The sequence below is a fragment of the Telmatherina bonti genome (assembly GCF_933228915.1).
Source record: "Telmatherina bonti genome assembly, chromosome: 2".
Lineage (NCBI taxonomy): Eukaryota > Metazoa > Chordata > Actinopteri > Atheriniformes > Telmatherinidae > Telmatherina > Telmatherina bonti.
Genome location: NC_136620.1, coordinates 525,286 through 593,704, shown reverse-complemented (window position 1 = coordinate 593,704; position 68,419 = coordinate 525,286). Strand labels below are relative to the sequence as shown.

General features: G+C 43.2%; 1 protein-coding gene across 1 annotated transcript; it reads left to right on the top strand.

Moving 5' to 3' along the window:
* Nucleotides 1–20,242: 20,242 nt before the first annotated feature.
* Nucleotides 20,243–50,828, top strand: has3 (hyaluronan synthase 3; the record flags this gene model as incomplete). The annotated part of the gene is made up of 4 exons (XM_079252608.1): nucleotides 20,243–20,336; nucleotides 20,415–20,965; nucleotides 32,367–32,468; nucleotides 49,899–50,828. The coding sequence occupies 4 exons, from the start codon at nucleotides 20,243–20,245 to the stop codon at nucleotides 50,826–50,828; spliced, it is 1,677 nt and encodes a 558-aa protein (XP_079108734.1).
* Between the last annotated feature and the right edge of the window lie 17,591 nt (nucleotides 50,829–68,419).

Below are 68,419 nucleotides of genomic sequence, written 5' to 3'. Positions count from 1 at the left end.
GAGGGATGCCGTCAAGCTGAAGAAGGAGTCCTATCGGGCCTTCTTGGCCTGTGGGACTCTGGAGGCAGCTGATGGGTACCGACAGGCTAAGCGGCATGCGGCTTCAGCTGTCGCCAAGGCAAAAACTCGGGCATGGGAGGAGTTTGGCGAGGCCATGGTGAAAGACTTCTGGATGGCTACGAGGCCATTCTGGTCCACCATCCGGCGGCTCAGGAGGGGGAAGCAGTGCTCTATCAAGACTGTGTACAGTGGAGATGGGGAGCAGCTGACCTCAGATCGGGATGTTGTCTGTCGGTGGAATGAATACTTCGAAGACCTCCACAATCCTACCAACATGCAACAGAGCTGGGGGACTCGGGGGTGGACTCTCCTATCTCTGGGGTGAAGTTGTGGAGGTGGTTAAAAAGCTCCTTGGCGGCAAGGCCGCGGGGGTGGATGAGATCCACCTGGAGTTCCTTAAGGCTCTGGATGTTGCAGTATTGTCCTGCCTGACTCATCTCTGCAGCATTGCGTGGACATCAGGTACAGTGCCTCTGGACTGGCAGAATGGGGTGGTGGTCCCGCTTTTTAAAAAGAGGGTAATTAGAGGGTGTGTTCCAATTACAGGGTTCCAATCACACTCCTCAGCCTCTGTGGTAAGGTCTATTCAGAGGTCCTGGAGAGGAGGGTTTGTCGGATAGTTGAATCTCAGATTTAGGAGGAGTAGTGTGGTTTTCGTCTTGGTCCCAGAACAGCGGACTAGCTCTATACCCTCTTTGGGGCTCTCCCTTAGAGATAGGGTGAGGAGCTCGGTTATCCAGGAGAAGGTCAGAGTAGAGCTGCTGCTCCCCCATTGAGAGGAGCCAGTTGAGGTGGCTTGGGCATCTGGTCAGGAGGCCTCCTGGACCTCCCTGGTGAGGTGTTCCAGGCACGTCCCTCTTTGAGGAGACCCCAGGGTAGACCCAGGACACACTGGAGGGATTATATCTCTCAGCTGTCCTGGGAACACCTTGGGATCCCCCCGTAGAGTTGGTAAATGTGGCTGGGGAAAGGGAAGTCTGGGCTTCTCTGCTTAGGCTGCTGCCCCCGTGACCCGACCCCGGATAAGCAGCAGAGGATGGATGGATGGATGGACAGACATGTGACGCATAAAACAAAATTTACAAGGGAACAATCTATATATTAGTAAAAGAGTAGGACAAAGTGTAAAGCTTATTAAATCCTGCCCTTTTTCTTATTGTGAATGTTAAACATCATATAATCACACTAACTACACAGCATAAATCCAGATGTAAGTACATAATTACAGCTTCCAACATCAGACCATGCATATTAGCCTAGTCACCCATACAAGATCTTAACTCACACATAATCACCCTTGACTACATTATCCATATTGACACAATCCAAAACATAGCAACGAACAATACCCCATCGTATTTGCTACATTACACAATCCATCCATGCCTAAATACTACCACATCGGTGATCAGTGGAAATTGACCCTCCCATTCGGCTGTTTGGAGCAGCCAGCCTGAGACCGGCTATGGACTGAAGGCCGAAGGCAAATTGTTTTCCTTGTTTCCCCCTCCTCAACCACACCTGGTCCCCTCCCACGTGACTAACCGTCTCCATGGACTGTGTATGTGTCTTGTTGGAGTTTGTGCTTAAATGTATGAGGTTCTTTCCCTGTCTCTCCAGACTGCGTCATCTAATGGCGCGGTCCAGAGTTACATGATTTTTTTCCCTTGACCCCCCCCCCATGATCCCAATGTATCGCTGTTCTTATCTGTTATAAGGCAGTGATGGTAAAAACCGGCTGCAAGGCCTGACCTTCAGTTTGGTTCTGTAATTCTTTTAGTCATTAATTTTACATGTCTGTATGTCAAACCTTGGATGAGCTGGCTTGAACCTTGAATTTCCCCTCGGGAATGAATAAAGTATCTTTGATTCGATTTGATAACATCCTGACTCGTGGTTATTGTGGGTCTGACAACATCCTGATTGGTTGTCATCGCAGGTCTGAGAACATCCCGATTGGTCGTCATCATGTGCTTGTGCATATCTGACTGTGATCTCCACTAGACTTGGCTGACTGCTTTGTTTCCAACCAACAACTGGCTGCACTGCTCCTTTCAGGATCCACATCATCATCATCACCTTCAGCTGGGCCAGCTCGTTAGCCCTATTTAAGGAGCAGGCTGGCAATCGTTCAGGGCAGCTGAGTGTGGATGGCTCAGTTTGCCTCACTTTGGCTAGGTTGTCAGCCTGGGACAGTGGTTTTGTGCTGTAGTACGGATCTTTGTATTTGTGAGCCCAGTAGGGGTTATTTGTAAGCTGTCTTAAAAGCAGTGGTTTAGTTGTGGGTAGTTTGTCACCCTTAGTGTTGCTCAGGGTGTGACCCAAGTTGTTCAGGGTGTGACCCAAAGCCTGTTACACCCTTTTGTGTTTCTTCTTCCTGCCTGTTTGTCATGGGCAACAAAAGTCTTGCCTGCAAATAAAAACCTTTTTATTCTGAAAGGAACTTATTTGTGGGTTTAATGTTTACAAACCTTTTCCCCTTTTCACTGGCGAGCTTGGGGTTTGTAACACTGACAACATTCTGACTGGTTGTTATTGTAGGTCTGCCAACATTCTGAACTGGATGGAAGTCCAGGGCCTTTTCCTGCTTTCATAGTACTGAAGTACTTTTAATAGTACTGTAATATTAGTAATATTAGCTAAGTTCATATTGGAGGGTATTCTTTATTTTTTTTCTTTTTTTTTCTAATACCATGTTGTAAAAAGTGGGAGACAGCATTGTCCAAATCTTTTTGTAGAATTCATCTGGATAACCATCTGGTCCTGGTGCTTAATTGTTTGGCATGTGCCGGAGAGCTTCATGGAGGTCATGAACTGAAATCTATGAATCTAGAGCTATTTTATTTTCATGTTTTAATTTTGGAAGACTGATGTCACTAAGAAATTTATAAATATTCTCATCTGTTGATTTTCTTTGTGATTTATTAATGTTTTGTAAAATTCCTTGAAAGTATTATCTTGTCAGGATTGTGGCTGATTCAGATATTTCTTTCTGAATCTTTTTTATAAAGGAAATTGTTGTTTTCTCCTTATTTGCTGTAAGTTGGTTAGCCAGGAACTTTCCATGTTCAAAATTCTCCAATCGAAGTCTTTGGACCATGAATTGTGGGTTTTTTTGTTTTTTTTTATCTATTATTTCATCAAGTTCTGATTTGGCTTTTCTAATACCATTCAGTGTGTGTTCTTCTGGGGAGACATGGTAAGCTTCCTCCAGTTATTTAATTCTGAGTTCTAATTCTGATGTTCTCAAAGTTTCCTTCTTTTTCTTATGGGAAGAGAAGGATATTATTTTCCCTCTCTTTACTGCTTTTCCTGCTTCCCACAGAACACACGCTGAAGTTTCTGCTCTGTTATTGTTTTCTAGATATGAGGACCATTCTCTTTTAAAGTACCTGATAAACTCAGGATCTTTAAGTAATGATGTATTAAATATCCAGTTTCGAGTGACTGGCTTCCTGTTCTTTAAGGGTGAATGATATGGGTGCATGATCACTGATGGTTATGGGATGCATCTTCATCTGTAATATGTCACTCATCAGTGAACTGCTGGTTAGGAAGTAGCAAACTATCACAATGCATAAGAAAAAAAGATAAAAGAAAAAGGAAAAAGAAAATAGCAACAACAACAAAAAACTAAAAACAGAAGCCCTAAAGAAGAGGGGGAGAAAAAACAGCAAATTTACAGAATTGTAGGTGACTGGCACTAGGTGTACAGTTTTGGGGGACCATAACTAACATGCTTAAGGCAGATTAACATATAAGGTTAACCATATGAGCTGTATGATGGATATTACCTGAGGTTAGTAAAGCCAGGGGGTGGTATTTTTGTCACAGTAAAGTTGTCCATTAACGAATAATTTGTCCACTGCGATGACTGCACGTGATCCTTCTTCTCTGAATTTTTTTTGGATGGGTAACAGGATTCTGTCTCTCCAGAATCTCTTTGGGAAACTGATCATTCACGCTAAAATCTGTCCCACGTAGTTCCAGACCCAGATTCTTTACTTGCTCCTACTGCTTGGAGCTCAGGAATTTAGCTACAAACGGTCTTGGTCTTTGGCTGTCTGGCCTTTTTCCACCTAAATGATGAACTCTGTGAAATGAGATGTTCCTCACCGCGTCCTCGGGTAGCTTCAGCTTAGTTTGGATAAACGTTTTGATTGTTCGCTCTCGATCTGCTTCTTGTTGCTCCAGGATTTCTGCAAAAACCAGGTTGTCCCTCATACTGCGCGCCTGGAGATTGATCACCGTTTCTTTCATTTTTTATTTTCCTCTGCAAGTCGGGTCATTCCTTCGTTGAGGGATTTCACTGTCTCCCTGAGGTTGGCGTTCTCTCCAGCCAGAGACCCGACCTGCTAGTTCCTAAAAGTTTACTTATCATTTTATAATAATGTAATTTGTTATTATTAAGACATTGACGACATGTCATAGCTGCTCTGTGAGTTCCAACCTGATACCACACATGACATGTGCATGCAAACAGAGGTTATCACACTCCCTCATGAACAGCAAGCACACGTCAGAAAACACCAACTAGCTGAAAGTCAGACAAAATTAAGTCTTTTAAGACTCAGAAAGCTGAATATGAAAACAGTTGCAATCCAGCAGTTGTTAGTTGAGCTTGTCACTTGCATGAAGAGTAAAACTTTATTAAAATAGTTTCAACTGTTTGGGTTGCTTTACTTTTTGAGATATGAAGATTATTTTAATATCAGTCTGACAGCGTGCAGCCCCCACTGTCATCAAAAACTTAATTTCTGCAGCATATTCCAGCACAAATGAATAAAACACTTTTGAGTTCATTAGGAGGGTAGTGGGGGTCTAGCATGTCCTCAGATTGACCATTTAAATAAGTCAAGCAGCAGAAATTTTTTTTTTTTTTTCTAGCACAGACAACAACTCCTACTTCCACACCAACTGACCTGCCATACACACAAAATCTGGATAAAAGGGAAAAGCTGACACCGGCGGCAGAAGAATAAAATTAAAGAAATGGTTTGAAATTTGAGAAATCTTGGCAAAACAATATATAAACTTTCCCACAAAATGTTGTACATTAACATTATTTGCAATAATGAATAAAAATGCATATTTGATAGATACTGCACCAGTCTGAGGGTGGCCAGATTTGGGACTTGCTGTTATCTTGCTTGCTGGATGTGTCTCCCGGGAGGCATAGGGAGAATGCGCCATAAAGATGTCTGTTTTTGAGCATCAGTAAGAGTGAGTATGCAAGGTGTGGATGAAGAGCATGGGGGGTAAGCATGATGGAGGAGGTAGGGGTATGCTAAGATTGAGTACATGGGTGTGTGCATGGGGAGGCCACTTCTCTGTGGCCTCCATGGGTTGTTCCTTCAAAAGCAGGGCTGGAAGGGAAAGATGGAAGGCTGGGTGAGGGTGGGGTAAGAGGGGAGGATAGCTCAGCGAGGGTAGGGGTGTGGTTAGGGAGGTATGGGGGGGTTGTGGGGTGGCTCATGGAGTGTTGCATCATTAACATGTATGTCTCCTGTCTCAGCAGGTCTCCCTGGCCGGGAGTAGCAGTTCCTGTTGTCTGTTATCTTTCTGTCCTCTTCCCCCCACACAGCAGAGGCAGATGGCTGCCTGTCCTGAGCCGGGTTCTGCCGGAGGTTTCCTTCCTGTTAAAAGGGAGTTTTTTTCCTTCCCACTGTTGCCAGTGTGCTTGCTCAGGATGGGAGATTGAGTTGGACTCAACTCAATCTGTTGGTTTCCTTATATAGGCTGTTATGAATTGGCCTTCATTATGTTTTCCCCTCTGTCTGTAAAGCGTCTGGAGATGGCATTGCCGTGATTTGACGCTATTTAAATAAAGTTGAATTGAAATTGAATTGAATTGGCTAATGGGAGGCCCGATGGGGAGCATTGTGGCACTGGTGTGACTGGCTGGGGCACGGGGGCGGGTGCTTGCCTGCAGTCCCTGGTGCTGGGCCAGGTCTTCCCTGGGGTTCTACGTGGCTCTTGGGCCGGCGGGGTCCTGGGTTCTGTCCCTAACTCATGCATGGGGGTACGGTGCCTGGTGGGGCTGGCGGTCTGCTGACCTGGGTCCTCTGTGGCCTGCGCCCTATGGCAGGAGAAGGGGCTCTGGCGGTGGCTTTCTTCTACCTATTCCTGCCTGGACGGGCATGCGGTCGCTCTTGCGGTGGGTGGTTTCGGCTCCGTTCCCTGCTTTGGCTGCTGGTTTCCTGGGACTTGGGGCCCTCCTGATCTGTCCCTGACTCTAGGAGGGGGTGGGGTTTCATTTGCATGATCACCTAACACCTCTAATATATAGTAAACACACACCCATGCACATGGAAGCACAGACACACGCCCATACACCCACACCTCTACACACACATACCTTGTTACATAACTACTCCCTTACACACACATAGACGGTAACACACACCCCTGTACATTTGCTGATTGCTACTCTGTTTGTCCTTACTCATGGTTTTTTCTCTTAGGGTGTCTCTTGTGCTTTTTTTGAAACTTTAGATACTTGATGATTATCCAAAGATGTAAAATATGATTTTCTGTGGAGAAGATGTGACAGTTGCTGTGACTTGTTCTTCTTCTTGTTCAGCCTTTCTTTTTCTTGTTCTTTTTTTTCTCTCCTTATCTTTCTGTCTCTCTCTCTCTCCATCATTTGTCTCTTTTCTTTTTATTTTTTTCTCATCCTTTCCCCTCTATTGTCTCTTTTCCTCTGCTCCGGTCCAGCAGTTATAAGCTAAAGTAACAAACTTATGAAATAAATATCAAAATAAAAAATAAAGCTTTAAAACCAAGGGGAGCCTCATATCCATGGGCTCGTCTTGGAAGAGTAAATGTGTTCAGTACAACACAGCAGCCAGACCATCATTCTGCTGTCAGGACGCTGGAAAAGACAGGCTAAGAAAGAAAAAGCAGAATCAGTTTGTGAGCCATTGATGAAAGGTACTACAAGTCTTACTGACCATAAAAGTTGAAGAAGCATTTATAACTTTGTAATTTAATAAAACATCACATATGGACTCACAGCAGTTTCTAAGCAGTTAAGAAAATGAATGAATGAATAATGGACTGTTTGAGAATATGCTAATTTCATTTTAACTGAAAAACTAATGGCAGAGTATAGACTGCTCCATCTTCGGTAGTTTTTTCTCTGCATCACCAGCTTTAGTGTCATTAAAGAGTTAGCTTTGAGGGGAGGGTACGGAGGTGGAAAATACTAAGATGGACATTATATTGATCACTACATGTAAGCCTGACATATTGGCTTCCATAATCCTTTATTGACTCTAAGAAGCATGCTATAGTTTGCATTTGCACAACCTGAAGGATGTCAGCAGCTCAGCCTCATAGAAAGGAGAGGGTGGTGGGGGTGGGGCAGCCCATAAAGGATGCTTTGAGTCAGGCAGAGAGGTGAAGAGGAGAGGGGGCTCTGGTAAAACAGTCCCCCGGCTTGTTGGACACTGCTGGCTGCATTGCAGAGAGATGGGTTGGGGCGGGGGGTTGAGAGGGCTGTGGAAGAGCCACACAGCAGTGCCGCTGCCGGTTGGTCAGACAAGGTAGAGAGGCAGAGGACGATAAACATTTGGGATCTGCTGCTGCATGCAGGAGATGCAGACATGAGCGGATCCTGGACCAGAGCACTGATGGAGGAAAAGTTGAGAGACTTCAGGTGGGGATGGAGATAAAATAACACTTAAATGAGAGCTCCCCCTCCCTGCACAGCTGTCTCATGGTAAGCAGGCAGGATGGAGCGCACCAAAGTCAGGGAACAGAATAACTGCAGCTCAAAACCTGCAGAGGCTGCAGCAGCAGCATCGCTGCTGGCTGAGCTCCTTTGATCATATCCCAGCTAAGGGGCTTCATGCCCCGGGACTGTCCTGGGAGACCCACATAGGCGGAGGAAGAAAGAGGAGGAGGCAGCTCACAGACGTGGAGGAGGGCGGTGGTTTAAACTGCCAGCTGTATTTTTGGATGCGGGATCTCCTGAATTAAGCGAGCAAGCTGGAATAAAGATGTAGTGTGAGCTGGAGGAGAGCAGGGGACAGAACAAGGAGAGCGCTGTGCTGAGGACAAGACAGGGCTGGACGTCCCAGCTCCACAGAACGATATCTGGGGGAAACAAAGACGGAGGGTCCTCTGGCTCAGAAAGGTATGTGATTTACTAATACTGTGAGGTGAGACTCACTGACTTGAAGAAGCTAATCAGAGTTGAGTTTGAAGAGTTGTGGTTGGTCAAGCTGATGGACAAGCTTTATGAATGGAAGTATTCAGTGACACTAACTGGATGGAAAGCTGCAGTAATATGAGTTAAAGCTCAGACAGTGCCGAGGTTGGAGTGTTTTTCTCTTCTTTAAGATGGTTGAGTTGGATTCAGTGTGAATTTCCTGTTTTCTGTTGCTTCTTGACTGGCAAGCACTACACTTGCTGCTTGTATGTAAGCCACACTTAAAGCATCTGTTTCAAACCTTCTGGCATTTCCAAAGAAAATGTTGACCTGTTTAATTTTCCATGGCATCACTAGCAGTTTGGTGGCCTGTTTGCTTACAGTGAAGCAGATATTTTCCTTGAGATAAAGCCAGAATGTGTAAGTTCTCTGGTATTTTTCACTTTACTCAGCTTCACTTCAATTGTTTGAAAACTTTTTGAGAACCTGGTTTGCAGTAAATCATTGCTTCATACAAATTTGGAGCATAATTGTAAGAATTTTCCAGGTTTGTGCCTCTTCCTCTTCATTTTGACTAAATTGTTATGCAGGCAGGGGACTGATAGTGGGAGTTAAAGAAGCAAAGTTTCAGAGAAGATTTCAGTGCTCACAAAACAAACTCAACTTTCTTTAGATTTAAAGCAGGGGTGTCCAAAGTCGGTCCTCGAGGGCCGCTGTCCTGCAGGTTTCCCATGTATTCCTGTTCCAACACATCTAGCTTCCACTAAATGGATCAAACAGCCAATGACGTGCACAACTGATTAAGCTCTACTACTAATTAATTTGAATCAGGTGTGTCTGAGCAGGGATACATAGAAAACCTGCAGGATTCTGGCCCTCGAGGACCGGAGCTGGACACCTCTGATTTAAAGTCTTGGTTTTTAAGCACCAGTGTATCGAAATTACTGCCATCTAGTGGTAAAGATGAGTATAACATAGCAATGAATATACCACCATACAGTCAGAGGCCAAACTTCATCCAGACATTAAGATGTTTTCACGTGTGTGGATCCAGTGGCCTCTTGTGCAACAATGACTCACTGTAGGTTACTTTTTAATCTTCTATGGTTCTTTTAAGGTGTTACCGGCCCCAAACAGTGCTCCAGCTCCTTGTCTTTTTAAAAAAGATTTGTCTATTCATTTTTCAAAACACAAAAACGCATATAACAAAAGCAAAGGATACATTTGGCTCACATACACATTTAAATTTAGATTTATACAGGGAAGGATTCAAGAGTTATCTTATCCAAATAAGACAAGCAGGTAGAATAAACCAAGTGTGTACTTATATGCATGACATATACACTATTCTATTCTATTCTATTCTATTGTACAGATATTTATCAGACCCTTTATCCAAAGCAACTTACATCTGAGAGTGAGAACAACACAAGCAAGAAATTGAACAGGAGTGATATCATCATTAGGTTCTAGTGAGAGTTCAGTGAGTCCAGCTGGATGTAGGTGCTGCCATGCAGTGCTGGAGGCTGTGCATTTTTCCCCTAAAATCCTCCCTGAATTACGAAAACACAATTTCCTTACACAATATCGTCTCTGGGTGTAGGTGCGTGCAGCTTATTCAGTGCTGACTTGTGTTAAAGAGCTAGAGTGGAACGTCTGTGTTCCGATAAGGAGTGCATCATCGTGCCATAGTTGGTGCAGGGTTACTTAAAATGCTTCATGAAAAGGCTTTATAGTGAACATGTGCTGCTCTATTTATTCATGTGTGGTGTCAAAACAATAGGCTATAAAATGGCACAGCTTTCCAGATAATTTTCCACAGTGTCATTTATGAAGTGAAACTGCCTCTCACCTAACGGCTTGGCGCCGGTGCTGCTAACAATGCAGAAATGTTGATGTTTCAGAGTAAAATGTTTCCAAAGTGGACATAAAGTCTTTTACTGACAAAATCCACCAGATCCACTTTGGTTTTGATCAAATGATTACCTCCCCTGAACGATCTACTCTGCTTTAGATTGACTTGGTTACAAAGTGTCAAGTGGTAAAAATAAAACCAATGCGTATTTTAGAGAAATGGAAAGCGAATGCGCTTTTGGAATATTCCAGAAATGCACCACACCACACCTTGTCGAACCACTTACATTGACTAGTGGTGCCACAATTATTTGCAAAGTGTTTCCTGCTGCAGCACATGGTCAAACCAATGAGTCATTAAGAGGCTGCTATAGAACATAACAACAAATTGGTAGAGAATCTGAGAAACCTCTAAAACCTGCAGGACCCCGGTTCAAGAGGTATGGAGTTAGGGATCCCTGCTCCACTCCAGTAGCAGCCTGATCCAAGGCAGAATGGATCCAAGATTTCATGTTGTTTCCACCTAATTCTGATTAGTCTTAGTGGTTCTTAAGGTGCTAGCATATCACATCAATGATCTGATCATTTGTGGTCATTTGATTTTGGACCAATTGTGAGCCAGCAGCAACATTATAAAATCACTTCTTTGTCTCACAGGAAGCCAGTTTAAAGATCCTAGAACATTTTTTGGACTCTATTGCGGCAGATCTGGATTGCAGCATCCAGATTGGTTCCTGTTGTCTTTGTGATTTTGTAAGAAAGCCTGTATGAAATCCGTTAGTAATCCAGACAACTGAAAACAGATAATAAATAATGTTTAGAAATCATGCTGAGATATCAGTCCTTTTATGCTATATTTGTTGGCATTATTGACTGAAGCTAGACGCTGAATCTTTGGATGTGAGATTAATCTTTATTTTAGACTCCTGCAACATCCACCAAGGCATGAACTGAATCTTTATCTGGGACCAGAGTCCCCTCTTGCCACAGATTTGGATTGTTTACATGATCTGAGCTGGTGGGAGCATCTAGATGCTGAACAACAGGGGGCCCAACATGGAGCCTTTGGGAACTTTTACAGAATAATTCTTGTCTTTCAAGTGAGATTCAATCCAATTATTATCTGGATTGAAGATTTCTACCCAGGTGGTTTATTGAGATGCTTTGTGTCTGTCTAACATAACCCATGTTGCCAAATCAGGCAACACGCTCCCTGTCTTCTGTCACTTACAGTCGCTTAAAATGTGTCACGGTTGGTGGAGGTGTGGACCCAAATGCAGGACAGAATGGCAGGAGGCAGACAAGTTGCTGGAACAGGTTTTAATCCAAAAAGAAAACAAACAAGACACAGGTGAAAGGGATTAACTAATTGAGTCCAGGAGTACTTAATGAACGGCAGGCAAAACAGGAAACAAGGGAACGAAACAGGGAAAACTAACAAATAAAACAGGAATCCAGAACTAAAAAGACACTAAAAGTCCAAGCAATGACAAAATGTCTTTCATTCTCATTCTGATGTCCAAAGTTCAGCAAGCTGATAATGACCATCGTTTAACTATTAAATCAGGTTCAACAAAGTGGAGATTGCATTATGATTATTATCATGTCCACTATCAAGCAGAAATGTGATATATGCAGGATAAAGTTTCTATATGTAGCGGGTAGACCTGCTCTGCCTTTTATTCATCCCACTGAAGACCTCAGGACTCAGATTAGCAGGAACTTAGGCCAGCAGTATAATGCTGTTCATCATATTTTCTTCAGATTTGTTCACACAGGTAAAATAAAAATGCAACACTTGCATTTTCTTCCAAGATTGACCTGCTTCTTGTATAGAAAGTTATTTTCTCTTAATGAAACCAGGTGCATTTGCAGACAGAATCACCTGTTCTGGTGTGTGAAGTTATTGTGGTGAGCTACATCTAATTAGTTTGGTATTACTCATTTTTCTTTAATAATAAAACATTGTCCGTCCATGAGAAACATTCATCAGAGTCCTCAAACAAACCTGAACACCAGCTTTGGATATTCTGCCTGTCTCAATCAGAAAGCTTTTCTTTTTAAATCAATCATTCATATGGCTCTCTACCTTCATCCATCTCTGTTCTTCATACTCTTCCCCACCCTTTTTTCCCAAAGTCCCATCCTACGCTACACCTATCATTCAGAAATGCCTGAGCTCTCAGTAACCCATACAGCGCTCAGGAATATCTTTCCCTGTTTTCGTTTGCAGGATTGTGGGGAATTTCAATTTATACAACTGCATGGAAATGATGACTTGGTGATGATCTGAATGACCTGGACCTGGACAGATCTAGACCTCGTTGTGAAACCCTCTGGCCATATGAATCCACAGCTACTAGATCTGTTTATTAGTTCTTTTTCTGGAATCTGATTGACATTTGTTTCTGATCTGAGGAACAGATTTGAACATGGCTGGATTTTCCTTTCTAATCTCAAAGGTAACATACCACTTTCAAGAACTTACATCTTTAACTCTAGATGATTCATCATTGAAAAATGTCCATTTACAGATAGATAGTGGTATTTTTTTGAGGATACTACTGGATTTTTCCCATATTTACTGGAAGGGAAGGTGGCCTCTATCCTCATGTCTTGGTCAGCAGATGTAACCTCAGTGATAATTACATCTTCTCACCTCCAGTTCCCACCATTTCCCAGCTACTGACCCGCCAACCGCCCTCTAATCAAACCCTCTTTGGTCTGTTTGTCTGTGATCAGACCTGTGGCCTTGGGGCATTCACACCACACCAACCCAGTTTGCGAATCCACTATGACTAACACGGGATCCAGACAGAAGTGATTCCAGTGGGGGGATTTGTTTGCAGTTTCCAAGGTGATTCAATTCAGTTCAATTCAACTTTATTTATATAGCGTCAAATCACGGCAATGCCATCTCAAGACGTTTTACAGACAGAGAAGAAAACATAATGAAAGCCAATTCATAACAGCCTATATAAGGAAACCAATAGATTGAGTTGGTGATGAATGTAGACAGACTTGTTTTAACCATTTAATGTCTTGGTTGAACAAGGTATATATTTTTATGACTATTTCTTATTAAAATGACCACAAATCAGCCTAAGATTTACATTATTACATAGTTTTCCTCAGTGAATACACTGCAATATTACAAAAGGGCTGATTTTAAAGCAATGAAAGCAAAAAAGTAATAAGCATTTTTAATTGCATAAAAATCTTGATCCATGAATAACAGGGAAAATATGAAGAATTCTCAAATGTTTTGGCTCAATTCTCACTTCAATGAAAATAATTCAATTCAACTTTATTTGTACAGCGCCACTTCACAACAATGTTGTCCCAGGACACTTTACATCCACATCATTTCCAGCCAATTCATACATATCCTATAATAGAAACCAACTGATTGCATCGAGTCATGACTTGGATCCAATCCTCCATCCTGAGCTGCACGAGGCGACAGTGGGAAGGAAAAATCTCCCCTTTAACAGGAAGAAAACCTCCAGCAGAACCCGGCTCAGGGAGGGCAGCCATCTGCCTCGACTGGTTGGGGTGGAGAGGACAGGAAAGACAGATCAACATGTACAACTGCACTTATTCAGGAAGACCTGCAGAAAAAAGGAGAAATAAGTTAGAAACTGCAATATTGGCATATATTTATACATTAATATATTAGAGAAATAGAGCGAGGTGCTTCTCAGTGCATCAGGTAACATCCCCATTGCTACATAAGTAATGGATGGCTAGACTACCCATAACTATAAGAGCAATGAGCAGAACCTGGACAGTTGGGTCCCGTACATGCAGACTCCAACTCAGGAGATGCTCATATCCTAACTATAAGAATCATGGAAAAGGAAGGTTTTCAGCTCCATCTTAAAGGTGTGGAGGGAGTCTGCCTCCCGAACCCACGGTGGGAGCTGGTTCCATAAGAGAGGAGCCTGATAGCTAAAGGCCCTTCCTCCCATAGGACTCTTTGAGACTCTGGGAACCAGCAGTAAACCTGCAGTCTGAGAGCCAAGTGCTCTATTTGGAATATATGGAACTGGAACAGGAAGTAGGTGTGAATATTTAAGGTAAACATGAGGAAAACAGATACGCCATTACTGAGGAGTTCAAAGGGGATTTTTTAATTCTTCGAACTCTCTTCGAGAAGTTTTCTGTTGTTTCATCCCACTTTCAACCTCTTTACAGTAAGGATCCTTGAAAGACCTTCCAGGAATAGTTCTTATGGATGCCAATTTTCTTCCAAGGAACAGCAGTACAGTACATTTCGGTAAAAGTTTGTCAGCCTCAAACTAAATTCTGAGATTCCATGTAGATGTCAGGCTGAATATGGAGTAACATCATGATTATTATGCTAGTTATTGCAAATTGACTGCTGACTGCGCTGCTGCTGACAGCAAAGATTTAGTTTGGAAGATTGTGAAATGTAATTGTAGACCTGCTATGCAGGAAAAAAGCATTTGGACTTTTATTCTAACCTCAGATTATTGTAAAACCATAACAATTAAATTATACATTTTATTAAAATGTAAAAAATGTATGTATATTGTCATCTTTGAATCACGAAACTGTGATATAGCAAATCAGAAAAATATCTGATGAAGCCGGACTTCATGCTGGAGTGAGACAAGAAGACATTCTTCTGTTACACTTTGGATGATGCAGTGATAATGTTAACATTGGACCATTGGAGAACAATGTTAATAACGTCTGATTAAAACATGTTATTAACATCATTCTCCCCATGGTTCATATAGATAATTTAATGTAGTTTTCAGAAGGCAGCTATGAAATTGTCGTGACCTCTGGTACATATTATGACCTACACGGATGCAGGCAGGAGATGTTCAATGTTGCTCCTAGTTGTCTCTCTTTAAGACATCTGGAGTTTCCATTTTGTTGTTCATCACAAGCAGGAGATCGATGAATTAATGAAAGGATCATTGGTCTGCAGTGACTGATGGCAACTTAACAATATAGTTAATACAATGTTATAGCACTTACAATGTCACAGGAAGTGTAGAGCTGCAGCTCCTCTTCATTGACAGGAACCAAATGAGGTGGCTTACACATCTGATTAGGATGCCTCCTGTATCAGTAACTCTGGCTGACCGTGTAATTCATCAGTTCAGATTTCCTTTCTGCTGTCAGTGTCTGCATACAGCAGTAGATATTAGGATACAGTGTGACATTGGCAGCAACACAACAAAATGGCTGTCAGATATACCTGCATGATGAAATATTGTGGAAATTTGTGTTGTAGATTGAATGGGCAAAGAAAAATAGTTAACAGTTCATTTCAGATTTGTACAATTCTTTCCTAAAAGCAACTGATTAGCAGCGTTGTGTCTTAATGACCATGATGCTTTCTAGTGAGACCAGTTTGTCTTTTTTTGTGTACCTCATCCTTACAACCACTTTCATTTAGCAACAGTCATGGTATCAGACCTGTCAAGATCCAGGTTTTGGGGAGGATCCATTCCCCATTAGATCTGTTTAGGTCCAGGTTCTGGAGGGAAGTATGATCTTTGCTGGTTTTCAGATGAAATTAGAGAAATGGGAACAAATGAGTCTTTTGACAAATAACCCTAAATATTATTCACACATGCCATCTTCCCAGAAAACCGGTTTCACTTTTCTCAGGGATCACTTTATGAGTTCTAGTTCCACCAGTATAATCAGAAGTTAACACAGGAAATCAGCAGTATTTTCCTCCCATTAGTCCTGCTAACAAACATCTCTGACATCAGTCGCATCCTTCTATTATGTTGCAGTCACATGACATTCAGGTAAAAATGTAGAAAGTGAGAAGAGATTTTGGTTCTGTTTATCAGGTCATTGTTCCTCTGAATGACTTCAGTGAGACATGAAATTCCTGTAAGGAAGGGAAACATAGGTAAAGTCCCTCTTTTTGGCCAGACCTCGAGTTTCACATGGAGCCATTTTCAGATCTGCAGCAACTTGCTGCCATGATGGACAACTGTTTGTCTTCTCTGGGAAGCCGGTAAATTTGCCTGGATGTAATTAAAGAAATGTCTGTCTCTGTGGGACAAATGTGTCTCTATGAGACAGGTCTGCCCATCCAGGTGGGAATTTTCTGAATGAAAGGGTAGAATTGTTCCTGTTCCCATTGGCCTGGAGTGCCAAGCCCTGCCCTCTCTATAATTACAGCCATTAACCCTTACAGAGGCAGGAGGACTGCAGGGGGGGGGGGGGCAGAGACCTGCTTCTGGCTGTCAGCTGAAGCAGTCAATCTGTCATTGTGTCCTTAGGCAGCAGACTTCCCGCTTTTTGCCTCCAGTGTCAGCATTGCTGGTGTATAGACATGGGAGACGTTGAGCAGGAGTTGCTGTGATGTTTCTATAGGTCTGGGCCAGAGTAAAAGAGTTTTGAGAAGTAAATGAATTGTGGATTTAATGTAAAGCAATTCGGGTGCTTTGAAAAGTCCTATTACATTTACAATTAGTTTTAGGGTTCTTTTATTTTTTTATACAAATGTCTTAATGGTCTTGGGCCTTCGTGTTTATCTGACCTTGTTTCAAATTATAAGCCCTCAAGAACCCTGAGGTTTTCTGATTAGAAGTAAATCATGTGACGAGACCTCATTCCAGTTCTGTAGCCCTCACCTTTGGAACAGCCTGCTGGATGACCTCAGGGCCGCAGAGACTGTGGATGTTTTTACAACGAGGCTCAAGATTTTTCTTAGTTTAGCTTTTACTTAAAATGTTTTTTCTTTTTTTTATCTGTTTATATCTTTACTTTTTATGTATTTATAAATTATTTTACCTGAATTTCCCCCCTGGAGATGAATAAAGTAAGTATTAATCTATCTATCTATCTATCTATCTATCTATCTATCTATCTATCTATCTATCTATCTGTCTGTCTGTCTGTCTGTCTGTCTATCTATATTTTTTCTTTCTTAATTTTATTCTTTTTTATTTATATTTACTTATTTTATCTTGTGTTTCTTTTTATTTTATCTTTTGAACTTTTTAGCTACAGTGTTTTCTTCATGGGGATCCTCCATGTCGGGGGCTGCGCCTGTTTTACCGGTGGGGTTGTGGTGAGGGTTGTTGGTAGGGGTTATACACTGCAGCCCTTTGGCTGTGGTGTGGACCCTGGCCCATCCTGGCCTGGGTGTTTCCTGTGACAGTGTCTGCGATGGTCATTTCTTGGGCAACTCCTGATATGGACAGATCCCACAGATATTTTTTCTTTGCAGCGGTGTCAATCCAGATCCAGATATAGAACCCTGAAGGCAGTTTTATTTAGGTCAGGGGAAAGATAGGGTTGTGTGTTTGGGCTGCGTGTGTGTTCGTAAGGGTGAAATTGTTTTTATGTTGTTAAGCACTTTGAAAAGCTCTTGTATGAAAAGTGTTATTTAAATTAAGTTTGATTTGATATATGTATTCCATTATTGTTTTTGTATTAGTAATAGAAACAGTATTAGTATAAATATCTTTTTTATTAATAATTAATAGTATATAATATCTACCAAATGTTATGTACATTTAGCAATAGCATACATTCATTCATTTTCTATGACACTTAGTTCAATTTAGGTTAATAATAATAATAATAATAACTGAAAATCCCAGCAGATCAGTTGTTTCTGAAATATTTAGACCAACAACCATGCCACATTTAAAGTAACTTAAATCCACTTTCTTCTTCACTCTGCATTTTCATCAACATCATAAATGTTGCAGAAGAAGCTGGTTTTGCTGTAAGAGACCAAATAACTTAAAGCACCAGTGTGTAGAATTTTTTTTCACAAATATGTTTATTGAATTTTGTATTTAGAGAGAAGAAGAAAAAAGAAACAAATATAAAAATAACGGTAATAATAATAAAACAAAAACCCACACAACAACAAAAGACAATATCAAATAAAACAAAACATAAGATGAGACCCACCCACCCACCCATCCCAGAACTCAGCATTCACTCAGTTTGCGCAAACTTTTTTCTACAAATCAAAGTCTTTCACAAGGCGTAAAAAGGGAAGCCAAATGTCTTCGAAGTCCTCCTGTTTGTTTTTGGCCACATAAGTCAGTTTCTCCAAAGCCAAGTTACTGGACATCAGATTGATCCAACCAGTGTGTAGAATTACTGCCATCTAGTAGTACAGATGGGTATAGCAAGCTGTGAATGCACATCACCTGGCCATCAGAAGCCAAACTTCTCCCAGACACAGAGATGTTTTCACATCTGAGTAGATCCATTGGCCTTAGGTGCACCATTATGCACTACAGGTAATTACAGGTGCACTGTCTTCTTCTATGGCACTTTTAAGGTGTTACTTATCCCAAATGGTGCTCTAGCGGTGCTCTAGCTCCTGTCACCACAGCTGCTACAGCAGTGTCAAAGTTTGTTAGTCCATTCAGAGACACTATTGTAAAACTGGTGGCAGCTGCGTGTATGTGGACCCACAGTAAACAGATATAAGTGCTTAATTCTGAGAGTAAAAACATTATGGTTATTATTATAATTAATTATATAATATTATACTATAATTAATATATATATATATATATATATATATATATATATATATATATATATATATATACATATACATATATATATATATATATATATATATATATATATATATATATATATATATATATATATTAATTATAGTTATTAATATAATTATCTAATACTCAGCATACAGTAATATGTCTGACTGTTACAAGATACAAGAATACTTGATTCATCCCCGAGGAGAAATTAAAGGTTCAAATACTACCTGTCCAAAATTTTACAGACAAACTTAGAACCACTACACAGAACACAGGTCCGGGCAGTATTTAGGCCTCGCAGCCATCTTTATCCGGTGCCGCCTTTCAGCAGAGGGGAAAGAAACAACATGAGGTGAACATGGGTTGGAGAAGAAAAAAAGGAAGTTTCTCTATACCGCCCTTACAGGGTTGTCAAGAGATTCAACAAACCAGAAAAAAAAAAAAGAGAAAAAGCGCATATTCAGACAATCACAACATAAGGAAAACACATGGGAGGGCGTGGTCGGGGTGGGATCTGCCAGCACAGCCAGTCAGTTTGCAGCCGAGAAAGGCGCATCCAACCAACGCTCTGTCCATGAGTAGGGGGAGGGACAAGGACCGGAGAAGGTGGTGAAAGATAGAAGAGTGTGTCTGTAACAGTGTGTGTGTGTGTGTTCAGTGAGTGAGTCTGTGAGCTATCCCCCAGTTCAACTGTGCCACCTGATGTAAACATGGCCTCGAGCTGAGTTCAGTTTAAGTTCCACGGGCCTGAGAAGAGAGTGGGGGTAGGTGAGGGGACTGAGCATCAGACATCATTTCATTCCAGGAGACGTGATAACCAGCCTGCAATGCCAGTGCAGGGAGCCAGATTCAGATAACAGCTTGTTTTGGGTTAAGCTGAGCATCCTTTGGCTCAGCTTTAAGTCCCGAGTGGTCTCAATCGGACTCTAAAACAGCCGAATTGGGGTCAGTTTCCACCAAGCCGAGCATCAGCTTCTACGTGATGTTTCCCACCCACAGAATGTGATACATCATAACTCAGTACTATTGTTTCATGAACCAGGGCTGTCAGAATGAATGCATTATTGCAAAGATACTTAATTATTTATCAGGTATCCAGAACGCTTTGAATTCAGCCCCATTTCTTCGAGAGCAGCTATGTTACAGCAGTGAACCAAATCCACTAAAAACCTTTTTATACTCATTTCTGAAGATTTAGACAGTTTTCCAGTCTTACATTAAAGGTGGCGTAGTTATTTTATTAGCTATTTTAATTTGAAAATATTGAAAATCTTACATACTCCACCTTTAAAGGACGCTGCAGGATGAAATATCTGATATCTAACACATTAACCACTCAGTCATCCATCTGACATGCTGGTCCACACAACTTACATCAACAGAATTTATTAGTACCCATATCAGTTCCTGGTTTCTGCAAGTACTCAAAAGTAAGTACTTCTACTTGTATTGCATCCCTATTATTAAACAACACAAACCCACATTTTAATGATGACATTTTCTGTCACTGTAATTGGACACTGGTTTATTATTTAGTTCCACTCTGCCCCTTTAATCTTATGTTGTTTTTATCCCTGTTTTACTTTCCTCCATGAACCTGCTTCTTCTCTCTGATGGGGTTTCCGACCTCCAGATGCCCTCACGCTGCAGGAATGCATTAAACATTGTGATGACCACCCTTTTTGCTGCAGTGGTCCTCTTCACCATCTTGCTAGCCTACGTCACAGGTGAAGTTCTCACGGACAGCTAAGTGTTAAAGACGTTACAACATGATGCTTACAATAGGTTTCTGCTCTGGTCCAAAGGTTACCAGTTCATCCACACTGAACAGCACCACCTCTCCTTTGGGCTTTATGGGGCCTTCCTCTCCCTCCACCTCTTCCTCCAGAGCTTCTTTGCCTTCCTGGAGCATCGGCGGATGAGGAGTCCTGCTCGAGCCCATCATCTCCACCGCTCTGTGGCCCTCTGTATTGCAGCATTCCAGGAGGACCCAGACTACCTGAGGAAGTGCCTACGCAGTGTGCGCCGTATCTCCTTTCCAGACCTGAAGGTGGTCCTGGTAGTTGACGGGAACAGGCCAGAAGACCGCTACATGTTGGACATTTTCCAGGAAGTTATGGGTGGGGCTGACCACACCGGTAACATAGTGTGGAAGGGGAACTACCATAGTGATGGGAGTGGAGAGGGAGGCATTGGAAGGGGAGCCAGGAACACATTGCACATGGAAGATGTGTCTAGAGTGACACAGCTGGTCAGAGGGTGTCGGTACTCCTGCATTATGCAAAAGTGGGGAGGGAAAAGGGAGGTGATGTACACTGCCTTCAAAGCTCTGGGAGACAGCGTGGACTATGTACAGGTACGTCACACACACATTCATAGGTTGTTCTGATCAAATGTGTATTTTTAGACATATTTAAACACAACAGCTTGACTGAAACGGAAGTTAAAATTATGCATCCAGATAATTCTGCATGAACATTATCACTGGGACCCAAACTGACTGATGTGCCCTGCATGTTTTGAGCTTGGACTGAAAATAACAGAAGAATCTCAAAAGAGAACAGAGAACACCTCCTTCAAAACAACTACAATGAAAACAAGTAAATCTTGCTGGGATGCTAGACCGTCCCACAATTATTCTATTCTATTCTATTCTATTCTATTCTATTCTATTCTATTCTATTCTATTCTATTGCCTACAGTCAGAGCAGACACTTTTCTCTGAAGTGACTTGCATTTGAGAATGAGAACAGCACAAGCCAGAAATCAAATAATAGCTTATTAATTTCTGAATTGTTGCAAAGAAACTTTGCTTTTACTGTATAAACACACATATAAAAGTAATTTTTGAGGCTCATTCAATCACATAATATATTAATATAAATCTAGATATTCAAATTTAGCCATTATGAGATAAAAGTCACTTTTTCTGACTTGTTTAACAAACAGCAGCTCCCAAAAGAAAGAAAACCTTTTTTTTAATACATATTAACCTAAAAGGTTCTCTGAAGAACTCATATTTATTCAGCTCAGCTCAGCTTTCTTATAACAAATAAGCTCACATGACATGCCAAACAAGAACTCTGTTTCCAGAGCGGGGTGACCCGAGCTTGCTGGAAGACAGAGGGAAAGACAGCGGATTCCAGAGAGGAGATGATAATATGGGTCACTGCAGATTGATTGGAGGTAAAATGCTCTGCAGGATGTCGGTAGGGACCGGATCCAGAGGACAGATAGTGGCTTTAGAGTTGACTAGAAGTTTAGAGACTTGGTCCTCATTCAGAGGGCAGAAAGAGCAAAGTGAGGCACCACTAGCTGGATGTGGTGGACTGAGCTGGTCAGGCTCAGAGAACTGATTCCTGATGGTAGCAACCTTTTTAGTAAAACAGGAAGCCAACATGTCTGCAGTCAGCGTGAGGATAGTATTTTTGCAATTTTGCCACTTTATTGGACATTAGGAGACTCACCCTATACACCACACCACACCACAGCAAGCCACACTACGCTATGACACACCAAACCATGCTACACCACACCATGGCACACCAGACCATGCTACACCATAACATGCTAGACTGAAGCACGCCCCACTACCACATCCCATGCTATGCCACGCCACACCATGCTCTACTACATACACCATGCCACACTATGCCACACCACACAGTGCAACACATCACTACGCCATGCCAAAACCCTGCTATGTCATCCCGTACTAGACAATGCTACAATACATTGTTCTCCACAACACCATGCTACACAACACAACACCAGGCACTATTACACCATGCCCCACCACACGATGCTATGCCATGATACATAACACCATGCCATGCCATATGTTGAAAGCGCTGAAATCAATCCTCAGCCTTCTCCAAGGTTCAGGGCTCGCTGGATGCTGGATGAAGAAAATCAGACGGTACCTTTGGTATATTTCGCCTTTGCAAAGGGAGAGCCCCGCGCAGCTCCCTACACCCCAGGATCTGCAGCAGGACTCTGCCTTCTCTCTTCAACAGGCTGTTTTTCTTAAATCATCATGGTGGAGTGATACATACAGTTGGATAAACGTTCCCATGGAATAGTCTTCCTTTCCCCTGTAACACTGAATCGTGTATTCAATGGTCAATCGTATCCTTCTTCCTGTTATCTTCAAGGTCTTAGCGTTAGCTATCTCCTGTTATTCTAACTGAGTCTTGTGCGACACAATGCTCTGTATTCTTCCATATTCAGTTGCTGCAGAGAAAGTTTAGACAGACATTGGAATCTTTTTGAGAGAGAGAGAGAGGGAGAGAGAGAGAGATCTGGCCTTATAAGCATTTCTTCATCTGAAGTAATACAAAGTAAATAAGAGTAAGATATTTGGTCCCATAATAGTAACATAAAACATCAAGCTTTCATATCAGAATTTATGTATGTACATAATCGTCCTTCAAATTCCCCTTTTTGAACTGTATTAAGAGTTCAACCAATACGGAAGTGGCTGTCAACCCTGAATCCTAAAATGCAGGGCTTCTTGTTCGTCGTCAAAAGCGGCCAAGAGAGGAAGCATGAAACGTGCATCCTGGGGGTGTGGGGTTATAGCTGTAGTAATGAGTTTATTTAGAAGCGCGCGGATGCAGGGAATGCAACAGCTGTGGTGATTCCTGTTCCCTGGTGGGCGTGGTCAGCTGGGACCTGGAGGCACAGCTGATCCACATTTCAGCAATCAACGCACCACCTATTTAAGACCAGCTCTGCCTGCTATCCAGCGCCAGATTGCTGATTGCCCTGCGGTAAAACAGCTCTCGGCCTCAGCTTACGTTGTTTGTGCTTGACCTTGATTCGTAACCTGTCCTGTCTTCCTCCTGCCAGTGAAAGCCTGCCTGCCTGCTCGTTCGTTTGCTCCCCTGCCTGCCTGCCTCCTGATGCTCGCCAGTCTGCCAGTCTCTGAAAGTTCCGCTGGAAGAATTCGCAGGAATCTGTGGGAAATCAATAAACCTCTCTCTGTACTCAGAAAGTGTCCGCTCTTTGGATCCTACTAGCCCCTCACCCACAACAGAACAATCTGGCCACTGAATGGATCCGACGGACGCGAACCCGGAAGCCACCGCTGACAGCCTTCAGCGCACCATTTCAGGTCAGAATGCACGTCTCGTTCGACATGAGCAAATGATGCTAACTCTGGATCAGAACTATCATGCGATCCTCTCTCAGCTAACCCAGCTTACAACACACGTCGCCGGCTTGGGCCGTCCTGCACCAACTCAGCTGCCTGCTCCTGATCCACCCGCTCACCAACCTGACTCAGTAAGAGAGACGCATATTCCAGATCCCAAGCCGTATGCTGGCGATTTAGGCAAATGTAGAGGATTTTTGCTTCAATGTTCACTGGTATTAGATCAGAAACCATTCACCTACGCCACGGATCACTCAAAGATTTCTTTTGTGATCGGACTCCTTGAAGGGAGAGCTCTGGATTGGGCTGAAGCAGCCTACGAACAACAGGGTTTCAGATTCATTTTCATCTTTTGTCCAAGAGATGAAAAAGGTTTTTGATCATCCTGTAAGAGGCAGAGAGTCTGCTACACATCTCCTCAGCCTCCGTCAAGGAAGTACGAGTGTGGCTAATTTTGCTGTTTTCAGGACAGCCGCCGCAGATTCAGGGTGGAATGATGACGCTCTCCGTGACGTTTTTGCTAACGGTCTGAGCAGCCGGGTGAAGGACGAACTGGCAACCCGTGACACTCCTGAGTCCCTGGAGGGACTAATTTCCCTCGCCATCCGGGTGGACATCCGACTGTGGGAGAGGGACCGGGAACGGAGATCCCCATCTAGTGACAAGCAGGAGTATTCCTCTGGAGCAATACCATCCTTCCCTCACACAGCCACTCCCACAGAGGAGCCTATGCAGCTGGGAAGAGCGCACGTTTCCCCGGAGGAGCGGCAGAGAAGGACCTCGGGAGACTGTTACTACTGTGGACTACCTGGACATCGTATTTCTTTCTGTCCCAACCGATCAAAAGACCAGGGTCGTCAGCAGCAGTGGGGGTACTGACGACCACATCCTCTGAGGTACTTCCCCACACTAAAACTCTCATCCCAGCAGTCCTGTTCAGCGATAATGTCCCCCATTCTGTTGATGCCTTGGTTGACTCTGGTGCAGAGGCCAATTTTTTGGATAGCTCCTTAGCTAGCTCGCTACATGTTGGCTTGAAGACCCTCTCATCCCCCATCTCTGCGCAGGCCCTGGATGGCAGTCTTCTTTACACCATCACACTGCAATCCCTTCCTATAAAGATGATTGTTTCGGGTAATCATCAAGAACTTATCTCGTTTTACATTGTTGACTCACCTAAATCCCCTCTGGTTTTAGGCCACCCTTGGCTGGCTCAGCACAACCCCCACCTGGACTGGCAGAGTGGGAGGATTATTAACTGGCGTTCCTTCTGTCATGCCACCTGCCTTCTTTCAGCTGTTCCTGCTACCCTTGTTTCCAGCCGCCAACCTGTTCCCCTTGACCTGTCCACCGTTCCCCCAGTCTGTCACGACTTAAGGGAGGTCTTTAGCAAGGACAACGCCTCAGCTCTTCCCCCACATAGACCTTATGACTGTTCCATTGATCTGCTCCCGGGGGCGCCATTACCCACCTGCCGTCTATATAACATCTCCCGACCAGAGACTGAGGCTATGGAGAAATATATCTCAGATTCTCTCGCGGCAGGACTAATCAGGCCCTCTTCGTCACCCGTAGGGGCTGGATTTTTCTTCGTCTCGAAGAAGGATGGTTCACTCAGGCCTTGTATAGATTATCGTGGCTTAAACGCTATCACTGTGAAGAATAAGTACCCTTTACCTCTGCTTGACTCTGTATTCAACTCCCTTCATGGCGCCACAATCTTCACTAAATTGGACCTCCGCAACGCATATCATTTGGTGAGAATAAAAGAAGGTGATGAATGGAAGACTGCCTTCAGAACCCCTCTCGGCCACTTCGAATATCTGGTCATGCCTTTTGGGTTGTGTAACGCTCCTGCAGTGTTTCAGACCATGGTTAACGACGTGCTGAGAGATCTTATTAACCGTTTTGTGTTTGTTCATTTGGATGACATCCTCATTTTCTCCCGGACTCACTCGGAACATGAGCAACATGTCAAACAGGTACTTCAGAGACTGTTGGAAAACCGCTTATTTGTAAAGGCAGAAAAGTGTGACTTTCATAAAGATACCATCTCATTTCTGGGCTATATCTTCGAGCGTGGACAGGTCAGAGCTGACCCTGATAAGATCAAGGCTGTTGTGGAGTGGCCGACTCCTACCTCTGTAAAACAACTGCAACGCTTTCTGGGTTTTGCAAACTTTTATCGACGCTTTATCCGCAACTTCAGCCGTACAGCTCTCCCCCTAACACGTCTCACTTCCCCATCAGTTCCCTTTTTCTGGTCAGACGCAGCAGCCCAAGCTTTCGACAAACTTAAGGAACTGTTCACCTCAGCTCCAGTTCTTCTCCATCCGGACCTGAACCGCCAATTTGTAGTGGAGGTGGATGCCTCGGACACCGGGGTAGGAGCCATGTTGTCCCAGAGATCTCCTGAGACCCAGAAATTACACCCCTGTGCCTACTTTTCCCGACGTCTTACCCCTGCGGAACACAATTATCATGTTGGGGACCGAGAACTCCTTGCCATCAAGCTGGCTCTAGAGCACTGGCGGCACTGGCTGGAAGGATCCAGAGTTCCATTCCTCATTTGGACAGATCACAGAAACCTGGAGTATTTGCAGTCGGCTAAACAATTGAATCCCCGCCAAGCCCGTTGGTCTCTATTCTTCAACCGGTTCCATTTCACACTGTCATACAGACCAGGCTCCAAGAACCAGAAACCCGACTCACTGTCCCGTCAGTTTGCCCCTGAAGCCACCACCTCTGTGGTGGAAACCGTCCTGCCAGCCTCCTGCATCGTGGCTGCAGTCTCATGGGAGGTCGAAAACCAAGTCATAGCAGATCAGCAACATCAGCCTGACCCGGGTACTGGTCCCCCGGATCGACTGTTTGTCCCCGACACCGCCCGATCCCTGGTCCTCCAGTGGGGTCACTCCTCCCGTTTGGCTTGTCATCCTGGTTCTTCACGCACTCTCTCCCTTATCAGACGCAGGTTTTGGTGGCCAACCATGGAGAAGGATGCGCAGGAGTTCGTGGCTGCCTGTACCACTTGTGCTAGGAGTAAGGCTTTGCATCAACCCCCAGCTGGTCTTCTACGTCCTCTGCCTGTCCCTAGCAGACCCTGGTCGCACATTGCAGTGGATTTTGTTACCGGCCTACCTGTTTCCAAAGGTAAAGACACCATCCTGGCTGTGCATTTCGTCGCTCTTCCCAAGCTCCCCTCAGCCAAGGAAACTGCCGACCTGTTGGTGCACCATGTCTTCCGACTCCATGGATTGCCCACTGACATAGTATCTGACCGGGGACCCCAGTTCACTTCCCAGGTGTGGAAAGCCTTTTGTCTATCCATCGGTGCCACGGTCAGTTTGTCCTCCGGTTTCCACCCCCAGACTAACGGTCAAGCCGAGAGAGCCAACCAGGACCTGGAGACCGTCCTTCGTTGTGTGGCTGAATCCAACCCGTCATCGTGGAGCGACCATCTGGACTGGGTTGAGTACTCACACAACTCCCTCACATCCTCAGCTTCTGGTTTATCTCCTTTTGAAGGCTCTCTTGGGTACCAGCCGCCCCTGTTCCCTGTCCAAGAGGTTGAAGTAGCTGTTCCATCAGTTCAGTACCACATCCGCCGTTGTCGTCAGGCCTGGAGGACGACTCGGACTGCTCTGCTTCGGGCTGGGGAACGGAGTCGACGCCAGGCCGATCGCCATCGCACAGCTGAGCCCAAATACGCTCCTGGTCAGAAGGTCTGGTTATCTTCAAAGAACATTCCCTTGCGAACTGACGCCAAGAAGTTGGCTCCCCGCTACCTGGGACCTTTTGAAATCCAGCGGGTCATCAATCCCACGGTGGTTCGCCTGCAGCTCCCCCGATCTATGCGAATTCATCCCTCATTCCATGTCTCCCAGTTGAAGCCTGTGTCTTCCAGTCCTCTGGTCCCTCCTTCCAGGCCCCCTCCTCCCGCCCGGCTTGTGGCTGGTCGCCCGACGTACACCGTCCGGCGTCTTCTGGATGTGCGCCGTCGCGGCCGGGGCTTCCAGTTTCTGGTGGACTGGGAGGGTTATGGCCCTGAGGAGCGGGCCTGGGTCCCCCGCTCTTTCATCCTTGATCCTTCCCTGGTCAGGGATTTCTGTCGGGCCCATCCCGAGAAGTTCCGGTCGCCGGGTGGCTCCTGTTGAGGGGGGGGGGGGGGGGTACTGTGGTGATTCCTGTTCCCTGGTGGGCGTGGTCAGCTGGGAACTGGAGGCACAGCTGATCCACATTTCAGCAATCAATGCACCACCTATTTAAGACCAGCTCTGCCTGCTATCCAGCGCCAGATTGTTGATTGCCCTGCGGTAAAACAGCTCTCGGCCTCAGCTTACGTTGTTTGTGCTTGACCTTGATTCGTAACCTGTCCTGTCTTCCTCCTGCCAGTGAAAGCCTGCCTGCCTGCTCGTTCGTTTGCTCCCCTGCCTGCCTGCCTCCTGATGCTCGCCAGTCTGCCAGTCTCTGAAGGTTCCGCTGGAAGAATTCACAGGAATCTGTGGGAAATCAATAAATCTCTCTGTACTCAGAAAGTGTCCGCTCTTTGGATCCTACTAGCCCCTCACCTACAACAACAGCAGCCGCATAGGGTCAAAATTGACGCGAATACTGCAATAGATATCAGAACTGATGTGACCAATGTTTTATATTTTCCAAATACGTTAAGCCAATCCTCCCACATGGCAGTATCCACTCCCGAATGTTCCTTCATTTTTCCATTCAACACTTTCAGGCCTTCTATGGCCTTGGTCAGGTTCCCATCCGCCGCGGTATTGTTGGGAATAAACATGCAGCATTTTTCCCCAAAAATCGCGCAGACCCCTCCACATTCAGCCAGTAGCATGTCTACCGCAATGCGAGTCTGGAAAGCCATTAGCGACGTGGCTGACAGTTGCTCATGTACCGCTTCGAAACCTGCCTGTGTCCAATTGCCTAATCGCTGTACATTAGCCTCCATCAGTTGCTGTGCATCAATGTCTGTCATGGTCACTGGTAGAAGGAGGGTCACTAACGTGCAAAGGCCCATGATTCCGAGGAATGACATGATATAGAACGAATGCGTTACACCACCACGGAGGATGTCACATATATGGGCTAATCCTAAAGTGTAAATGTTGAGCGGTGGGTCTGTTTTATTTGTAAACACAAATTTTAGTCATCCGATAGTTTTTGTAACATCCCAATGCCTTCTCCATTTAGCTGCCTGGCCGTTGGGCCAGGCAGACCAGTCATACATAGTTTCGCCTATTAGGTTTGTCCAGTAATTCAAAGTGTGTATAAACGCGTACCACGGCCGGTCGGCATATTTGTAGCCATCGTATGACCCTCTCTGTGCCTGAAGGGCATTCCATGGAATGAATACTTCGACTGAGCCATTTACTGGCCGGACGAAAGACAGGGTGTTATTAGTGGCGCTATTTGTGTTCAAGGAACGAGGGCGACGTATGGTGGAATTGGATGACGCGTTGGTAGGATTAAGATGTCCCCTTTTGTCAAAATCCATATGAAGCGTGCAAATAAGCAGCACTATTGCAACTGAAACAACCCCCAGAATAAACATTGACCTTCCCAGTGGCCACCCATGCATCCTAAATGGATGCCATGGTCCTGTTTCCCGCATGGTGTTGAAGAGGAGGAGCTTGGCACGCTACTGGTGCAGTGGAGCGCTTTTTTCACCTCCCACTGATCTTGCTTGAGTGCGTTGTCTGTGACTTCGGCTGTCAAGGGTGGACTACCTTGACAGCTAATGCTACACCTGGGGATTATTCTGCCCCTGTCGTAGGTGTAGCAGTCATGTCTTTCTCACTGATCTTGCTTGAGAACGGCGGCTGGTCTTCAGGTGTGAGGGTAGACTGTCTCACTACCCACGCTACCACAGGGATTATTCTGCCCTCTGTCGGGTGGTGCGTTATTCTGCTGCGTCATGTGTAGCAGCAAGCCGGGGAGCCGCGGTCGGTGCAGGAAACTTCTTGCAGCGATGACACGGCAGTTGGACACTATAGGCACCCAAGTAGCACGGTCCTCTGTCTGGGTTGTCAGAAGAGTTTGAAACGGGTGATCCCAGCACTGACGTTTGAAGCTTCTCATCAAGACAAAGTGTCCAGGCTGAAGTAAACAGAGTTGCTTAGATGCTGGTTCAGGAATGGCTGCAACTACCTGTGAGCAAATGCACTTTATATAAGGATAACGCTTACATTTCAAGGGAAAGTTTTGTTTATTACCAGAAAATATCACATGAATGTCACATGACCAGTTTGGCTATTGATAGAATATTAGCATAGCTAACTAAAGACAGAAGTTTTAAATGATTCATACTCGAGCCGTAACATATCTAATGTCACAGATAATTCCTCCTGTTGCATATGAGTAACACTATAAAACAGCTACTATTACTACATTCTGTGTTGTTGGTGTTTTGAGGTTCCACCATGGGCAGGAGGATGGCCTCAACTGTGATGAAGTTCAGGGTACTAGTTGTTTGGTTTGCTGGCTGGTCACCAAGAACACAATTCAGGATCTCAAAATGTTGGTATGTTTTGGGTTGCCTGTTGCCACTGCATCCTAGTTCCCTTTTCTTGTCCCTGAAACTTTTTATTAGCATTTTAAATTTGTTGATCAGCCGGTCGATAAGAAAACAGAATTTGTATGATTTGCCCCATCCAATTTATATTGGATATCCATGGATGACCATGAGCCAGGAAACACGAAGTATCCCCCTCAGACTAATTCTGTTTGTAATGTATTTCTTCACTGAATGAAGATGTTCCATGTTTCAATGCTCTTATTTCGGCCAGGTAATGCCACCCCAACTGTTAATGCAAGTAACATGAAGCAGTTAGAGAGAGTTTGTGCCTGAATAGAATGAGTTTTGAGAGTCAGGAGCTGGTGCTTAGTCTGGCGCTGGCTCCAAACCATCACTGGAACCAGCTCAGCGGAAATTGGGCAAGTGTTAAGCATAAACAGTATAAGGCAAAAAATATCCCAGTTCTAATCGGAATTAGGTTACAGACACTCATGTAACACTGCAAAATCCATCCATCCATCCATCTTCTGCAGCTTATCCTGGTCAGGTCACGGGGGCAGCAGCCTAAGCAGGGAAGCCCAGACTTCCCTCTCCCCAGCCACATTTGCCAACTCTGCGGGGGGATCCCGAGGCGTTCCCAGGCCAGCCGAGAGATATAATCCCTCCAGCGTGTCCTGCGGCATCTCCTCCCAGAGGGACGTGCCTGGAACACCTCACCAGGGAGGTCCAGGAGGCATCCTGACTAACCACCTCAACTGGTTCCTCTCGATATGGAGGAGCAGCAACTATACTCTAAACCCCTCCCGGATTACTGAGCTCCTCACCCTATCTCTAAGGGGGAGCCCGGCCACCCTGCAGAGGAAACTCATTTCAGCCACCTGTATGCGAGTACACAGACACTGCAAAATGCAATGGCACATAGTACAGTTCTGGCATTTGCTCGGATTAGTCAAGGGGCAGTCAAGTATATCAAGTCAGGTTTATTTTTAGAGCACATTTAATTCACAATGCAACATTTTCTACATTACACTAAAAGCATGGTACACAAAGGACATAAAATGTAAAAATTTTAAAAAGTAAAAAGTAAAACAAAACAATCAAAAACCAGTTGAAAATAAAACCCAGGACAAACAGACTAACAAACGCAGAGTACATACAGTAGGTTACATACAATCTAAACACAGGCATAGACTGGAAATACATAATCATCAAGTAAGAATGAAGCAGCTTAAATGAAAAGTGATGAGAGGCTAAAACTGGGATAAGAGCTTTTATATTTTTTCTGCTAGGTAAAATTGTGCAGCAGTGTCTTCTAACAGCTGTAGGTGAGATACTAAAGCCTGGCTATTTCCAGTAAAACAAGTACAATGATCTAGGTGGGAGGTGATTAAAGCATGGTTCCACGTCTCTATGTGGTTCCCAAATGGGAGGGGTTTAATTTCTGAATCCATCTCAGCTGATAGACTTGTGAATCCAGTTTTCAGCTGGGGGTCACTTTCACATTGTCACGGAATGGAGGTGGTATGGTCCCAAAATGCAGAGATGGGAGCAAGGGATGATGAAAAAAAGGATGTTTTTAATACCAAAAAACTAAAATGAAGACAAACTAATGTGGAAAAGGAAGAACATGATGCTAACAAAATGAACCAGCAAACAGAACTGAAACAAAGGGCTATAAATACAGACAGAAACAGAACAAGGTGTAATAACTAATTTAGCCCTGGTGAACAAAATAAACAGCAGGCAAAACAGAAAACCAGACAAAAGGGAACTAAACAAGGAAAACTAAAAAATAAAAGAGGAAACTAAAACAAAAGACACAACATGAAAACCTGTCACCACACACACTGACAATTATTATACTGTATTTTTTAAATGCTGACAGAGGGGAAAGGTTGAAAAAGGGGTAAAGCTGGAACTGCTGGTTTAAAAGCATGGCTTGTCTTCAGCTGACTTGAAGTCCCCAGCTGGGATCTCTGTCGGCAACCTCTCATTCTGGAGCTTAGCATGAATACCAGCCAGCATTCAGCAACACCTGCAACCTTAACTCTGAATCCTGTGTTGTCTTTGCAGGTGTGTGACTCTGACACTGTTTTAGACCCAGCTTCAACCATTGAAATGCTGAAGATCCTTGAGGAGGATCCGATGGTGGGTGGTGTTGGTGGTGATGTGCAGGTAAAGTGAAAGGCAGCTTAAAACCTTTAAAAGAAAAATAAGGCACTGCAAAGTTTTTATACATAAAAACAGTTAAAGTACTGCATGTTTTCATTAATTCAGATAAGCACATATGCATCTGCTTTTTAAATTCTTCTGGGCACAATATAAGCAGTACACTTTCAGTTAGGTTTAGATGGGTCCCCGATCACTCTGCTTGGTTTAAACCTGGATTATTCCTTAATACGCTGCTCAACACTTCAGCTCTAGACATTTTGATAATAATATGTTTAAGGTGCATGAAGTATCTTAAAGCCGACAAACTATGCAAAAATCACTTGTCTAAGCGCTTAAAATGGTTTCCCGTTGCGTTTTAAAGGGGTCATCACCCGGAAATTGCACTATTCCAAGTTAAAACGTGTGTATTGGCATTTACCGGACGTCTTAACATCCCAGGAAGCCTTTCTTTTAACGATGGTGGAGTTTTTCCGTCTGGGCGCTTTGTTTGCAGCAAAACTGTCCACAAAGCCTAAGTCTAAGCTTAAGATTTCGTCATCCAGGAGAGCTAATTGCATAAACCCACCCCTGGTCTAGGTCTAAACACACCCCTTTTCTAGGCCTAAACACACCTGCTAGGCCTGCCTCAGTCGCCGTTATCAACAAGCTGTGAGAAGATGTGGAAACAGCAGTTTTTCTCTCCATTCATCAGCGACCAAACTACCAGGAACAGATGGATTACACTAATTTTTACTGATAATGCACCTGCATCTCTGCCGGCTGCTGCCTGCTTGTGCATTTTGCAAACATCTGGGAAAAACCAGGTGACGATGGCATCAACCCTGCTGCTGCTGGAAAGAGGAGCATTTGCAACTTTAAGCGGCTCACCATCAATGCAGTCGGTAAGTTTAGCTGCTGATATGAAGTTATTTTGTGTTGTGACTGAGATGTGACTCAACCTCATACAGATAATGCTAATGCTAATGCTAACGGGACAAGCCTAAAAGGTTTAACTTCCAGCTGTGTACAAATGTGTTTTATTTTCTTATATCTGTCTTATGCTCAGCCACGTAAATGTTTGTAAAAGACTTTTATATTTCTTATTTTTCATGCCTGCTACCACACAGTAAGTACAGTATGGTGATGGTTGGTTTGTCATGATGCAAGTGTTTTCTTCTGACCACGACATGGCAGTTTTTATCATTTAATCTAACACGGTGACCATCATGTAGTCTGATGCTGCCATCATTTCATCAGGGAGGAGATGTATTTGTATTAAATAAAGTGACATCTTACTGCTTTTTCATTTCCAATAGCATCAGGTTTTTATCACTGAACCAGAACACAAACTTTTTATTTCTGACATTTTTATATATTGTGTGTAAAATGGGAGCTGTGCAGGATGTAGCATTTGCTGATAAATGTTACTGGTAACACTGGGCAGAAATGATCCCCCTGGCGGCTGAAGCTGGTGAACTGTCTGTGTTCCAGAGGCTGTAGTGTGTGTTGTCACTATTTACTTTATTACTCCCGTAAAGTCTGGTGGTCGAGCGTCCTAATCCAATCCAATCCAATCCAGTTTATTTATAAAGCACCGTTAAAAACAACAAAGTTGACCAAAGTGCTGTACAGAAGAAACAATAAAACATACATATTTCCATCATAATGGGGCATCAGCACATTGTTAATAGTAAAACAACCCTTTAAATTAGTCAAACGCCAAAGAGAAAAAATGAGTCTTCAGACAAGACTTAAAAACAAGAAGCGATTCAGCCTGTCTAATGTACAGGGGCAGCTTATTCCACAACTTGGGACCAATAACAGAAAAAGCTCGGTCACCTCTCAGTTTACGCTTCGTCTTAGGAACCACAAGCAGAAGTTGATCTGTGGACCTCAGAGAGCGTGTAGGGGAATACCTCACCAGCAGGACTGACAGGTAGCGAGGGGCCAGACCGTTCAGGCATTTAAAAACAAATAAAAGAATCTTAAAATCAATTCTGTAACGGACAGGGAGCCAGTGAAGGGAAGACAAAATTGGTGAAACATGGTCAGACTTTCGAGATCCAGTTAAAAGACGGGCTGCAGCGTTCTGCACCAGCTGCAGCCGTGCGAGAGAGGACTGACTGATCCCACAGTACAGGGCGTTACAATAGTCAAGCCGTGTAGTTACAAAAGCATGGATCAACATTTCAAAATCATGTCTTGAGAGTGAGGACCTTATTTTTGCAAGCTGTCTCAGGTGGAAAAAACTTGCTTTCACCACAGCACTAATTTGTCCTGCATGTTACCACCGAAGTGTGGACCCCCACCTGCGTTTATCTGGGTGGTTGCTATGGCAACAGCTTCTGGGGATATGGGGATCTGACTTCTGGCGTGTATGGGTCTGAAATACATGTTTAATCACATTTCCATCAAGCCAGATATTTTTTACTTTTATTTTTATGTATTTGTATCAACATGAGGTTTTTTTTTAGGGGGGGGATGTTGTCTGTGTATAGCAGTGTGTGAAATAAAATTATTGTGTTTTTAATATTCTATATTGTATATTTTGGTGTGAAAACCTGTTTTATTTAATATGTTTTTTTAAAAGTATGCAAAGCACTTTGTGTTGCCTTTGGCACAAAAGTTCTTTATAAAGTTTGATTTCATCTCTTGGTATTACAATATTTTGATGAGTCATATACTGCAGCTATTTACACCTACAATCTATTCATGAGATGATCTGATACTTTTCTAACTTCTATTTGTAGATTTTAGTCCAGCACATCTCATGCCATGTGCAGCACCAGCAGTCTCCAGGTAGATGTTGGCTGATAGACTGACCCGGTAATGCAGCAGTGAAAATGATGTTGGAGTCTGCACATCTCTTGTCACCATGGTTACTAGCCTTCCCTGGTCCTAACAGCCATCCCTGAAGAAGCCTCAACTCAGTCTGGAGGAAGAGGAAGATGAAGCTCATCCTTTGTGGCTCCCGAACCACGGGACACCACATTTCACCCAGAAAACTCAGCTGCTGTGGTCACAAAATCAATAACTAAAAGTGAAAAATATCATTTTCATTTCATTACATTAAAATTGAGCATTGATTTTATTTCTGTACACTCACAAAGGCATTGTTTTTTAATGAGATGTTTTTTTTGCACTTCAGCTTAACATTTTATATTCAGAAGTCAGATGTAGAAATCTGTGTATTTACTTTAATTCAAGTGCTTTTGTACTAAGTGACTGCAGCAAAGTTACTATTTGTTATATAAAATGTTAGGAACATATATAATCACCTTTTACAGTTAGTTGCCATTTGATGAGCCTTTTTTGTGAATGTTTGGGTCTAGAAGAGAAATTTCCCTCTCATTTCCTTTAATAGGTAAATGTACATCATCCTGCTTATAAATATTTCTTGCATTTTTTAATGAAAAAGCATTGAAAAAGACAGGTTCCACGCCAGGATGTTGGATCAGACACGGGGGAGTTTGGAGCTTCCAACCAGAGATCTGTCATGTGGAAATCACCACATTTTCCAGACTCCTTTCCAGGGGAAAAACAAAATCCAGGGAAACTGGGCCAGGGGGAAAGTCCAGAAGGCCTAGCTCAGGGAAACAGCTAGGAGGCAAAGACAAACGGGGCAGACTTGACTCTGGAGGATGGCCCAAAGGCAGAGACGAATAGGGGTAGACCTGGTTTGGAAGGACGGCCGGGAGGCCGGAACGATGGGGGTAGGACTGGTTCAGGAGGACGGCCAGGAGGCTGGGATTATGGGGCCAGACACGGCACAAGAGAACAGCTGGGAAGCTGGCTCAGATCCGGAGGACGGCCAGGAGGCAGGGACGATGGGACCAGGCATGGCACAGAAGAACAGCTGAGAAGCAGGCCTGGATCCGAAGGATGGCCAGGAGGTAGGGACAACCAGGCAGGCATGGTTCAGGAGGACGGCCCGGAGCCTGGATGGACACCAGGCATGGTTCTGGGGGATGTTCTGGAGGCAGACCTGAATCTGGAGGATGACCGGGGGGCCGCAGTGTTACCTGGAGACAGGGGCAGCCAGTAAGGCAGGTTTCCCCAGATGGGCCAACGAACATGGACCCCCAAGGCAGGGCTTCCACAAAACCAGTGAGGAGACATAAGGGAGCTAAACAGGAAAAACTGCTAAATAAAACAGGAAAACTAAGACACGAAAGTGTCTGCCCCATCTCGTTTTTAAAAAACAAATCCATCCACACCTATCCACATCACACCAATTTTAACATGTTCATCAGAATATCAAACCTTCAGGCGACTGTAGCACTCCTAATGCTGTCCAGTCAGAGTAACCTTCCATCTCACCATGTCACTTCCGCAAAACACCAAACATGTCTCCAACGAAATCAGGTTAGGTGGCGGGAATAGCTGTCCTTCATCTCGTCCTTTGTCTTTGGTCGTCTATGTTGAGGATTACTGACGGCAGTGTGAAAACACAAAGATCAACGTGACGTCATGCTGTTTCGCAAACAGTGATGTTTCAAAACCTAAGACTAGGTTATATATGTCCACATGCAGATGTACAAATGGATTAAATCTGCATTTTTGTGTGGATGTCAGGCCAAATCAAAGAAAAATATCTTTGTTTTTTGAGATACTCGCTATGTGTGGACAAGTCCTAAAAAGCTGGTTGAAAATCTCCTTGTTTATGATGTCCAAAGCAAAGTCCACTATTATTCAAAACCCCATGTCCTGGCTGTCTTCAGGTGACAAAAAGCAGCAGGAACGGTTGCCAGCTGGATTGAACAAGGCAACTGAAAAAAAGCATTTCTACATCCTGGAATCATAGGAATAAAGAGCTGCCTGAACCAGCTGCATTTTTTAGACAACACTACAAAAACAGGAAACAGTCTGCAGTCTGTTTGTCTGGAGCAGAGACAACAAAACCGAATTGTTCTACAACCTTTGGTTGTTCAACACAGGATTCTCCACAACATTAAAATTTGAGGAAGGATCAGTTCCGACTCCATGGACAAACTTCACAGCAGCAGAATGTAAGTATGAAAAATATTATTCACAAAATAGATGTTATACGTGTGGAACGCCTAATGCTAATAGCCAATGTCTTGTCAGTAAGTAATTAGTTCCATAAGTAAGTTATTACTTCCATACTCTGAGCGATACATGCTACTGTTGCTTCATTTAATTCTAATTCAGTGTTTTCTTTTTTAGTTGAAGAGTTAAGTCTGTGCTTTAGAAAAACTTATAGCTAGCCGTAAAATCATTTAATCTTTTTCTTCACCATCCCCAGAAAACCACTGTGGTACATATTACAAATGTGTGTGTGTGTGTCTGTGTGTGTGTGTGTGTGTGTGTGTGTGTGTGCCCATGTAGGAGCCTGGGGGGGGGGTTACTATGATGATTAAAGTTTAGCACTCCACAGCTAGAACAAAACATATTACGTCAGCAGATAAAAAGCTCACCATGTGCTGCAGGAAGTTTAAACTAGAAAAGATGGCGGAAAATTTGATACGAAGCAAAAGGAAATCTGTGCTTGGGCTGACAAAGAAGTCAATCTTCTTTTTCAAGTTATGCTGGACTACAAAATCAAAAAGCACCACAACACAGTTGGTCACCGGTGCCATTATTGTTGTTGTGTTTGGTGTGTGTTTGTCACATTGAAGTCATATCCTCCAGTTGTTGTTCTGATGGTAGAGGTTATAAACCTATTAAGCTTGGTACATGATTTCAGACATGATTGGTTTCATCAGGACTAATCCCCAGTTATGTGTGGATGAAAGGGCAGATTGCTGAAATATTTTTTCTATTCTATTCTATTCTATTCTATTCTATTCTTTTCTATTCTATTCCATTCTATTCTATTCTATTCTATTCTTCAGTCATTTAGCAGACACATTTATCCAAAGTGACATTTGAGAGTGAGAACAACTCAAGCACAAAATTAAATAGTAGAGGACGTCATCGGAAGGTGCTGGTGGACTGCTGGAGTCCAGTTGGAGACAAGTGTTGGCATGTAGTGCTGCAGGCTTGTTATTTGTTTGGTTTATCTTCCCACCCCACAATATTACCTATGTTCAAAAACAAAGAATGAATCCCATAATATTTGCTGTAAAGGACTGGGTTAGGGTTAATAACCTGTTAATTAATAATCATCATGTGTGTGTGTGACTTACATTAATTTTACCTGCGGTTGGTGGAATATTTCAGAGCAGCAGAAAGCCCTTGAAGATGTGTTGAGCTGTAAATATGTTGCTCTGTAACTAACAAAGAATGACAGAGACCGTTGCTAATTGTGGGGGTTCTCCCCTTGAAAACCTGAGGGACTGCTGGCCTGAGGGCCCTTTGAATGAAGCATGCGCCATCTGCCACAAGGTAATCAATAAAAGGTTACCAGAGAGGAACTATCTAAATATTTCTCCGTCAATCTCTCTATATGATTTCTCTCTCTTTCTAGCTCTATCTCTCCCTCTTTTTCAGGCTGTTGCATCTCTATTGGCATTTTTCCATTAGTATCAGCTTGTCTCAACTTAACTCGACTCAACTCGTCTCGGCTTGGTCTTGTTTCTTTTCCATTGCAATTTAGCACCAGGTCTGAAATGGGAGTGCTTTGTGTGAAATTGCAGTGACGTCAGTGTTGTGCGCGACCAACAACATACGCAACAAACACAAGATGGAGGACCTAGAGGCAATGGTATATCTGCTACTTAGTCTGTGGCTAGTTTTCAGAAACAAAATAAAAAATGAGAGCGAGCGGCGGCTGCAAGCGGCAAGACAAAATACCTTGGAGAAGCACAGGAGAGTTTTAGAAGCCCTGAAGTTTTACCAAGCGGAAGACAATCGCAGACTTCGGAGGAGGGTAAGTCTTACTCGGTGTTTTATAATATAATGTAATACCACGTTTATTAGTACCCTATTTGTATACCTAAACCAAATAAATGATTAAATAACTATAATTTCTGAAAAGATATAACGTATTCATTCTGTGTTTCAGGTGGCAGTTTTGGAGCAGTTTCGTCGCCGCAAACCGTCAGTCTGGGTGGTCAAACCAGCCTCACAATGGTGGGATGCCACTGTTCCTGGCTTTACGAGTCAGCAGTGGATACAGAACTTCAGGATGTCCGAGGAAACATTTGATTTTCTATGCAACAAAGTACGTCCAGCTATGGAACGGAAGGACACGACTTTCCGTGAGTGTGTGCCCTTAAAGAAGAGAGTGGCTGTTGCACTCTGGAAGCTCGCCACCGGCTCAGAGTACAGCAGCGTCGGACATCTTTGGGTGTCAGCATCACAACTGTGTGCAGGATTTTTGTGCTGCTGTGGAGACGTTGCTGTTACCAGAGCTAATCCGGTTTCCTGATGAGAGATGGTTAAGAGAAATGGCCACCTATACCCTATACCGAGAATAAATGGGGGATGCCGCATTGTGTGGGTGCAGTTGATGGCTCCCACATACCCATATCAGCACCACGGGACTACCATTCTGATTATTTTAGCAGGAAAGGCTGGCTCTCCATTATTCTTCAAGGTGTTGTAGATGGAAAAGGGATGTTCTGGAACGTATTCACCGGACTGCCAGGGAGCTTGCATGATGCGAGGGTCCTGAGACTGTCAACTTGTGGCAACTAGCCAGCCGAGAACCTCTTCCCAGCCAACTACAGAAACATTGGCGGGGTGCAGGTTGGTTACTACATCCTCGGAGACTCTGCATATCCCTTGCAGAAATGGCTCATTAAACCATTCCAAGACACCGGACGCCTGACAGCGGACCAGCAAATGTTCAATAGAAGATTCAGCCGGGCACGGGTCATTGTTGAAAATGGCAGGCTGAAGGGAAGGTGGCGTTGCCTCCTTAAAAGGAATGACTGTGATGTACAACTGGTGAAAAGTATGGGGCTGACATGCTGTGCTCTGCACAACCTGTGTGAAGATCATGGTGCTGCTACCCCAGGTGGAGCTGAACCAGCTCCACCTGGGGTAGCAGGAGCACCGGGTATAGAGGAGCAGGAGAGGGATGTAAGAGATGCTCTCATGCATTACTTGTTGGCCAGTAGTTAAAGATTTTACTTAACAGCCAATGCCATGTTCATAGTTTCATTCATAGTTAATAGTTTGTTCATTTGAGGTTGTCTTTACATCCAGTTTTGAGTGATAATATTCAATAAAATGTTTTACTTTATGAAACTGTCTTTTTTTTGTTTTTAGACCCAATTTGAAAAGAATAATAAAAACTGAAGAACTGACAAAGCCACTGTACCGGGATGTTTCTCTGCTCTTTCACACTTGATACAAACAAATAGGTCATTTTGCAGTAACGATTTGATCCTTCATTAGACAGGTGTGTTGGAGCTGGGAAAATGTAGAACTGTGGTCCTGGAGGGGTGGAGCTCGAAGTTGTTAAAGTAAAGCGTTTTATTAACTACATTGTATTGGTAGAACTTGGACCATATAATTGTTTAAATCAGAGACGTATGTTAAATTATTAGTATAATACTGCTGCATTTGTCCGCTTGCTGCATTTCATCAAAATGTCAGTAATGAATGCTTGGTACACATTCTTCACTGGGTTCATCTGTGTCTGAACAGGCAACAGAATAATGGCACAGTCACTTCAAAAGATGTTTTTAATTCAAATTAACCAGAAATATTTTCAAAAGTCGAAAAAGCCAAACGCCTAAAAATATATAATTACAATTAAATAGGTGTCATGTACGTCGACCACTCAGTGACTGGGCAAGCTGGCCTAACACTCCAAGAAATGCCTGATTAAACTGTGCATTTTGCTGCATCTCCTCACGCCGTAAAGCAGCTTCCTGCTCCCTCGCCTCACGAGCATCACTGAGGAGCATCTGCATGTGATGATCCCGCTGGTTCAGCTCATCTTCATTCTTCATCTCCTTGAGGACAGTAACAAGGTCCGATGAAGAGTTGGCCCTTTTCCTCTTTCCTGGTCACACAGCAAGAAAGGATTTTAATAAAAATGAAGCTAATGAATTAATTTATATTCATTGCATGGACATTAAAAATAACACTGAAAAGTAAATACATAAACTTAAAGTTCATTCATCCTTTCATGCATGAATTAATAAAACAATGCAACATTTTTCACATTTTTGTAAAAGAAAATAAAACTGAAGTGGTTTACTTACAAAAAAAAAAAACCCTTGTAGAGAAAAACTTGTAAATAGGTTCCCACTACAGGGTCACTATGCATGAAAGGGTCAAAAACATAAAAGTTTTACATCTAGAGTTATTTAGCATATTACCACACTAATTTAACAGTGTATTATTATTACACTTTTCCTCTGTGAAATATGTTTTTCCAAGCATTACGCCTGGTCCATGCAATATTATCTTATCTTTAATCCAGAAATAATCTTCTAAAACTCAAAATACTGACCAGCCGTACACTTAAGTTTGCAACATCTGACCTTCATTGTCTGGTGTAGTAAATGACTGTTAAGTAGTACTACTGTAGGAAATGACTGTTAGTAGTACTACTGTAGTAAATGACTTAAGTAGTACTACTGTAGTAAATGACTGTTAAGTAGTACTACTGTAGTAAATGACTTAAGTAGTACTACTGTAGTAAATGACTGTTAAGTAGTACTACTGCCATCACTCAACTCTGCTCTAGTTTGTAACATTACAGCCACAATAGTTTTTTTTTCTCTGCCTTTTCTCTCATATAAAGCACTCCACTTCAATGTAAACACAGAAGCAAGTCACGGTATGCACTATACGTTGTAAAAAGTAGTAACGGTACGCACTACGCTGTAAGAAAAAAAAAAATGTTTAGCTGACATCGACTTAAAGCACTGTATCTGATGTTAATCTCTATCCACTTTGGAGTTACAGACTAAACCCTAAAAACTGTTCGTCCTTACCAGAGATAACACGTTGCGACTCGCCGCTCTACGTATCTGGCGTCTGGGTGCGTGTCGGTGTTGAGGAAGCTGCCGGTGCCAGGGTGTTTTGGGAGTCTGCGAGGAGGACACTTGTTGTTGAACTGTCCTCGTTTTGGGAAAGGCAGCCTTAAACAGACACAAACACAAAACCAAACCCAAATGACAATTAATGAATGTATATAAAACCAATTCAGAAACAATAGCTTTTAGCTAGTGTTGGCTTGCCAATTGTAGCTTTTTGCTTGGCTGGTGTTTTCATCTTAGCTAGCTTTCGCTTTATCTAGCACACTAAAGCTAATTTAGCTCCAACTGATATTAACTGATATAAGCCAATATTAATGGTCACACAAAATGCTGAAGAGTATAACGCCACCATCCATTCCTAACTAGCTGTTATTATTGTTATTACTTCAATTTATGTATGATCTCCTCTACACCAAATAATAACTAATGTAAACAATGGAAACCCACTCACCATCCACCAATATACTCCAACGCAGCAGTGGCCGAATCGACACCAATCGTCCTTCCATTGCTTGCCGGTCGCTGACCATAAATCGCATCTATTTGTTGGAACCACTTCCAGTCTCTTCTATTCGATCCACTTCGACCATTGTGGTCCTTGACCTGCCGATAGTCGCTTTTGAGCTTTTTCAGCTTGTCTCGGCACTGCTGGAAACTCCTTTCGCATCCGTGTGTAGCCATGGAATCAGACAGCTCTTGAAATATTTTTTCATTTCGTGTCGCTCCATTGAGTTCCCTTTGTATCCGTTCTTCAGCAACCAAACAAAGAAACGTCTGCACCTCAGCGTTGGACCACGGAACAGACTTTTGTTGCGCCATTGTTTATCACGTTGTACTGAAAAACCACAACTTGTGAGTTGGAGTCGCTCTTCCAGTGATGTCACTCCCTGACCCTGACCTCTGATCGGCTGCACCCCTGACCAATGGCGGCATGCAGTCTGGCGACGTCACGCACAACCCGACTCGGCTCGCTTGGAACCTGGGCTGAGGAGTTACAAAAACTGTAACAGTTAACTGGTACAAAGGCCTAGTGGAAAACCCTACAAACCAGCCGAGTCGAGTTGAGTTGAGACAAGCTGATACTAATGGAAAAGGGCCATATGTTGCTCTATCTCTCCCTCTCTGTCTTCTTGCTTCTCTCAGCCTGTATGGAGCTCATCTAATCCCAGTTTTCCTGTTAGCCAACCAGAGGTGGTGCAGAGATTAGAAAGGTATTTAATTTGATTGATTTTTTTCCATTTCATTTCATTATCAGTAATTGTATAGTTGCATTTCTTTAGCTGCACTGACTGACTTATTGATTTTTTGAGTCAGTGAAAGTGGTGATATGATAAGTTTTATTATGTTTCATTTTTTATTTTATTTTATGCAAGAGTGAGTGCCAGGAGTGCAGAATTCTACCAGGTGGAACTTTCTTTTAGGAGTCCATTTTAGTCCACTTGACTTTCTTTTAGATACAGCTAAGCTAAGTTTGAATGTTAGCTTGCCAACAAGCAGGCTAGTTCTTGTGCATAAGTTACCATGGTTACTCAATGGGCATTCAGAGAAGACTCACTGATGGAACTGAACTCTTTCTTAAATGAGCCAGACTTATTAAATTAGGCCAGCCTTTAATCGAGCTTCGTGAAACACCCCTTTGATCACCAATATTTTTGTGAAGATTAATAAAGTGTCTTACTTCCAGCAGTCAGCTAGTTACAAGATGAGCTTCTGCATATATAGTTTTGATGCCTGAGTAAATTTCAATGGTTGAGTCAGCGAAGTCTTGGGGGCAGCAACCTAAGCAGGGAAGCCCTGACTCTTCTCTTCTCAACCACATTTGTCAGCTCTCAGCATCCAGACCATCATTTTGCTTGTTTAAATGCTGGACAAGACACAAAAATAAAATAAAACATTTGCCAGATCTTCAGGGGGCTATTGAGGTATTCCTTGGGCAATTGAGAGATATAATCCATCCAGTGTGTTATGGATCTTCCCTTGAATTTCCTTCGACAAGAACACCTCACCAGGGAGGCATCCAGGAGGCATCCTGACCAGATGCCTGAGCCACCTCAATTTGCTTCTCGATGGGGAGGAGCAGGGGCTCTACTCAGAGCTCTACTCTACTTAGAGCCCCTCCCGGATAACCAAGCTTCTCATCCTATCTCCAAGGGAGAACTCGGCCACCCTGCAGAGAAATCTCATTTTAGCCACCTGTATATGCGACCTCGTCAAGTCAACATATTGACACTTATATGCACAACCATGGTATTAGTTATAATCAATCCATAATGAGTACAGAAGTCCAATAATAAAACACTCCTTTGGTTCAGATTAGGGGGCCATGCCTCCCAATCACTCCCCTCCAGGTCTCGCTGTCATTGCCCACGCCAGCATTGAAGTCCAACCACAGAACAAGGGAGTCCCCAGAGAGAGCTCCCTCCAACACTACCTCCAAGGACTCCAGAAGGCGAGGGTACTCTTAACTGCAGTTAGATGCATAAGCACAGACAACAGTCAGGATCCATCCCCCCTATGAAGGCAGAGGGAAGCTACCATTTCATCCATGTGGGTAAACCCCAACATACAGGTACCAAGTCAGGGGGCAATTATTATGTCCACACCTGCTCTGTGCCTCTCACTGGGAGCAACTCCAGAGTGGAAGAATGTCCAGTTCTTCATCAGGTTACTGGTTCCAGAGCCCACACTGTGAGTCAAGGTCAGTCCAACTATATGTAACTGGAACTGCTCGACTTCATGCACCAGCTCAGTCTTCTTCCCCACTGTAGAGGTGATGTTTCACATCCCCAGAGCTTGCTTCTGCAGCTGAAAATCAGACCACCAGTGTCCCTGGCTTCATCATAAGAGTCTTTGAGCTGCACTTGGTCCGGTCCCTCCCCTAGACAATTATTTGCCATGGGTCACCTTACCAGGGCCATCAAGCCCTTGACAACATGGCTACTAGGATCTTCAGGTCACACAAACTCTTCCACCATGATAAGGTGGCAGCTTAGGGATGGGATTTGTTTATAAGTTTACAAATCCTTCAATCACATTTATTTCAGAATAATGGAATTTTACCAATAACCTGATGGAGGGTCCGATGCTTCTCTGAAATTAGGTTGTGTGATTCTAGATCACTTGTAGTTTAGAAACAATGTGTTTGTTCCTGGGTAAAAACATGTTTCCAACTCTGTGTGAAGATCTCACAGAGCAAACGATGTGAGAAACTCATATATGTTTCTGTACAGTGACGTCTGCTTTCTACCAGCTGTACAAACTGATGATGATGATGGTTTCCATTTACTGTGATGTTCTTCAGGTAAACACAGTTGCCATTATATTTTTCTGGAATATATCCATCATTTGTACAGTTATTAACCAAATGAATTCTGCTTTTCATTTTATGATGTATTTTCCCATACAGACGCTACCTGCAGCCCTGCTCTTCTGTCTGCAAGCAGCAGCATCATCTGCTGACCAGCTTCATATCAGCAAAACCTGTCAACATGGAGCCAAACAGGAAGTTACTGAACCTTTTTCAAAAGTATGGCCATACTTATCAAATATTTCAGACTTAAATAGTTTCATGATTAAATACAAGAAAGAAACAACTATTCTAAATGAGTATTTTGCCTGTTTTTGTTGTGTTATTCCTCTGCAGAGAGAAGTGGTTACACTCAAACTAAGGACTGATTTGACCAAAGCAGAGCTCCAAAGTTTAATTAATGTATTGGAGAACTGTTTCATTCTAGGAATGAAGTGGATCATATGTTCTCTTTAAATGTTTTCTATCTGAGTAAAAGAAAACTCTAAATATGGGTTCTGTCCAGTGTTGGGTTACTCAAAAAAGTAGTTAGTTACTTTCACTCGTAACTTTGGGAAATTGGAATGCAGTTAATTTACTCATTACAGCAATCGAAAAATAATGTCATCACTTATGTTACTTTATTTCTTAATTTACTGTGTAAGTCAGGGGTCGACAACAAGACTATACCTAAATAATTGTCTCAGTTTGAAAGCAGCTGTTAAAATTCCATCTACAAACCAGCTCAGGAGGCTGAGAAGTGGAGAAGCAGCAGCGAGCTTTGGGGTAAACTCCCTTCACCCAGCAGCGGTGAAGCAGACATAGGACTCTGCTGGAACTGCAAGAGCTGTGTGGTGTTTATAATTAAAGCTTGTAACAAAACATTCACTGCTAAACAGGAAGTTTCTCACAACTTCCTCTGCTGCCAATGCGTCTCTCACCTCTCCTCCAGTTCAAAAACCCTGATGGCAATATCTTGTTGCCATCAGGGTTTTTGAGAGATCTATGATAGTGGAATTATTTCACACAGCAGCTGATTGATCAGAATGATAACCTGGTATGACAAAGCAGTTTCTTCCTATTGATCTGTAAAGTCAAATAAAAGTATGTCAATAGAATCAAAGCTCCAGTAAGTTATAAATTATTTTGTTTTATTCTATGAAGTCTACAGTGAAGACATGAGCAGTTATCTCACTCATATCCATCTCTATAGCAACATGTCCAGGCACAGATACACACACAGGTGGTGCATGCACACGACACTTAAACTGAGCATAACAACACACACAGGGCTTATATAGCATGGGTGATGTAGGAACAAGCATTACTACAGTATAGTAACATAATTTCATTATTGACATTTTAAGTGTAGTTCGTTACTTTACTACATTACCCCAAAAAGTAGTGTTGTTACTGTAACATCTTACTTTGTAATGTGTTATCCCCAACTCTGATTCTCTCTGGGCATTCTGGCTTCCTCCCATACAAAGGGTAATTGATCACTTACCACATGTACGTCGCTTTGGATTAAAGTGTCTGCTTTATGACAATAGATTGAAATAATGTGTTTTCATTTCAATGCAATAAATGATGTGAGTGAGTGTAGTTGTTCAACTCTGTTGCTGAGTATGGATGAAGAAATGTTCTGGGGTGTCTGCTTGATGATGGTAAATTTAGCTTCTGATTTGTCAGGGTCAAGCAGCAACCTTCAGAGGTCAAAAGTGAAGCCTATGCAGAATTCCTATTTCAAAAATTGCAGTTCCCCTTCATCCACTAGGGGCTGTCAAAGGGAGTCAATTCCCAGAGACTCCCATGTAACAAACAAAAAAACAAAACAACTTCACAGCAGAAATGATCTACAGTCTGGTTTAAAAGACCATTTTAAGTTTAATAAGTCAAGTTTATGCGCACACCCACCGCACATGCTCACCATGGTAGTCATGCTTTTTACACTTCATTAAAAAAAAACCCCAATACAAATACGGTACTCTAGGACACATGCTGCACAACAGAGACATTGAATTTTATTAATCTCACAGTGGAGAAACTCTGTTCCAATCCAACCCACCCAAGATTAGACAAAACATACATATACATAGACAGGATCAGGCTGACTGCAGCGGTGACCACTAAGCGGAACACCTTTCTTGCAGATTGGAAAGAAAACCACAAGATAAAAGTGGTAGAGTAGAAAAGGGAAGTTTCCCTGTTAAATCCCGAGATTCAACAAAAAAACCACCTCAGTACAGATAAACACATATTCAGAAAATCAAAACATGAGGAATACATTATAGATGGGGTTGGGAGGAGAAGGTGTCCCAGCACACCAGGTGTCAACACAGCTGGTAAGTGCATCCAGTCCACTGTTGCCTAGAAGGGAGGTCACAGGGTGGGGAGGATCCAAAGAAAGCGGTGAGTCAGTGGGATGTGTGTCTGCAATTGTGAGCTTTAGTCTGTGTGTGTGTTTAAGTGAAACTGTGAGCTTCCCCTAATATATCTTTTCAGTCTCTGCCACTGTTGATGGAATGATGCAGCCTTGGAAGCACAGACTGGAAAATCCACAAGCCCATGAGGATGGGAAGAGGGGGAGCATCAGACAAAGCATCAAGCAGCATAACATTCCAGGAGATTTGATGACTGTCCTGCCAAGGCCAGTCAAGGGAGCCAGATTCAAGAAAGCGACACTGGTTTGGTTCAGGTTGGTGGAACTTCAGCTGAAACGGGAGTCAATTTCTGCCAATCTGAGTCGACAAACTCCTTTTGCACGTTCAACACATTAGTCTGCACCACAATTTATGTTTGCAAAAATCTATTTTTGAAATTATCTTGAGATTTTTTAGATTTATTTCTACCAGTTACTATTTATATATTTCCCTCTTACTTAAGAAGTGTAAAAGAAAATATGCTGACTTTTCATCATTAATGATCATGTTCCTGGTCATTTTAAGCGTAACCAATGCCAGTGTAATGATAGCAGTGCTCACCTAAATCTCCTAAGACCTTATATATGTACGGGACCCAACTGTCCAGGTTCTGCTCATTGCTCTTATAGTTATGGGTAGTCTAGCCAACCTTTACTTATGTAGCAATGGGGATGTTACCTGATGCACTGAGAAGTACCTCGCTCTATTTCTCTAATATAATAATGTATAAATATATGCCAATATTGCCGTCTATATCTTATTTCTCCTTTTTTCCGCAGGTCTTTCTGAATAAGTGCAGTTGTACATGTTGATCTGTCTTTCCTGTCGTCTCCACCCCAACCAGTCGAGGCAGATGGCTGCCCTCCCTGAGCCGGGTTCTGCCGGAGGTTTTCTTCCTGTTAAAGGGGAGTTTTTTCCTTCCCACTGTCGCCTCGTGCAGCTCAGGATGGAGGATTGGATCCAAGTCATGACTCGATGCAATCAGTTGGTTTCTGTTATAGGATATGTATGAACTGGCTTGAAATGATGTGGATGTAAAGTCTCCTGGGACAACATTGTTGTGAAGTGGCGCTGTACAAATAAATGAAACTGCGTGTATTTTAACAACTTACCCCACAGTGTAACTGTCATGTCTGCTCCTCCTCTGGTTCGTTCAGCCCCATCTGCCTAATGATCACCAACCCAGACTACATTTCCCAGCATTCCACTGCACCTGCCATCATGGATAATACGCGTGCTCTCCTTGTTATCCTCATGTGTTGCACCTGTGTTTCTCAGTATTTAATCTCTAGTGTTTAGTCAGCTTCTTTGTGTAGTCTTGGCTTTCCTGTGGCAGGCTTTCACACAACTTAAATTTTACATTCCTTTTGTCTTCTTCTCTAACAGGAATCCCACCAATGGGCTGGTGAGGTGGTGGGGTGCATGAAAGGATTTGGCATTGCGCTTTCAAAATAAAAGCACATGAGTTACGGATGTCAGCTAAACATTTCTTCATCCATAATACAATCTTTTGGTGGTACATATGCACCTGTCTCCAATATTGAGGGTGACACCCCCCCAGGTTCATAGCCCAGGGATGGGCATTGAATATTAGCGTTGGCTAAAATGCTGTAGCAAGCGCCATCATTCATGGAGCATACTTGTTCCTATCAAATAAAAATAAAATAAATAAAAATAAATAAAAATATGCCTTAGATTAATATATGCTACATATGCAGAGACATTTGTTTTTGTAAAAACAAAAGTTTGTGAAGGTTCAGGTTTTGACTTTTTTTTTTATTTGCTGCAGGTCACAATAAGATTATGTAAAATGAGGGTTCTTTTTGTCTTTATCTTCCAGATTCTCAACAAGTATGACTCGTGGATCTCCTTCCTCAGCAGTGTGCGCTACTGGATGGCCTTCAACATTGAGCGAGCCTGTCAGTCCTACTTTGGCTGTGTCCAGTGCATCAGTGGTCCATTGGGCATGTACAGGAACTCCTTGCTTCAGCACTTCTTGGAGCCCTGGTACCACCAGACCTTCCTTGGCTCAAAGTGCAGTTTTGGTGACGACCGCCATCTCACCAATCGGGTGCTCAGCTTTGGCTACAAGACAAAATTCACAGCGCGATCGCAGTGTCAGACAGAGACTCCCACCCAGTATTTGCGTTGGCTTAACCAGCAGACTCGATGGAGCAAGTCTTACTTCCGTGAGTGGCTCTATAATGCTTTGTGGTTCCACAAGCACAGCCTTTGGATGACCTACGAATCTGTGGTCACTGGCTTCTTCCCTTTCTTTCTGGTAGCCACAGTGATCCACCTCTTCTATCGTGGGCGGCTGTGGAATATCCTGCTCTTCTTACTTACGGTCCAACTGGTTGGCATGGTAAAGGCCACCTACGCCTGCTTTCTGCGAGGGAGCCTCATCATGATCTTCATGTCACTCTACTCTCTGCTCTACATGTCCAGCCTGCTCCCTGCCAAAATATTTGCCTTGCTGACCATCAACAAGGCTGGATGGGGCACTTCAGGCCGCAGGAAGATTGTGGTTAACCTAATTGGTGCTGTGCCGGTCACAGTGTGGGCTTTGGTTCTGCTTGGAGGTGTGGCATATACAGTCTACTGTGAGACACAGGAACCACTCAGTGAGACTGAAAAGCTCTTGTTGATTGCAGGGACAATACTCTATGTCTGTTACTGGCTCATTCTGCTGGTGCTTTACTTAGCCATTGTAGCTAAACGGTGTAACAAGAGGGAGGAGCAGTACCACCTGCCGTATGCTGAGGCATGAACCAGAGAAGCTGCTGGATGCTGAGTTTCACTGCAGTACAACTCTAGCAAGGTCTCTGCTGACCAAGTAAAGAGCTAGAGGTTCTTCACCACTGGTGCTAAAAACACATGTGAATCTGAATTCTGACTGTATCCATGCAGGTCTCCCATTTCAATCATCTGGTGCTTCACACTGAATCAAACAGAACACATCCAGGTTATCAAGCATTGCTCAGAGGTACTCTCTGGGTGCAGCTTAGCTGTATAACTTTGATTGTAATGACAATAAAAGAAGGAGGGGGTCTCAGACACAAAGCTTATTTTAACAGCAGTGAAGCTGAAAGGTTGGACTGGGCAGGAAATTACATTAATTAGTTGTTGGCCCCAGCGTAAAATATCTGATCTCAGGACTGTGCAGCACTATTTGTAGAAAGTGCAGAGATATGAGAAAGAATTAGTTAAGGGTGTGAGCATTATGTCTGAGCCAACAGAAGCAGCATGTTTGTATCGTCAGCATAAAAAAAATGTGGAAAATATTTGCACATTTACTCTTTTAACCTGACTGAATGTCCAGATAGAGTCCCAGAAAATGGTTCATATCTCCACAGAATCATTGTTCATGAGTCATCACATAAATCAGAAAGATTTCCTCTTTAAGTGGATGAGACACCAGCAGTATTCTTCACAATACATGACACAGGTTCTAACTACCTAACACGTTACCTAACTAGAACTGAGGTTCTAGAACCTCAGTATTACCAATTGAGAAGGTAACTTTTTATATGTTCCATTTCATCGCTGCGCAAAACAGGGATGAATATAAAATCTCCATACATGCAGTTAGAGAGGATGAAAAACCATGAGTTTTACGTAATGGGCACCATTCTGTTTACTTCTTGAAGTCATGTTAACAAAAAAGATTTTAAAAAAGGGTTTTTAAGTTGTTCTGTTGGAGACATGATGCAGACACTCTGTTCAAGTATCTGGATAACTTCAGAAAAAACTTTGGCATAAAATACAATAGAAAAATAAAAAAAATGACTGTTTACAAAAATCTTTTTGACAGAGTTTTAAAAGTTTCAAATTTGAAATGCCATAAGATTAAAAAAAAAAAAAGCCCTGATACCTGAGTCCTGATATAGTGGTGTTTTGGTAAGAGCAAAATAATCCAGAACCAATTTTCTGCAACAGCTTTCATCCACATGTGAAGGGGTTTGTGTTTTTATCTGCTATAAAAAGCTGACCTGGTTATATTTAAGGATTACCTTGGTCTGTGAAAAGACATGTTGGACATACACACACGGAGGTCTCTATGTTTTTATTTAACACATGTAAACATGTTTCTACTGTTTCATCGCCTCCATCAACTGTTAATTAAAACTATCCATTCAGTCATCATCAATAAAAATCTGAACCAAAGACTTCTGCACACTTTTCCATGTTGATCATGTCCAACTCAAATGACTGAGTATTCACATCATGCTTCTACTTGCTGCAAGTTCTGCTTGGCTGAGGCATCAAGTTGGAAGATACATCAGCTAACCACGTCCACAAGGACAAGATGATTTCATTTTATTCTTGTGGACTTGAGAACAAAAACAATGTTCTGACTTCTCACAGAAGCTGGAGTAGAATTTATTCTCCCATGTGGGAACTTGGAAAACTACCATTTCATACCGCATGATCCATACTGAATGTGTCATCTAAAAATGTTGACACTTTCACAGCTTACAAAATAATTAATCATGATTCATTGACATTTACAACTATGTTTGAAATCTGCCGTTGTTTTACTTTATTGTATGAACAGAAAGGGCAAATCAGTTCACTGACCTTCACAGAGGTTTTTCATTCTTTTACATTAGATGGTCACTTTAGTTGTAATAATCAGTTCAATGTTATATAAAATCTAAACCTTTAAAAAAAATCTCATTTGTGGACCCTTTTCTTTGCTGTTCTTAGAACTGATCTCTTCTGGATGAAAATATCTTGTTTTCCATGTTGTGTTGTGGAAAAATGTGGAGGAGAAAAACTCTTACACCACTGATCAGAGACAGTACTGGATGTTTAAGAATGCATCTATTCAGACTTGACTCTCAGTCTCAGTGTCATACAGGAAGGCTCTCCCAGACAGAACCCAGCTAGTTTTTATAGGTTTTTACTGCATGCCAAGGAAAGTGGGTTTCCCAACTATCCAGTGTTTCTGGGTGACTTTTTCTAAAGTTAACTTGTTATGGTGGCTGTTGACATTACAGCGTCATGATTCATGCAACACCTATTGTTTACCAAACACAGAGGTCAGATCTCGACCTTCATACACTAACTTCCTCATATGCACCCTTTGTCGGTTTATGACCAACACCACAAGACAACCAACTTAAAACACACATCAAGTCCTGCAAAATTGCCCCATCCTTGACATTGCTTTGGGTAGGCAAAAAACTATGGTGGCCCTGAAGTGCAAACCACAACAACAAAACAAAAAACACAAATGCAAAACAAAAAGACGCAACAACAAATTAAGAAACAGCAACAAACTAAAAATGACAATTACAAAATACACGATGACAAATAAAAAAAAAAACACAACCAATTTAATGAACACTACAAAAAAATCTAAAAAACACAACAACTAAAAAAAAAACACAAAAAAATTATAAAACACAATGACAAAAAACAACAACGACGAACTTAGAAAAAGCACTACATTAACATACCAGAAGAGGTAGGTACCAGCGGCAACAAGAGAAATCGCTGATTGGATGATGGTGCCCGGCGGCTTTAAACCGGAAGTTGTACTTTTGTACCTCGTTCAGTTTGAAGTAGTGGAAAGGCTGAAGTAGTCCTAAATACGTTGTGTTAAATACTACAGAAGTGTTCAAAGTAGTTTCAGTGTGCTGATTGAGACACATTTTGTGTAAAGTGTGTAATAGGGCTTGGCAATGGCCGTGATGACGTAATGCGGTCTGGGACATAAATAGTAGACCCGCACCATTTTGGGAGGCCACTCCTAAGGTGATCATTGAGCCAGGTTATTAGAGCAGTGATTTTTATGTTGAACAACTGCTGTCAACCAGAAGCTAAAGCGTTTCTTTTATTCACATATGGAAAGCCAGCTGGTCTGAACCAGCCGGTTAACGTGTTGCTACGGTGACGCCCCGAGTGATATGAACTTGTTATAATTAGGCGAACTACGTGTGCATGCAGACTAAAATAATGCACACCAATATATATGTATCTTTATATAATTTTTTTTTCAAAAACTCTGTTCATGGGTCCTCTCAAGTTCTGCATTCTCAGCGGCTGAACGAGCCTCCTCTCAAGCCCTGGGTGATGGTGAGCAGTGCGGGCAAAGTGGAATGTGGCTGCTGCACCTGCATGGCAGGAGTAGCTGAGACCTGTACGCATGTAGCTGCACTCCTGTTTAAACTGGAGGAAACTGTCCACATCCATGGAACGAAGACTGTGAGCAGCATACTGGGTTTTGCCCGGCAACTTCACACAGATTCAACCAGAAGTGGTAAATGAGATTTTTGTTACTCAGTCAGATGACTGATATGGTTGTTTGGACATAACAGGACTTTGTAGCGGTGCATCTTCCCAGAGAGGGACTTCTGGAAAACTATCTCACAGAAGCACAAGTCTTCTTTAGGAGGGTGTGCTTCCAGAGCTACTTGCTAAATATTACACTAAGGCTGTGGAGCCCAGCGAGTAAAGTCAGCTTGAATACAAGCTTTTAACATCGGGGGGGGGTAAAAGAATTCACATGAGGACATATTAACATCCAAACTATGCTATGAATGCATCAGACTAGAGACACCGTTCAGTTTCAGGTCCCACTAATTATTTATTAGTTAAGTCATATCAAAGTTTATTAATAAACCGTTTTAAATTAAAAACTAAGAACAACCCCTCCCCTGAATGATGTAAAAAGTAATATTTTAGCACATCATAAATTCAAGTTCCTCCACAATTAAGAATATAACCTAACAATAAAAAACACATCTGTTTGTAAAGAAAAACAAAATCACATAAAAATCCAGCTACAAGTTATGTAAGAAAATAGCGATTCTGTAAAGATCAACAGTCTTTGCAGCCTGGGGCTGTTTGGTGTCTCTGTCCAACAGCTTTAACCTTGCAGATATCGGAAAGTACAAGACATTTTTGTCAGGCTTAGCTTGCTGAAAAAATGGGGAAAATAGCTGAAAAAGGTCTCGGCTGGTTGTTAATCAGTGTATCTGATGGACTCGGCTGGTTGTTAACCAGTGTATCTGATGGTCTAAGCTGGTTGTTAATCAGTGTATCTGATGGTCTAAGCTGGTTGTTAATCAGTGTATCTGATGGACTCGGCTGGTTGTTAACCAGTGTATCTGATGGGCTCGGCTGGGTGTTGTTTGGGTTTTATTTATCTGTGAGAGTCAGAGAGTCCTCTGGCGGACCTCGGCTGCTTGGTTTCCATCAGTGTACTGCAGACAGCTATGGCTGCACATGTTGCTTACTATCACCAAGTATGAATGAGGGATGGATTAAAAGTAAAGCGCTCTAATGCCTTGTAAGGTGCCATATAAATCTAATCATTTATCACAAATATTATGCGATCTTTGCGTTAGTGTAGCCCACCTGAGCTATGGGACCACCAGCCTTGTGCATATGGTGCTGTAATTCCCTGCACTGCCACCAGGTGGCGCCTACACCATAGAGATTTCCCATCCTTTCTTCTTCTACGCTCTTTTCAAACGGAGACGTTGTCTGAAAGACCAGGATTAACCTTGCTGAAATTCTCGGTATGAAAACACGAATTTAAGACAGAAGTTCATTAGTAATCCTTTTGTATCAATTGTTAATATATTGTTTATTTGTCAAGGTCTTGGTTCTGTGTAACAGTTGAGTGAAGAGTGCATCTGTTAGCAGGCCTTCTCATAAAGAGCTCCGGTAAGGGATGCTAATGCTAATTTAAGTGTTAAGTGAATGGTTATCTACTTGATTTGTTCAAATATCAGGTCTTTTAAAACCAATCGGAGTTAAGATATAAATCTTTAATGTTTAACGCTACACAAGTTAAGGATGGTAAGTGTGTTTGCACTGAGCTAGTTGCTAATGTTTAGTTGCTGAAGTGCACATGCTGAATCAACAAGTGCAGATACATTTCCTTTTGAGTGTTCGGAATAAGTTAAGATGTGAAACAATGTATGTTGGATGTAGATCATATTTTATTGAAGTTATGGTTAAAAGTGTTTCATAGATGTAAGTTGTTAAACATTAATGGTGGCTTACAGTATAGCTTTTCAGTTTAAGGTGTAAAGTACATACATTATTGATTTCTCATTTGCAGAATACCTTGTGCAATTTATATCCACTCATTTTATGATGATTGGAGTAGTTTACTGTATATCCCTAACAGATAGATACACTTATAAAGGAACTGAGTGGTGAGGAAAAAAAGTTAACTAGACTGAAAGGAAGAAATTATTGTAACCTGCGCATTCTACACCGTTTGCCTAGATTGGTTTTTGACCAGGACCAGATTATTCAAGATCTGAACCTCGGGGGTTCAGTGGCGAGCCAAACCAGGAAATTTGACTGTGGAGGGACCAACAACACGGTGTGGCCAGCCGTAAGATCCATCCTCAGAAAGAAATACCACCAACTCATCCCATCATTCACAACACAGAGACTGATACTCTAAAGCTACCCGGGTAGTATCTGACACTGTGAACAAAGACACTTTGGAAAGAAAAGTGAACACACACACACACACGCACACACACACACACACACACACACACACACACACACACACACAAGGCATTCTTTCCTCCTTTCCTGAAGGAAGAACTGCAATCTGGGAAACAGACTTTTCGCCCTTTTACTTTATTTTAAAGACTTTACCGGGAAACTATTTTTTTATTTTAGGTGCTCGAGCTCATTTTATATGTGCATCTTAGGAAGCCGGCTTAGACAGGCAGGGATTGTAAATTTCTGTTATTTGTGAATAATACAACCTTGAATTCAACTGCCACACTTCAGTCATTGTGTTTTGTCTCTGCCAATATCACTCTTTTGGGCTCTGCAGTCGTACCTAGAACTTCCTGAGATATAACATTAGTACAGTTGTACTTACCTGAAGTAACCGCTACATTAGCATTAACTTAGCATGCTAGCTTGCTAGCCGCTATGCCAACAGATGCTCTTCCAGCCAAAGTAGCTTCGGGTTATTTGATTGAAATCGGAACAAAATAAGAACACAATAATCAAATTACACAAAACAGTCACACTTACCGTGATGAAAATGTCGGGAGCAGACTTTCAAAGATGTTGGGATGTTAGTAAAACTTAAGTTGGTGCGTCTAACGGCAGATATACCTTCCGTCTCCTCCGGATACAGGACTCCCTTGGTTTTGCTTCAATGTAGGAAACGAGTGAAAAGACAAGCCATTATCTATTTTTTTCCCAATCGATCGTGTGTTCGGACATTGCAGCCGACTACACAGCAAGTTCTTCTCATATTTACTGCGATCCTTCTCTATGGCCTCAAACAATGGCAGCTTTTCCCATCAGCATCGTGACATCACGTTGCCAAGCCCTATAATCAAATTATACCTGTATAGCAGCATCTATGTTTGGGCTACGGGTTACGTTCATGTTTTGAAAACTGCACTACATACACAACTTCCGGTTCAAAAGCCATCTGGCAACATCGTCCAATCAGCAATTTCTCTTGTTGCCTGCTGGTATCTACCTCTTCCGGTATGTTAATGTAGTTGTGCTTTTTCTAAGTTTGTTGTCGTTTTTTTTATTTGTCATTGCGTTTTATCATTTTTTTGGTTTTTTTTTGGGTTTTTTTTTTTTAAAGAATTTTTTTGTACTGCTAATTTAATTGATTGTGTTTTTAATTTGTCATTGTGTATTTTTGTTGTCATTTTCAATTTGTTGCTGTTTTAAATTTTGTGTTGCATTTTTTTGTTTTGTAATTGTGGTTTGCTCTTCAGGGCCACTGTAAAAAACTCTCCAATTCTGGCATTTTCAGAGAGGACCAGACAACCACAGATGCCTATCAGGACCAATGTGGATCTCCAATTGTTAGAAATATTTTTTAACCAATTCATCCCCCAAGATTCATTGCCAGCATTAAGTGCAATTTCCTTACCCACCTGTCTCATCCTATGCAAAGCAGCTGTAAAGGAACCATCTGGTGCAGTGTTAGCAGGAATATAAGTACAGCAGCTATCAGAAAACATTTGACACACTCTACCCTTTTCAGCTAATAACCAATCTAAGGCTTGTCTATTCTGCAGCGTCATTCGACTCGTCTCATGCAGTTGTTTGCCAAGGGCTCCCAGACCCCCTATAGTCAAATTATACAGACATTGTTGGTTATAATTGAAATAGTTAAGCCAGTTTACATGTTTATTAATTGTAATCCATGGGAGTATTGTTTCTACGCTTGCTACCACTTAATCCCTAGCCTTAATCTCCACTGGAATTCCCCTAGGCTGACGTATGGAATCCAAATAAACTGATCTACAATATACTGCCTATATATAAAGAGGATCCCACATCTGACCCTATGATGTCATTGATACCACTATACACAACCACGGCTGGTACCTTTAAACATACTAAAGCAGACAATCCTACCCAATGTGGCGGTAAAACAACTAACAAAATATCATTCCAACACAACCTAAAACTATCAGGCACAAAATGTGTCTGACCCCCCAATAAGTACAAGCTGGGGATTGCCACTGAGATGGTTTCACACACCTGGTCCAAAGGCCCAGGGTTCTGGAACCATTCCGGTGCCCTCCCAAAAAGAGAAGACCTACCTGATACAGGAAACCAGGGCAACGCCCACGTGATATTACACTCTACTGAAGTATTTCTAATGAATACCCCATCTGACAAGCTAAAACCCCCGCTAGCAAAGCAGTCATACTGGGCATCGTAATCTATATCATATGCTGTTGGAGGTTCTGTGCAGGAAGTAAATACTCCATGCCCAAAATCTGCACTAGTCTCCTTTAAATTAACCCCTGGATCTTTAAACAACCAATTATGAACCCTACATGATCCATAAACTAACTGACACTTTAACCCACACAAAAGAAACCTAAAAAATGACAAATTCACTTGAGGTGGAACAAAAACACCCTGCTTGCACCATGATTGGCAACCCATCTGGCACCCTAGAACACAAGATACAATCTGAGGAAACCAACTCCTTTACAGAATACCAAGCCCACCTATAGCATGTGTTTTGCACTGCTACATCCTACAATCTATCTCCTGCAGACCTGAATCCTCTAATTCTCATTCAAGACCTGTAACATCCATGAGGTAAAAGTCCTGTTTTTTTAACATTCACACTAAAACAGGTTGGCTGTCTCCAAGGTAGTGGGCAACTTGGGTAGGGCTATAAAATGGGCATTTTTAGAAAACTGATCAATGATAGTTGGTATAGAGTTATTACCTCTTGGGTTAGGGATTGGAGTATTTCTCGATGACTCCCCCTGAATCAGTTCATTAACCGAAACAGTTTGAGTAGGGAGCCAAAGGCAATGCACGGGCTGTCGCTTGTCACTCTGAATGAAACTGCATGAAAAGATGAGAAATTTCAAAAAGAGGAAAATATGAATGTTTTTTTCTGTAAAGGGGAGCTGATGTGGATAATGAATGTGAGTGTGGATGTAGATAGGTCAACAGTGCGAGTGGTATAATGGGGTGGAAGTCCGTCAGCCATACCGGCAGAAGCAGCTTGACTCCCCGGCATGGCCGAGGACATTCGCCCCTGAAAATTGAAACAGAACTGTTGTGGACAAGAAAGCTGCTGTATGGAAGCTTGACATTTTTAATATTCACAAAGAAAACAATGGGGAGGACAATTGGTACATGAGTATGTGTTAACAGATCAACTGTGTTTGTGGGGAAGTAGGGCAGACATCCGCCCCTCATATGGGTGGAGAGGGTTCGAGTTCCCAGCCCAGCAGCGGATGTCTGCCCCAGAAGGCCAAAATTGAACCACCAGAGGCAATGAAAAGATGGGTAACTTTTGAAAAACAAAAAACCCTGTAGTCTTTAAGGAACGGTGGTGTTGACAATGAATGTGGGTGTGGATGGCAATACATCAATGGCGTCAATGGTAAAATGGGGTGGGTGTCTGTCCACCACACCAGATGGAATGGTTCAATTCCCTGGCATGGTAAAGGACACCCACCCCAAAAAGTGTAAGTAAAACCTGTGGCAGAGGATATTGTTGACTAGAACCAGGAGAAACAGTAAAATATAGGTGGGGGGGAGGGTTTGTGTGTGTGTGTGTGCTTATGGCATAATATTCAGGCCATTTGGGGCTAGTATTGCTAATGTATGAATCCAGTGTTTCTATGCTCTTTTCCATTGTCTAGTAGTCCATCTGTCATTTGATTACAAGCCCAAGACTCTGAGATGTTGTGTGGAATGGAGTTGAAAATGGTTGACTAGAGGGGTGGACAGTCTACCTTCCCCAATGTTATAAAGGTGTTGTTTTAAACGGATGAGTATGGAATGCTGGGTTTCTCCTATATAAAGTTTATTACAAATGGTGCAAGTGATGGCATGACTGTATTTTTGGATGATAATGTGTAGGTGGCCAGAATAGGGAGACTTTTACCACTGTAAGGGTTGGAGATAAATTCGTGTGAAATATATAGATGATTATACTGTGTACAAGATGGTGGTCTATTTGCGGTAAAGGCTGAGTGGACTAATATGCTTTGGAGATTAGCATTCTTCCTATAGGCTGTGATGAAACGGTAATCATGGAGGGGTGGGTTTCTGAGTCTCACATCCTGGAAATTGGACCTCACTGTTTTATGAAAGGTGGTGAAACTGTGGGAAAGGGTACTGACAAAGGGAAGGAGTTTGGAAGGCGGGGTGGAGAACTGGGGGGTTGGTAGGATTTCAGGGGGAGGGGGAGTTGCAACCAAGGTCAGGGGTCCGGGGTGGGAGTGAGGTGGATTGAGAAAGAGGTCACGGGGGGTGATTGATTAAGGGTAGGTACAATATGGGGTGACTGTGCTGAGGGATAGGCTAAGTCAGGGGAATCCGAAGAGGAGTAAATTGACAGGGAGACGAGAGGAGGGAACTGGTATGAAGTGGAAGGGGGCACAGGGGAGAAATCAGGCTTGGATATAGGGGGAGGGAGTAGGGGTTGGGGATGGTTAAGGTTGGGGAAGGGGGGTGAGGGGTTGGGAGACTTGGGGTTGGGGCGAGGAGGCAAGGTTGGGGAATGGTTCGGGTTAATTTTGATGGGTGAGGGCTTGGGATGTTCTAAATTAGGGAAAGGAGGTAGGGAAGGGCAGGGGTTATGATTAGGGAAGAAGAAGAAGGAATGGGGGGAATTGGGTGTGGGGGAAAGGTTTACAGGTGGGGAGTGGTTAGGGTTTGAAAAAAGGGTCTGGGCATGGAGAAGGGTTAGGGTCTGGGCATGGGGAAGGGTTAGGGGGCGTCCATAGACTTAACATTGAATTTGGAAGAAAATTCCAGATTTGTATCTAGCCCATGCATATTTTAGTTCCAAATTCGTAACTTGGAAGTCAAAGTTGAAATGAATTTTTTTGGCCTGTAGGTGTCAGTGTCCACCAATAAATGAACAAATGTAGAAGGAAACTTGAAGGGGGGTGTTTTAGGGTCCCGGGGTACGATTTTGTCAGGTTTTTTTTTTTTTTTAGGGTCCTCTTGGGACCCCCCAGAGTAGATCTGGTAGTGAAAGGGACCCTCAGGGGCCCCAGGTGCCATTAGCTCAAAATTGATCAGTAGTTAGGGCCAATTTGTTTTTGGGCCCTCAGAGGGCTCCATCAGAGGGCCCGGAATGAGAAAAAAAATTTCCGCTGGATATGTTAGTTTTTCCAGGAGGGGCCGCCAAAATTGCGAAAAAATGGCAACTTTATGGGGCCCCTAGCTTGGAGCCGGATGGGTCTTTCTGGATGGGGATGCCACTGTTGGGCGTTGCTCAGGGCCCGCTCGAAACCCCTTCAAGAGTAAGCCGGCGGGCTTGGTCCCAAAATTTTTTTTCTTTTTCCCAGGTTTGCACTCCAAAGGGTGTCAGAGTCTTCAAGTCTGATGACTTAGGGCTAGGGTTTAGGGCAATTTCAAATTTGGCCCCCGGGGGCCATTGATGTGTGGGTGCTGAGAGGGTCTTAGGAGATAGTCGAGAATGTGCAAGAACGGTGGTCCTGGAATCCTTCGTTTGGGAGCTAGAGGGCTCCAAAGTTGCCAGGGGCCAAACTTTGCAGGCCAGTAGCTCGGACACGGAGTGGAGTTGTTGGATGCAACCAATGCTGGCTTGTAGTTCTCCAGGTTCCCTCTGAGTCCTGTTCTCGGCCAGGGCCTGCAGCGCCTCAGGGTCGAGATAGGAGGGCCCAAAGTTAGGCAGGTAATATCACGGGGGAGGGGCCCGGGGCCACGGGACCTTGGTTCCTGGTAGAGGTGCCCTAGTGGGTCTAGAATGCACTGGAACAGGTCCTCTGCGGCACTTGCACTGGAAACCCGGGGCATCCAAAAATCTCAATGCCAGCTTGTCAGGGGAAAAAGAGTACTTTCTGACCTCTGAGCAGCCCAAGAGGTGCAGTATGACTACTACTTCCAAATTTGTATCTATTCAATAGATGTGCAACAGATACAAATTTGGAAGTGAAGTTACGGGGGTATTTGAGGGGTGGGGTCCACCGCCGAGGTCCAGTCGATGGGGTCTCGAGGTCAAAGGGCATGGGGCTACTACTTCCAAATTTGTATCTATTCAATGGATGTGCAATAGATACAAATTGGGAAGTGAGGTTAGGGGCTGGGTGGAGCACTCCCCTCTACCTCCCCACTGAACTGCATCGGCACCCTATTGGTTCTCACAATACTGCAGCAAAGAACATTTTGTCCTCCCACCAGCAGGTGGTGCATGTGAGTCACCTCTCTGCACACAGGAGGGAGGGGGGTCACATCCTGGAGGAGAGTAAGCACTTCGCCTTTTCAGTCAGCCGAGCACATGGTGAAGAGCAGAAGACGGCACGTTGTCTGGAGCCAGAGACGAACAGGCCGCACTACCGACGCTGCCCCCAACATCCCCACAAGAATTGAGAGGAATAATTTGGACGTGAAGGACAACATAGGAGGTGAGTTTTGTCTGTTTTTCATACTATGAACATATTGTTTGACTGCCGCAGGCCACATGTGCTAGCTTGTGCAGGCCTGCTAGCCTGAGCAGGCCATGTGTTGGCTAGTAGCTGAATTTTGTGGCTTATCATTTGCTACTACCACTTGCGACTCCACTACTTTGTTAGTCTGGACAGTTGACAGTTGACAGTGGACAGTTTTAAATATCTTGGAGTAACAATAGACAGTTCACTTACATTTGATCAGCATATTATGGACATTCAAAAACGAAGCCAACAACGACTATCAATAATCCGGAAACTGAAAGGACTCTATGTTTCTCCACCTCTACTCCTACGGTTATATCAGTCCATTATCCAGCCTGTTATTCTGTACTGTTCAACTTGCTTTTTCAATTTGTTTGACTGTTAAGAACCGGACTAAACTCATAAAGGTAACCAACACCGCAGCAAAAATCATAGGACTCCCCACACCAAGCCTTACAGAGCTTAACAACAGAGCCATTGGACGCTTTGCACTTTCCATGGAGCAGGACCCCACACACCCCCTTCATGAACAACTCACCCCTCTTCCTTCAGGACGGAGGTACAGGGTGCTCAGGTGCAAAAAGGCTCGGTTGGGAAAAGGCCTGATCCCCTCAGTCATAACATTTCTAAACAGCAGGGGGCGCTGAGTGTACTCTGTTCATTGTATTTGTATGTTGTTTCTGTGGTCTGTTGTCATTGTCCTTTTTGTTGTCAAACATGTGCTGTGTACGTGAAAAAGAATTTCCCTTTGGGGACAATAAAGTCTAAGTCTAAGTCTAGTCTGCTGCTTGCTCCAGACAGCCCTGGATGTCCAGGTCGAGGTCTGGATCCCACACCCAGAGATCCTCACCCCGGCCTGGACCTCCAGGCCCTGAAACAGAGCTTTGTGCCCAGAAAAAGATCTCTGTTCCTGGGTAAAGAGTTTCTCACCTCAGCCTGGACCTCCAGGCCCTGAAACAGAGCCTCATGCCCAGTAAAAGAGCTCTGTTCCTAGGTCAGGAGTTTCAGATGAAGGCCTGAACCACCACAGGTCCTCCAGATGTCCTTCACGGGACCTCCAGACCTCCGGAGGTCCAGGCAAGAACAACTGGAAGTCGCATGGTAACTGATAGGAATCTGGAAGTCAATGTTAAAAGATAGGAATCTGGAAGTCAATGTTAAAAGATAGGAATCTGGAAGTCAATGTTAAAAGATAGGAATCTGGACGTCAATGTTCAAAGATAGGAATCTGGAAGTCAATGTATATCTATACAAATGTGTAAGTTACATGTCCAGAGGTCCAGGCCAGGACCTCCAACAGTCCTCCAGACATCCTCCAGATCCTGAGCTCAGCTACTTTGCTAACAGGTTCTTTTGAAGACTTAAATGTGCTCTCCCACCTGCCATGTTTCCCAAAGGTTCAATGAGTCACCGCAGCCCTACACCATCCACCACGTCCAGCTCGACCAACACGAGCACCTTTTCCAGAACCAGCCTGGAAACGAGTCAGGACAAACCAGGCCTGGAAATGGTTGATGTCGCTGGTGACCAGGGCGAGGACGACAGCGGTGCCAGCGACACTACCGAACCGGTGCGCCCCTACTCCCCTATTCCAGGGGAGTGGTCCGACGAGGAGAAGGACTAAGTCCCTGCCCTCCAATGGGAGTCCAGCACATTGCCAAAGCAGTGCAAAGCCCCAGCTGAGGATGAAGAGTTCACCAAGGAAACAAGTATTCACGCCTCCCAGAACCTCCCACAGCTGGGCTCGTGTTGTGCGCCGGAGAACAGCCCGGACCATGCTAAGAAAGGCCCTGTCATGCGAGCAAAAAGCCCCGTTCCCTGGGCGAAGCTTCTGTGTTGGAAAATTGTTATGAGTTTGATTTGTATTAGATATTAGACATATATACATTGATTTGTTGTATTTTGTAGTCCATGTAGATAAAGTTCAGACATTGTACTCATTGTGAACTGCTTTCTTTAACTCATGTATGACCTCTCAATGGAATGCGCTGGTAATGTTAGAGGCAGGAAGAGTTTCCTGCAGCGCATCTGTTTTTGTCAACTGCTTGGTTGACCAGTTGGTTAAAGGTTAAAGGCAATAAAGTAATATAGTAAGTGATTGATGCTTAGTGAGTTCAGTTTAGTCTTAAATAAGAGATAATGATTGTTTCATATGGTCTGCCCAGCAACAGAGGAGGAGTTTCGAAACTATATAAGCTGTCGACTTTCTTTACTTCTCAGATCTCTCCATGTATGACTTACATGTATCATTTGTGTGAATAAACTAACAAAGGCAGTTTGACTCAGCATCGTTGTTTCTCATCCACAAAGATTTTTCCAGCACAATCTGGGCGCTCGTCCGGGATTTCACCTGTGTCCGCCGGGATCAGGACCGAGGGGGCTGATCACCTGAACCACAACAAGTTTATCCTCAAACCTCTTAAAAGACATTCTGAGAGACGAGGACCGCGGTCTTTGATTCTGGTCGACCTCGCTGAAATCAACTGGACCCCAAACTGGAATAATCGGGTGAGAAGTATTATTTCTAAATCCCTAGACATTTGACAAATTAAAATAACATTATTGATATTTAGACAAACAGTTCAAAATTATTTTTTCCTAATTATAAGATTGTAAGTTGATAAACCCTGGGTGCTTAAGTCAGACTGTCTTGGGGTTGCTGATCCTTTCCTCCCAATTTTGAGAAATAGAATTTAGTGAAGGTGAAGGTGTGTGAATGCCAGAAGCTCATAGACAGATAAATCAGCAGAAGGTGGCTTGAAACCTTGCGGTGTTAACAGAAGGCCATCAGTCTGTTGAGGTAGTCTGTCTAAGCTCTGGATAGTAGACATAAAGTTCTGGTGTCTGGAAACTGAGCTAGTTCGGTTTCCAAGGATTGGGTACTCGGGACATAGCGTGCCATACCACCCGATCGGCCAGAACTAAGAAATCCTGTGAAACCTGAAAATAAAGGTTGGATCAGGTATTAACCAGTCAAGTCCTGTGAGGTGATCTAAACAAAAAATAAAAAATAAAAAACACACTAAGACCAGGCAAAAGAAGTCCTGTGAAACTAAGAAATAAAGGTGAGACCAGGCATTTAGTATAGAAAATAAAGACGAAATAAGTCCTGTGATTTCTAGGAACAGAAAGAGACCAGGCAACATTCCTTTGAGTCAGACGTGACAAGATAAGGTGACATGGGTATTTCTGGGAGCAAGGAACAGCAATCTTCTAAGATTGACTCAAACCTCATGAAATTTATGAAATCTAAATATGGAAATGATTGTTGTCAATATGTTTGGATGTGGTGTGAAAAGTTTGGATTTCCTGATGGTGGCTCATTAAGCCCAAATCAGTTGATAACACTGAGACAAAGATTGCAAGAAGAACAAGAGACATTGTTAAAGAAAAAGAAGGTTAAATCAAGTGACTTGAAGGTTATGACTGCTATGGAAGAATGTTTAAAGAAGTGGGAGGAAGAAAGTGATGGAAGACAGAAAGTTGTGCCAGAAAGTTATGACATGTTTGAAAATAACAGATGAAAAGACTGATTTGAATCGGGGGGCCTATGGCCCCTTTCTCTCCTTCTTCTCTGTATCCATCCGCACAGGCTCGTTGGGGGCCTGCAGTCGACCCATCGCTGGACTCCGCCCCTCCACCATATCAACCATTGAAGAAGGGCCCACCTTCCTCCTCCCCCTCTTCCATACCTTCCTCTCCCATAACTTCTTCTCCTGGCAGCTCATCAATCTCTGGTGTCAGCACCACCCCCACAACCATGCAAAGTGCTGCACGACAGGATGAGACCCAACCCCCCCCCACTTTGGCTCATCATCATGTGCCTCCTGCTTCACTGCTGCAGGAGAATGACTTTTCTTTCCAAATTCCTCAGCTATCACCTCCAGTGTCTGGGATGACCACAAGGTCTGGAGGAAGACGGGCAGGAGAAGTTCCAAAATCGGTGTTCACCGCACCCATGGTCCAGGTGGCAGGTCCAGAGGGAAAGCCAATGTTCGTGTACCGCCCGTGGACGTCAGATGACATCATTGTCAGCATCTAAACACCTCCCCAAGCCAGAGAAAGGGGGACAAGTGTTAGCTGATGCCCTAGTAGACTTCATAAGAGACTACTCTCCCACTTCTTCAGAGATGGGCCGTGTGATGATCCACCTGCTCAGTACTGTCCAATTTGGTCTCATCCGTGACAGCTTCAAAGAGCATTTCCAGCCTGCAACCCCCGGCTGGTCAGATGAAGAGGTGGGGACAGAGCGGTCTGATCAAGAATACAGAGACTGGTTCCTGGCCTTCATCCGCAGGATTCGTGACTCTTTTCCGGTGGCATGCGATCTCTCCAAAGTAAGTGCATGCACTCAGAAGCCAGATGAAGATGTGGATGACTACATGATTCGTCTCCAGGAAGTCTTTGATAACCACAGTGGTTTGCAGAAGCCTGATCGTTATCCAGGGAATGAGACAACACCTTATGAGAGCCTGCTTAAACAACAATTTCTTCACGGCCTCCAGAAAAACCTGGCCACGCAGGTTAAGGATTCCTGCATCGGATGGTCTTGCTGCTGTTCATGAGCAGCTGCGTGCTACGTCGCTAATGGCGTTTCAGAATAGGATTGCTGTTGACATGCTCTTAGCAGAGAAAGGTGGTGTGTGCTCTATCTTTGGTGATCAATGTTGCTCCTTTATTCCTAATAATACAGCCCCTATGGGAAAGCTCACACGTGCTGTAGATGGCCTTCGTTCTCTTAGTGATAAGATGAAAATGCATTCTGGTGTTGATACTTCCATGTTTGACAATCTTTTTGGCAAATATAAAGCGCTGATCCTATCTGCTTTAATGTCTATTGCAGTGTGCATAGCTATTCTGATTCTTTGTGGCTGCTGCTGCATTCCATGTCTGAGAGCTCTGTTGGTCAAGCTCATTAATGCTGCATTAGGTGAAAAGGTTCCACAGTTGCTTTACGCCCCCCTGACTCTCACACCAGATGAAGACCTTGCTGGTGATAGGTGTCAAGATTTCCTGCTTAGCCTTGCTGTCCCACCTTCCACTTTGTATTCTTCCTCAGTCTTGGATTCTGATGTTGAAATTTAGAAATATCCTTATTAGTGTTCTTTGTTCTTCTCATTTATGATGGATTCTCTAAAACCCTACAGGCATGAGTCTCCTGATGTTCTGAGAATATTTTACTGTATCTCTGTTTTTTTTGTATTCTATAACAATTTTTCTTCTTATTGGTGATCCTGTAGGATCAAACGGGGGAAGTGTGTTGGAAAATTGTTATGAGTTTGATTTGTATTAGATATTAGACATATATACATTGATTTGTTGTATTTTGTAGTCCATGTAGATAAAGTTCAGACATTGTACTCATTGTGAACTGCTTTCTTTAACTCATGTATGACCTCTCAATGGAATGCGCTGGTAATGTTAGAGGCAGGAAGAGTTTCCTGCA